The 56,138-nt window shown below is 38.7% G+C and overlaps 3 protein-coding genes across 5 annotated transcripts; all 3 read right to left on the bottom strand.

Annotated features, from left to right (window-relative positions):
* Positions 1 to 13,992: 13,992 nt before the first annotated feature.
* Positions 13,993 to 41,120, bottom strand: LOC135468584 (small G protein signaling modulator 3 homolog). 3 transcript variants are annotated; one of them, XM_064746941.1, is made up of 20 exons: positions 40,982 to 41,120; positions 33,717 to 33,901; positions 33,350 to 33,416; positions 33,036 to 33,166; positions 32,178 to 32,372; positions 31,718 to 31,852; positions 31,381 to 31,497; positions 30,933 to 31,011; positions 30,146 to 30,291; positions 29,443 to 29,538; positions 29,002 to 29,133; positions 28,588 to 28,776; positions 28,079 to 28,234; positions 27,373 to 27,536; positions 24,826 to 24,919; positions 24,612 to 24,682; positions 23,099 to 23,147; positions 22,402 to 22,487; positions 21,087 to 21,209; positions 13,993 to 17,730 (listed from the first exon to the last, which is right to left on the bottom strand). In XM_064746941.1, exons 1-20 carry the CDS (start codon positions 41,046 to 41,048, stop codon positions 17,598 to 17,600), a joined length of 2,415 nt encoding a protein of 804 aa, XP_064603011.1. In that variant the 5' UTR covers positions 41,049 to 41,120; the 3' UTR covers positions 13,993 to 17,597. The 3 variants fall into 3 exon arrangements, with proteins under 3 accessions (XP_064603011.1, XP_064602995.1, XP_064603004.1); XM_064746925.1 differs by having other exon boundaries at positions 17,612 to 18,748; XM_064746934.1 differs by lacking the exon at positions 13,993 to 17,730 and adding an exon at positions 18,609 to 19,732.
* Positions 41,121 to 42,626: 1,506 nt separating this feature from the next.
* Positions 42,627 to 52,032, bottom strand: LOC135473053 (diphthine methyltransferase-like). The gene is made up of 8 exons (XM_064752842.1): positions 51,982 to 52,032; positions 47,134 to 47,330; positions 45,733 to 46,067; positions 45,165 to 45,322; positions 44,523 to 44,592; positions 44,192 to 44,257; positions 43,259 to 43,434; positions 42,627 to 42,811 (listed from the first exon to the last, which is right to left on the bottom strand). Exons 2-8 carry the CDS (start codon positions 47,287 to 47,289, stop codon positions 42,645 to 42,647), a joined length of 1,128 nt encoding a protein of 375 aa, XP_064608912.1. The 5' UTR covers positions 47,290 to 47,330; positions 51,982 to 52,032; the 3' UTR covers positions 42,627 to 42,644.
* LOC135473058 (cyclin-dependent kinase 2-associated protein 2-like) lies at positions 48,236 to 52,034 on the bottom strand. Its single transcript, XM_064752856.1, has 2 exons — positions 51,968 to 52,034; positions 48,236 to 50,953 (listed from the first exon to the last, which is right to left on the bottom strand). Exon 2 carries the CDS (start codon positions 50,942 to 50,944, stop codon positions 50,594 to 50,596), a length of 351 nt encoding a protein of 116 aa, XP_064608926.1. The 5' UTR covers positions 50,945 to 50,953; positions 51,968 to 52,034; the 3' UTR covers positions 48,236 to 50,593.
* Between the last annotated feature and the right edge of the window lie 4,104 nt (positions 52,035 to 56,138).

Here is a 56,138-nt window from a genome sequence, read left to right as displayed (position 1 = left end):
GGTGTTTAGAATCACTAAACGGGCCTCACGCTGGTTTGATTAGGAGGACAGCCGTTACAGGCAGGCGGCGATGGAGCAAAAAGCGGAACGAAAATAGACACCATCTGGTCGTGCAACACCACAGTTATTTTACCATAGTCTTCCTGAAATACCTATAAATCTGCCACCTGTTTTGACAGATTGACTCGCACACACCATGCGTCCTCCACATTTATCTTACATATAGGGTCCGTACAAAAGCCATTTATTTATATATGTAATCAAACATTTGTTGAATATTCTGGCGTGTCTCTCACCGGTTAAACTGTCCGCTTGTTTTGCTTTTGTACAGGTTCCGATAGGAGCTGTTTCTCAGCTCACCACTGACCTCAAAAAACATGTATTCTTGGCAACATACGGCGGAGTTACAGAGTCGTAAAACTGACATTAACGCAACTTTAGATGCTCCAGATATGTTTTTTCTTAATTACATGTATGTCGAGCGCGTGGGATAACCGAAAATGAAAAGTAATGCGACTGCGTAGATAAATTATAACACCAAGGACACTGCTGAAGAAACTTTTATAGGAGACATGTTTTTATGATTGGGGTTTATATAGACATAAAGAATTACCGTATGGAAATAATCGCTTAACTCTTACATGTGTATCAGGCATTGCAAAAATCTGGCATCAAGCACGAGTGATAAGTGTTTTAGCCATAACTTACATAAGTCAAAATTCAGGGTACTGATTACTCTGACTTCGACATACTGAAAGAAGCACTGCTCGGGCTACGGAATCACAGTTTTAACAAAGCCAAACATTATTTATGGAACCTACGGAACCTCACCCTGTCATTAGAAAAGTTAATGTTTTATTTTCTCTACCATCGATAGAGAATATCATACATATAATAAAAAATTGTTTATAATATATACATATAAAATAATATGTAATATTTACATATATATAATAACAGAAAATAACCATTCTGTATTTGTAGCATGATATTTTTTATTTCGACGGACAAATTCCAGTAACCTCCCCACTGATGGCTTATACAATCTAACATATCATGACTGACATGTTTTTAAATACGCTGTCAGGTGATATTAGCAGGCCAGATATCCCTCGGCTGACGACACACCTGTGCTGTGTAAGGCAAGACGCTGGTCAGACGAGAACAAGGTGAGGGGCCAGAAAGTGGCATATTTACACAGCTCAGTCAAAGTCGAGTGTACAACTTTATGTTTACTACCATTACACGAGTGCATAGACATCCATCATGGAAGGCAAGCAATATGGCGGCTGACATGGTTCCACCTGTATTGCGATGCTTTGGTGAACTAATGGCGCGTTCTTTTATATTTGAGTACTAAAAGAGGAATAATATATCGCTTGTAAAAACAACCAAGAAAGAATGGCTCAATGTTTTGATTCACGGATAAATGCACTGGCATGTCAGTTGTGGGGTTGGAAGCCCTAGCAACCCTCGGAATTTGCCCACCTTGAAGATGTCCACGAGCACAGGTGGTTGGACCATCAGACAGTTGCATTCCATTTTCAATATGATGTTTGAAGGCTGGTTACTGATTTAAAGTGCCATAAATACATCAGATACTTATAGACAAGCTAATGGGCAGATGCGCTATGCAGGAGCAAATTCCTGGCATGGCTGGCAAAATTCACTGGAAATTCTCAGGTAAAAAGTGTTGCATCTGCATATCCGTCACTAGCAGTTAGTAGGTAGAAAAATCTGCGTGTTATTCACCCACAACAGTGTCATTTGAAGCCAGTAATTCGCAAGGAACAAAATATACTTAATGTTTTGTTGAGGCAAACAACTCTTATATGTCGAGGACAGCACAGTTCAAGTTCCACCCAGTTCCATTATAACAAAGGCTACGGTACCAGCAAAGCTTAAAGCGTTGCCAACCTCTTGCAGACATATACCCCATCACACATTTTTGGTTTGAAGGTTCCTGAAGGACCGCATTGGTGAGAGGCTCCTGAGTCATTGCGCCGCGCTGGCGTGTTAACCCCTCGGCCACTGATTCCAGTTTTATTTATTTATTTATTTATTTGATTGGTGTTTTACGCCGTTCTCAAGAATATTTCACTTATACGACGGCGGCCAGCATTATGGTGGGTGGAAACCAGGCAGAGCCTGGGGGAAACCCACGACCATCCGCAGGTTGCTGGGAGACCTTCCCACTTACGGCCGGAGAGGAAGCCAGCATGAGCTGGACTTGAACTCACAGCGACCGCATTGGTGAGAGGCTCCTGGGTCATTACGCTGCGCTAGCGCGCTAACCGACTGAGCCACGGAGGCCCCTGGTTCCAGTTTTAGAGTGTACACTTAGTTCATAAAATATCGGTGAAGTTATTTTTTTTTACAATAAAATTTTAGTTTTGTCTGTTTGCACTCTTTAGCTGCATGATACAAAATGGTCACATTCTAGTGATTCGGCCAGGCCATGTTTAAAAAAAATGTTTGCTGCCAGTAACGTGATCAAGTCGCTAAATTCGGGCCGACTCAATTTTTTTTAGGGAAATGTGAGAATTTCTTACTTCGGAAGACAAGCATTGCAGAAGACAAACCACTACACTGCTTTGATTTACCGAAATTATGTTCAGTGTTACAGGTTTGCTCTCGCCGGAATCGCATGAAAATTTATTCCACCTACTACGTTACGTCACAGTCATCTTCACGCCATGAATGTAGGTCCTAGAAATCTAACAATGGCATCGTTTAAGACCTAAAGTTTTGTGGCCGATGGTCACAGATTCGTTGGCCCCACCGTTTAATACCACTATTCACTGTTGCTCAGTGCTGCATCGTGAGATCAGTAGACACACATTCGTGCCTTTATAACTAATACCTTATAATCCTACAATTACACTGCACAATTAACAGGCCCCTTTTAAATTCACGGGTTCTTGTTCTATACAATGTTGAGTTCGTGGACTGCAGATGAAATAGTCCTACGCTCATTCGAAATCAAATGTTAAGGTTGAATGACTTTGTCATACATGTTACATCGATCTGTATTATTTCAACTCAGCATCTTCAGTGTCTATAGTTATCTATGATGCATCCGTTTTACATTATACGGTTCACATGCCTATTTAAATCTATGAAGGCTGCGGGTTCATTGCACGGGGTGGAATTTGTCTTTGCTGGATGAGTGAGCCTGAAGTGTCGCTCTCGTCCCGTGCATCTAGTCATCCTTCCGCCGAAACAGGTTCGAATACAAAGCCTGCAGGATTAGCCGTAGCTTTACATCCAGAATTTTGTTAGGTAACACATGGTCGACACTAGACTGCTTCTTCTTTGTTACGGTGATTGTAACATTAGTCAAGACAAATTTGTTTACCCATATATTAGGGATTAGGGTTCCCGTGTCAATAATTTCAGATTTGAATCGAACACTCTTTCAGACCCCAAATGAATTAATGACACGTTATACAGTCATATGGTGTCTCTGCTTTTTCTTTTATCGTGGTATTTGCTCGTTCTGCTGCCTGCTTAAACTAAATTCTTCTGGATGAATATGGGTTTGGAAAATCTCACCAAGATGGTCACCAATATCGCATAAACCTAGCAATACCTATGTCTGACTCGAAACGAGGCTGCAAGAGAGGTTCATTTATTCCACTGATCGGGAATATCCAGGTTCGGCCTTTCAGTCACAAGCAGATACGTGCTGCGGGTTCATTGCACGGGGCGGAATTTGTAGATCCATCCACTCTCGCTCTCCAAGGGACCTTGCTGGCAATAAGTGCTGGACGACGCTCCTCTGGACGTTTGCGCAGACTAGTGTCCGTTGTCTTCCATCGAGATTGTCCGCATATACGTACGTCACACGCGGGAAAGTTCGTCAGTAGCATTGTCGGTGGTGTACCCCATTTTCCTCTACCCGCAGTCATGGCATAAGTGACAAAATATTGAGTACGGCATAAACAACAATCAAATAAACAATTAAATATTGTATGCTCGAACAGCAGGCCAGATTCCGGGACGAGACCCTATTTCCCCGGATTAATCCGAATCACAGTTATTTTGCATGGCTCTCTCACATTCCTTCAGCACAGGTGTTCAGTGGTTGACAACTTCAACTGCAGTCTTTCCAGTGGTAGTAAGGTCCCTTTGCTGATGTCTTTTCGGTGAAAGTGAGGTCATTTTTTTAAGTTATTTTCGACAGGAATGAAGTGACACTGCTGAGTTTTTTCGGTGGGAATGAGGTCATTTTGATTGCTGAAATTTCGGTGGAACTAGCTGAGACCAATTTACTGTCGTCTTTTCGGTGAGAATGAGGTGACTTTGAGGAAGCCCTTAAGGGCAATCTTCTAAGGGCTTCCTTCTTGCCTTCCACCACATGAGTGAGTGAGCGAGTGAATGGGTGCTTAGTGTTTAACGTCGTACTTAACAATTTTTCAGTCATATGACGAGGAATGAGTTCTTAGGAAGTGCATATACGTGTAATGTGCCTCCTTGTTGCATGCCGGATTTCCACCGCTCTTTTATCTAGTGCTGCTTCACTGAGATCACTAACCGAAGGCAAGTAAGATGCCCCACCCGAGCCATTTTACTAATACGGGTCAATCAGTCGTTGCACTTCCCCTTAATGCTGAACACCAAGCGAGGAAATTACAAATTCTTCTTTTATGTTCTTAGGTGTGACCCAACCCAGGACTGACCTTGGATCTACCGCCCCCGAAGCGGACGTTCTACCAACTGAGCCATCAGGTCCTGTTTCCACCATATGAAGATAGAATATTAATTCTGCTCTCTCTGTGGGTGAAAATCATATGGAAAAATATGGTAAGTTGCTTGCCAAACGCCGGTGGTTTATACTCCAACCACATCCGTTTTCTCCTCCAAAGAAACTGACCGTCGTGGTATTGTTTACATACTGTGAAATGTCAGTAAATCAGATGAGGTTAATCTCATGACCAAACATCTAAGAATTCAGATATTTTTCAACTTGTGTAATGAAGTTTTCTTCAGTTCCATAATAGATAAACAATGATGTGCGAGGTTTTAATTGTATAACAGATGATTTGATCATCGCCGCAATGTAATTCAAGATGATTCATGTACAACCTCTTAACCCAGGGTTAAGCACATCCACAAACGTCCTGGATTCTGCACATGCCATGCATAGAATGCTGAAGTGTGCGTGGTATCAGGTTTGTGACTGTATATCGAAATATAAGCGGGTTGTCCAGTGAGTAGGCCTACTCTTGGGAGGAGAAGAGCTACAGAAGCCGTCGGTAGAGGTTATATATATATATATATATATATATATCTACTTGTATGTGTGCATGCCGGAACTTTTCCGATAGACGTTGTGTCACTATTAGAGAGCTTGCAGGTGGTGTTTACTGATTGCGGATCGTCTTTCTACTCGGCCAGACCAGGAGAAGCCGGCATTCCAGCTTACTTGGGTCACGTGATCCCGCAGGTGTTTCTCACAGCATTCCAGGACTCGCTCAGCTGGACAGTTTGGTAGCGCCATTCCTTGTAATAAAGCCAGATTCCACAGGTTGTTTATTATTGGCGAATAGGCTTTTGAAACTCTTCCACCACGTTTGTATTTCTAACTAGTTGCATTCCTCAGACACTCCTCTTCACCATCGTACCGTATATCGACCTGTCCTAAATGCGGCATTTCGCTGAAGTAAATGAGCCAGAGCAATACGGTTTTGTGACATAATTACCCGGTCACTATATCATCGCCAGGGAATTTTTGGAATGGCAAACATGTACGTGGTGAGTGGGAATTTGAGTGGGAAGTCAACAACTTTGAATTAATTTTTTTTTTGGCACAACACTTTTAACAGTTACAAAACAGTGCAAAAATGGATTCTGTAAATTGCAGATGCATTCAGTATTTTGTTTGTGTTGTGCGTTAATGGTTAAATAAGATTCTTCTCAGTTGGTAAAGGCTTGTCACGGGTAAATGTCTATCATGATTACATTGAAACCCTGTCAAACATGTATATTATAGCACTGTACTGTACTGTCTTATACACAATGCACTTCGCAATTGTTGAAATACCTGCAAACTACTAGGGCAACTTTCGACGGCGCTTAAGAGAATTTAATTGGGCTATTTCATTGACATGCAGTATACTGGACATGTACCCGTAGGATATTTGGGCTTTTGTGTCCACTTTTCGGATGCCCGTTATAGACAATGAAAACTGTTGAGCTCTGTGGGACATTTGTCTACCGAGGCAACGAAGGGCGGAGGGCGATGTATGTAATACACTGGTGACTGTGACTTCACGGGTCACGTGAGATTTGGAGGCGAAAATAGCCTGGAAGAGAGTAGGAGATTTTACTAAATACTAACTTAAAGGAAAAGACCTCTAAGATTTTTGTGAAAAGAGTTAAAAGCGCTCAAACATTTGAATTCTAAAGTGGGCTTTATGGGCCATACTATCAGAGGCGGAACTCTTTGTTCAACTCTAATCACGACGGGGTACGAACATTTTTCCTCCCGGACATATCCCCCCCTCTTCCCGGACATATGATCAGTGGGAAATATAAATATGATCTTCTGAGTGAGGTGTGTTGTAATGAATAGCCCAGGGGGTCAAAATAAGCATTTTTTTTTTTACATATTTACAAAATTCAGGTATTTGTCTTCATATGGTGAAGATTAAACTGTGTACTATAATGTATTTCACAGAGAAAGTGAGAAACGATACTTGTTCTCAGCCTGTTGTTCCAAATAATTAAACATCTATTTATCATGAATAAGCTTTCCGTTTATTTTGTCTACAGTCCTTTTCCCATATCAGGCCTATGTTGTATCGACTGATTGTCTCACAAAGTGTTGATTTAATTGAATTGAACACCACACATGGAAAAAAACCAAAACCTTCCAGTTTGTAAATGTTTTAATGATTAAGATCCACTATAGGCTATGGATAACGGAGGACGGACCACAAAAGTTTCTATTCACACAAAGGGGGGGAAGGGGAATGTCCGGAGGGGAAAATGTCCAGGAGGGGAAAATGCCCAGAGAGGAAAATGTCTGGGGGAAAATGTCCTACACTCAATCACGACACTGTACGTTGGAATAACTTTATTACCCTTGAGTGAAAGATTACTGACATAATGTTCCCAAAATTCCTTCGTTCTGGTGAACATCAGGAAGAAAAGGGTGAAGTGACGTCAGCGTTCCTCGATACTGTCAGTATGGCTCATAAAGCCCACCATAGTTTTCAAATATTTGAATGCCTTTCAACACTCATAAAAAAATCTGAAAAAAAAAATAAATGAACGTAATTTTATGCATAGTTTCCAGTTGTCTGTATGATGAACCTTAATTCATGTTTTAGCTTTCTTTTACTTCAATTGTTTCTCAGCTCCCGGGAAATATAAGATAACCCTATGGGTTATTCACATTATAGTCTACCGTACAAACTTAACACGTAGTTCACATTTTTTTTCATAGGCATGACAACTTTATTATGCATGCTTTAAGCAGTAATGATTTTAGTGTACAACAATTTTTTCACGCGACATTTTGGCACGCGACATTTCGCCACAAACTGCAGAGGCGACATTTAATTCGGCGCACGACATTACAGCACATTGTGATCAAGTCATTGTGTTTTACCGATAACATATGACGAAAATTAAATGCACAGCTCATCCCAAGCACACATACATTAAATATACAATTGCATGTGCTGGAATGTAAATAGAACCCTAAAATCAGCTGTTCGAATATGTGGCGTATACCGTTATGTCCTGACACCGCAGATTTAACAAATTAAATTTGATGTGAATGGTAATATATTTATCAATGTGGTTTCGGTACACACGTTCTATGAATAACGCGAGTTAGATGTATTCTCAGCTTTTAACCCAACTGCTTACACACAATCTCTCTTTCACTGTCCCTCTCTCTCTTTTTTCTGGCTGACTCACAATTTTGTGACCTTCACAGTTTTCAAATATTTTCCCACACACTGGTGTTAGAAAAAACAATTAACAAGACATGAAGCATTAATTGTTGTTTATTATAGTATCCCCTGATGAGAGCATGTTTTAATTTATTCGCCGAATGAGTAAACTTTGTCAGACTGTGTTAGACAGCCAGTCTTCACCCATTGTACGTCTGTCTATGTGTCAGCACTAGGTAATATTTTACATCAAGATTATGATCTGTAAATTCCAATGGATAGTAGGAAAGGAATTTTAGAAATTTAGATGATTTATTACAATGTTGCCGTTATGCCAGCATACACAAATATAACCGGATTTAGTTGGCCGGAGATGCCGGTTTGCCACGTGCCATACACAGGCGAAGTCTTATCTCCCGTTTTTCTTATGGCGAGAAATAATGGATAATAAATGTGTCACAGATGAGTCTAAAGAGACTTGACACTTCCAGCTGACACGCTACTGACAGGACAAGAGCTGACACTTAAAGGGCCATCCATCTCTTGTCGTCTTTCAGTTGTCAAGTTTAAACATGGGCTGCTGTTATCTAGTGTTACGGGAACTGCTGTGTCTGGACCTAGATCTTGATATATGAGCAGTGCATATTCCTCTAAACCATGAATAGTCAGAGTGTATGAGTCTTTAGCGTTTGGCAGAGAAATGCCACAGGCATTTGTACAACCATTGCTCAACAACAAAGGCAGTGCAATTAGAAAATTGCAAAAAAAAAAACAGAAAAAAAAACCTTGCTTGTTTAAATTTATATATATATAATCTGCTAAAGAATGTAAACGTAAGTGCTGAAAACCCTTGTTATATGACTCACGATTGCACGTATGACTTTAATCACTGCCTACAGCAACATAAGCATTCAGTCCCAATAAATCAATTAAAACATGTTAGAAGTAACATTAAGATACTTCCATGAAAAGACCGGTTATATTTCACTGGCCGATTGTAGACTAGCTATACTACCTGCAAGGAATATTACAAATATCCAAGGGAAATGCTCGAGTGGCGAAACATTAGACAAGAACCATGTCCCAAAGACATTAAGAAGTATATGGAATGCTCTTAAGCAGATATTTTACATTTTCAGACAACCAACACTACATGCATCAGTGCTTTGGTATGAGGGTTAACGTTGCTCTCACCATGTCGACCATCAGATCACGATGGTGTTTGTCTTCTTTCAATCTGTCGATTCCGATGTTGAAATAATAGTAGTTATACCTCACCGCAAAACCAAATAGGCCTACATTAATAAGACATTCCTTTAAAAACCAACATCAAATGCCTAAATATGCCAGTTAGGCGGGAATTTCGACATAAGCACATCTTAACCGAGAACAAATACATCAGATGACTTATTGGGTGGAGTGTCCAAAATGTGTTTGAGAAAAACAGGTAACCCAAAAATGTACAGCATTTACTCCTTAGACGATACGATGCCAAGCGAAGTGTTAAAATCGCGCTAGCGGAAGATGATTTACGGTCAAAGGGCAGGCTTACAGTGTGTATTTGGGAGGATAATTAGCATCACTATCTCTTTAAAAACATAATGTAATTGGAAGTTAGAAGAAATCGACTGTCATCATCGATGCAAGAAACCGGCCAGTGTGATTGCCAATGGATGAAACACACTTCATATGACTACACATTTAAACAAAGCATTCACTTTTATGAACAGTTCATATCCAAACTGACAATTTCAAAGCGGTTTCTAGACTTAGTACACCTAAGCACTATAGTGTACTGAGACGAAAGGTGAGAATTTTGGCGCCACTAAAATCATTGGGATGTTAATAAGATTGAGTTTTCAGTTTTTCTGAGCATTTATTAGCTTTTGCGTGAGTTTCTCTGCAGAGTCGGAATTTGGCAATTTCCGGGAGGTCTGGGATTTTGACAGCTGAAACACACTTCATGGTAAGTCTGTGTAGCAAATTCAAGGGCAAGCAACAAAAAATACAAAACTCTTGCATTAGGTGCGGTTTCACACCAACTGTATACAGGATTCAGAGAAAAAATCTGACGAGTAAAAATGTCGCTTTCTGAAATATTGTGGATTTCTTGCAGTACAAGAGCAAATGGGGAGTTTGCAAGTCCGTCACTATATATTAGTCTGAAAAACCAACAAAATTAAGTAATAGTCGAAACTACAATGTTAAGGGAAGAGAAAACTTAAAGAAAAAAGCAATCGTCAACTTTTTTTTAAAGAAAGATTTGCATTCTGTGGAGGCAGAATCTTTACCTGAACTCGGAAAACTGCAAAAAGGATAAAAAAATTAAAACAAAAAAAACAGTCTAGGCAACTGGAAAAATACCGGAATAAACGTGGAAATTGATTCAAGGGGTGTGAAATAAGAATCACTAAAAGTTGAGGAAGTCTAATGCCCTCAGTCAGTGTGGAAGACACCTGCAATTTAACGCCAAGGTGGAAATTCTATGGTATAGTGTGGTGGATTCATGTATACAGACGTTATTTAAATCACGTCGCCTTCGGTGAGGCGCTACAGAAGATGTATACATGGTGGATTGTTTAGTTCAGTTAACTCGAGGTGTTGTTCATGCTGCGGTAAGTCGGCCCTGGGGTTAACTTTTATAAAACTACCACTTGTCAGTTAGAAAGCTGATACTGCCATAAATACCACAATCTGAAAAGATAGGTGAACTTACACACCAGTGAATTCGATAATTAAATCATGAGCTGAGGAATCGAGGTGTCCAGTGTTGTATAATAGATATGTTAAGTCGTAACACTCGAGAGACGCTAATTTATTGTGGCCATAAATTACAATGGACACCCTTCACATACCCTTAAAATAGTTTCTGCCTGGTTGAGCATTTTGACACGACTGTAATCGGCTGAGAGAGGGCAGGCAAACCTGTAATGTATTAAATTTGAACAGTACAGATTAAATTTCCCTAATGAGGGACCTTTTGTCTGAATGCTGTTGTAGGTCTCCCCGTGACTGAAACTGACCATTGAAAAACATGCAATTAAGAAGCAGTTATACTTAAAGTATCTCTTTGTTTGTCAAAAATAATGTAATTTATTGCCAGGTGTATGAATTTCCGTGGATTTGCTATACGTGTTCAGCTGATCAGCCATGGCGTAATCTGACCTCCATCGTATGGAGGACAAAATGTTGGACCAACCAAACAAATGCACAAGTGCCATTCGCCAATAATTTTGACAGACCCCTACTTGGAGAAGTACGGAAGTGTGTTCGAAATTTGCAGTCGTTGTAAGTTGGAGAGGAAAATACAACAAGACACAAAGTGTTTACACCGAGGAGAAAAAATCTAGTAAATCGTGGAGAAATGAACCTTTTCTCTGTTGTGTAAGCTTTTCCACCGCAGAGATAAACTTTACCTTCCCACCGCTGTGGAAAAATTTAAACCGCGGAGAAAAAAAATTTAGACCACCGAGAACAGGTTTACACCGCGGAAAAAATGGCTAAACCGCGGAGGAAAGTTGTATCCATGGAAAAATCCTTTAAACCGCGGAGAAAACTTTGCCAGTGTTTTTTTTAAGTTTATTACGGAGCCATAAAAGTGACGTGGTGAAGATAAAATTTTTGGAAGGGAAAATATCTTTTAACACCCGACTTTATCAACCAAGCGAGGCAGCAACTTATAAAATTCCCAATGTCTTTGGAATGACACAACCCGGGTTTGATCTCAGGTCTCCCGACTTTGAGGCGGACGTTCTAAACACCGATGTAAGCTATTTAGGTTATAGAATTGTTTTATAATAATATCCCTTTTAATTTGTGTGTGTTGTCAAATTCAGAAATGATGAAACATCTTGTAAGAATGGTGCAAACAAAATGAACCATGTCGCACACTGATAAGGATGCTGTTTTTTAATACGTCGTGTATAATAAATTAAAGAAAGAAATTAAAGAGAGTTAATGTAATTTTATTGCCCCTTCCGAGGTGACGTTTGTCACTGTTATGTTGATGAGTAATGCAGGAGACATCGCTCTTTTGGCGTGGTAAGCGAACTGAAATTCGTCATCCAGAGCGGCAGAATAATGATCGATTGGTTACGTGCTGGGAAACTAAAGAGTGCAGCAATCCTTTCCACAAGACAGAAATAATGTGGAAATGACTTCAGATTTCATTGCAGTTAATAGTACTTTTGCCAGAAAACAACTGTGTTTTATGTTTTTAAATTAAAAATCTCAAATCGCATTACTTTGTTGTGAATGGTATTAATGTAGATGCCTTTTTTAGTATCTCGTTAAGGTACGGGAAAACAGATCAACATGCAGCACATGGAATCCCGCTCAATTCACTGTTGGGAAGTTTAAAAACAATTTCCCTTTCCCTCTCAATAACTCCGACGCCAAGGAAAGATAACTCGTGATTTATGACGTTTTTCTGTCACTTTTTGGTTTAACTAATTTTGATTATTTGAAATCTGTTAGGTGACCGTTTCTTGTTTTCGTTCCAGTCCACATGCTTAACTCGAGTCAGAGTTCATTTTCCAGTTTTCCCTTGCACTAACGTCATACAAACTATTAATTCTTTACCGCGGAGATTAGTCCTTCCTTCTACCCACCCAGCTCCCCACTGGGTTCTCTCCAGACACCTGCCAATCAACTTATTCTCACGTGCTGTGAGCCTCATTAAGGCAACATCACTTATAATTTGTCTCGCGGGATTAGCGTGTCAATTTTGACACCTGTGTTGGCGGATGATACCTTAGGATTGGGGGCGAATGTTTGCTGGTGGCTTATGGTTTGTCCTCTTGCATTTCGCCCGACGTGGGCAGCGGCTTATGAGGCTGCCTGTCGACATTCAGTCAGGAATAAGGTGCATGTAATAAGACAGTGGTATTTCCTCCACGCGAACACCACTCGTCAAGAATTAATAAGGCGGTGGTCGAAGTGCTTATGGCCGACTGAGACAATTCTGCAGCCTTCCCCAAAATATCTACGCCTGCTTTATGTGGAATCGGATTGGTTCTACGAACGACATACCTTCGTTCTAGATACACACAAGCCGTTGTTCAGTACCTCTATATGTATATATGTAAAATGAATAGGAGATAAAAACACCTGTATCACATCCATTACACCCGACAGATGTTCGATAAACGATCGCTATGCAATTCGCGATTACAGCTTCGACCAGTTTTTTAACGCCTCTCAACTGACTAAACAAAATTGGGCACCTGCACATCGTTGTAAAGTGCAACATATTTGTTCTGTTGTCACGGGTGTTCTATTTAAGTTAAGTTTCCATATTGGCGATTTTCATAAAGGCATCCTCCAAACTCAGCGTCGTCTGGACTGTTATTCGTGAAACTCCAAATATAAGCTGGTCGTCTTAGACAGGTGTCAAATCTAGCAGAGGGTGGTGGTACCATGGCATAGTTGAGTCTACTTAGCCATTCTGATGAAACACAGCGCTAAACGCGTCCATAAAACTGAACAGATGTAGTATATATATTACGGGACGAATCTCTTCACTGAAATCGTAGATCTTCATTTGTTATAGTCTTCTGAGATTCACAAAGTATCAGCTCAAATTTTCCCTTTTCTTACAAATGAATCATCCCTTTTGTATTTTATGCATCCAGAACTTTCAATGGCTTAATATTTAATTTTAATTAAAACATTAACAAAGTTATTGGTCTACCCGTGCCTTATCTAATACATATATGCCAAGCCTCAATGACCCATATATGTAGATCATCATTACGTGTACTCACATACTATTAGGACATACGTTTAGTTTGAAAACTATAGGAATCTGGCCCTATCCACATTTGCCAATGAATGTATGATTCATGACAGTTTTAAGTTATATTACGTGATGTTGGTGCATCTAAAACTTTTGCATGAGCGAAGCCGCCATTTACTGTTAACATGTTTAATATTGCACTCCACGTAACACCCCAATCACTCATGTAAGTAGATCTGGATTTTTAGTATATTATTAGTAAATAGTTTGGATTCAGCGTTTGAGCTCATGATATTATCACGAGTGTAGCCGTTGGCATGTCTAAAAAAAACCCCTCATAATTCAGGTTCTACACATTTTATTTCGTGGGCTGCTAACAAAATAGTTACATCACATGACAGACGCCAAATCAAGAAACTACCGCGAAAGTGGTGCCATCCAATATTCAGGTAGATAACAACTGGTCAGTTTTCCCAGCTGTAAGCAGGTACTTGTTGTTCCAGGTCATTGGTACATGTATATGCATATGGGAATATGCACACTGAAGCCCGAGTGGAGAAATATGCCAGCTTTTTCCCCCTGCACACATTAACCACACCGCAGTTCTGTCGGCACAATTACTGTTGGGATGATCTGATAAAAGCCAGATGTATTTCAGCTGAATAGACGGCTTGAAGCTGGCATCGCGCTGCGCCATGTCAAATCTCAATGTGTCTCTGTTGTTCACGGTTGGACCAGAACTGAACACCTTACGTGATCTATACCATATGCAAATTTTTTTCAGCGTAAAAACCATGCAACAAAAAAGTAGTAGGGAGGCAACACAAAGCAACACGGACATTTGTGTTCTACAACGACCTTGAACAAAGAGTCCATCCGTAGCGTCAGTGAAACTAACCAGCAGTCTATTTACTAAAGCACATGTAGCTAGAAAATTGATGGCGATATTTCTGGGGATCTCAGAATGATGTTTGGTGATATTCTGAGCGAAAAATGTTGCGTAACTGACATCTCTCAAGTTAAAAATGATCACAGTGGAAAACACGACAAAGATTACAATAGAATTATTGATCATCATAAGTGTCAGATGTTTCTGGGTCCAATGATTACAAAACAAATTGCTGTTGTATTATTTACCAAAACTCAACAGACACATCTACAACCTGGGAAATCATTCACACCTACATTTTTCCTTGGTCAATATAAATAACAATTTTGTTCTCGGAAAATTCAACCCAAACCGATTTCTAGATTCACATATATTGAAGATCAGTGTATATAACAACATTTCTGGATATACCAATGTTCGCTTTGTTCAATCTCGTCAAGATCTACTTACCACACATATCACTATATAACATATGACTAATTTTCCATAAACCAGGTCGTTTTCCTTTCTTCTTGTTTCTACCATAATATGCCTGCATGTAATATGAGAGTCTAATGGAGATACACTTCATATCTCCTATTTCTTAACTTTTATTGTAAACAATACGCAGATACATGCCAAAATGTACAACTTTGGATTTCATCACATTGCCTCTCGAGCACATTCTGACTCATATCAGACAACAGAGACACAGGCATCTTAAATTATATATAACAATTATATTATGGCTTTAATAAATCTGAAATACTTCCAATAAATATTTACTTAGTCAGAACATGGCATCTGAGTTGACAAAGTATACGACTAGATACAGATATACATGTGCATATACAGGTACAGAAATGCAATAAAAGAGCCATATGCTCTGTTCAGATTACCACACCTTATCTTCTCAGTTCATTTCTAACATACAGCTACACTGGTGTGATTCACATACTGACTTAAGACAAGTGATCCTTTGCCTTGGTTTAGCGGTATGGTCAAATATTTATACGACACAATGAAAACAACTGGATTCATATCCTGTCATGTTTTATCAATATATACATACATATACAAGGTAACTATTTATATATCTTGATCACAGAAGGTGGGGGTGCTACATTATTTATGTTTTACTTACATATAAGAGATATTCTACATCCCTGGGAGGGATGGTGGGGCTATTTGAGATAGTAATGAGCCTGATTAAATACTCCATCCCCACAAGAGTAACACAAGCCTGGTCTGCATTAATTCAATTAAACGCTCTAGTCTTATTTTCAACAATTTCTGATATCTACCTGCAAATATCAGAAATTGTTGAAAATAGACCTCAAAATTTAATTTATATTTAACCAGATTTGCATCAGATTGTAATACTACAATAGTTGTACTTAAACTCACTCAGACATAAGTAAGATATGTGACCTTACAAGGTCACCTTTATCTGGTAGCCTATTACATAAGCTATTACACAACACAACAAAGAGATACCTTTAAACACAGCTAGAAATAAATCACTGAACAACACGGCAGCACAACACGTGCCTACCACTTAACTCCACAGAGAGCTACCAGCCATAGACAAGGGGTGCAAGGGATATAATGCCAATGACATACACTTCCTTGTTTTCTGCCAGAATGTTTTGCAAAATCGGCATGGCTGTTGAACAATTTTCATTTGACAATAGAATTTATGACAGATGTAATCATTTTATGACATTTTTCTCAAGAAAAGGAACAGAGTTTCAATGCTGGGGGACAAAGTGATGTTCTGGTAGGAAACAAGGAATTAAGTGTGACAAGTATGTTTTTACTGGGAAGTGGAAGAACACAGGATAAAGACACAGTTGTGTTACAATGCAAGAGGCAACAGAGTCATCTGGAAGGTTTCAGCTCCCAGGAATATCAAGGGGAAGGCTAGATAGATAAGGAAGAGATAAGGCAGAGTAAAAACAATATAGAAGATGTGAAAGATAAATATATTCATAATCATTACCACAGCTACACCATTCAGCCATAGACAATGGAATTCCTGAAACTTTTGTGCTAAAAGGCAAGTTAGAATACCATTGCTGAAATGCTGGGAATGACAGTGGGCCAAGCTCTTATACATGGATTTATCTGCGACAAATTCCGACAGTCAGTGTTATAAGTAGATCAACCTGGCGTATCCATAGATCAACCATAGATCTTTTGCAACATGTTGATGAATTTTCTCATGTGTGGCTTAGTTACAAGTGGTCATCAACTGAAGTCAGTGATTTTACAAAATTCTTGTCCAAGGCAAGATTAAAAACACACCTGGTGTGCCTTATGCTTGGGATAAATCACACTTCACTCCCATGTAGAGAATGGCAGCCAATGAATACTGAGTAGCTGAGAAGTGAGGCCACATTTCAGCAAGTAGAGACCATTAGTTAAACGCTAGAGGTTCAACTTGTAACTTGTAATTTCAAACCAAAATTAGTTCACTAGTATCTATTCTAGTCTGAAATTACAAGTTACATGTTGAACTTCTAACTAGATCTCTATAATGAAAGAGGTACAATTTTAAGAAAGTTATGAAAGTACGTAATGGAGAGGTTGATAAACCAAGGTGATCCTTCAAATAGTGACAAGCTTGGGTACATGAGGGAGGGTAACAATCCAGGATACATGAGGGGACTCAAGGACAAACATCCTGTGCACAAATCCCACAGATGAAAACCCTGCTGGACAATATCCCCAGGGTCTTATTTAACCCACAAAATGTATCCAGACATGTCCTCAGAATGATATTTATTAATTGTTAACAAGTATTTGCTACTATGTAAAACTTGAGGCAATTTGACATATATTCAACATAAATTTGAGGTTTACTTCAAACATGCTATATCCACATATTCATCAAATAGCCGTAATACTGTTCGCAGAGCTTTTGTCCAGCAGGATTTTTGCCTAAGAGGGCTTTGCCTGCCTGGGCATTTGTCCACCCCCCCCCCCCCCACATGAGGGAGGGTGACAAGCCAGGGTACATGGGGGAGGGGGGGGGGGAACAAGCTAGGACACATGACAGAGGGTGACACAGTCCTCAGCCAGGTTACAGGTCCCAGCTGAACAGGTGATGTTTACACAGCATGTCCCGCACACCATCCCTTAAAGGTCTGAGCACAGCTGGCTGGATGGGGATCTCCCAGTCTTTGGACAGGTTAAAGGAAAACTGAGACAGCAGTCTGCAAGACAGGAAGCAAGTCAAACAATGATAACTGGCCTGCAGGCATGGGTTATGCAGGTCAGGTTACCTGGCTGTTACATGGCTCAAAGGCCAGTCAGTGATTACAGTGGTTGTGCTGGTCAGTGGTGCCCTCATAAGCAGATATCCCTCCTTGGTCACTGTGGCGGCCACAGTGGTTACTCTGGTTACAGGTATCCACTGCTCAAACAGGCTGATAACCGTATACACATTTAAAAAGAAATATAAGGAGACAAAGAGAACAACGCCTAAATACACATCCAAGGTCCTGATGGAGATAAAGAGAGAAAATTGAAGACAATGAACTGTAAGTTGACCATACAGCAACTAGTCATGGCATCAATATATCAGCCCTGACTAAGTGCCTCTTTGTTATGGTGAAAATACTGAGGCATGGCATGCTAATGGTTGTCAGAAAAACATATTCATGACCCCCAAGTCTATGGCTTTTTCTCTAAGGATATTCTTTGTAATGAAAAACTATTTCTGGAGCTGGATTCATCCTTCCTACTACTATAATAATGTTACATCTGCAAATCTATCTTTGCATACTGTTTATATGTACATGATCTTACAGTCTGTCACAGAAGTACTGCAGGTTACTTCTGTATATCCACTGCAAATGAAATCTTATTACATGATTATCTGAGTGTTCTTTACCTGGAAATACAATGTGTATATCAAGTTACCAGTACAACCAATACTATCTTTAAGTACATATCTTTACCCAACTACCTTTAACTGTGGATTTCATGATGTCAATAAATTTACAGAAAAGATCCACCCTGGGCTGAACAGACGTGAGTAGAATAACAACCTCAAGGGAGACAACTTTAGATATCAGCCTTGTACAACAGGTTCAAATGTCCCAGCTAAATAGGTGATGTTTAATCAGCATGTCGCGAACACCTTCCTTTAGATCACCGGGGCTTCGGACAGGGGCTTTTCGGGGAAGTTCAAAGTCCGTCGTTAAATGGAAGCCAAACTGAGACAGAAGCCTGTAATATTAAACAATCATGAGAAAAATGAAAAGAAACAGATGTGATGATTAGATTTGAAATCTGGCATCACGCAGGCACAACTGCCAGCCACATAGACAACAACAACACACGAATAATAGTATTGCACTTAAAACTACCCAAAAGAAAAAAAATCAGCTATACATTGTCAACAGTAAAAATGTTACATCTTCCATGAATATCTGTAATTCAGACTATCATTTCAAAACAAGCAAATGTAAGTAGTATTTCACAGTATCAGAATGTAACTTCAACAAATCTGAGCTCTTGACAATGTCTAACTGTAATCACTTCTGCTTTACCATAATGGGACTATTGCATTATCATCACTGAGCACTGTGCTCATCAGTCACTTCTGAGGGTTTGTTTACATATGGCATGCCACAAATTGGAACAAGTCACAACAATCATAAACTCTATGTACTGCCCATTCATAAATACATTTATCTCCTCCTACGTAAATCATATCCATAAAGTCTGACACAACAGAATCACACAAAATCAAATTACACTCTTAACATACTTCACTATGAATTTACAAATACACTAGCACCACAAAACAAAAACAATCTGTGCACTCCAAATTAGAATGCAAAAAATGTGTTAATTTAAAAACAAAAAACACACATAAGCACAACATATAGACATTTACCATGTCATGTAAAAGTCAAACAGAGAAGAAATATGTAACACAATATTCATATTGCTGCATAAGATCACTCGATTTCAATAAAGTACACGATGATGGCATCTGTAAATATAAATTGGACATAATAAATTAAAACGAGATAGACTGTGTAAGGCTGAGGAGGTGAGATATCTGTAAAATTTCAGAGCTGCCAGCTAAAGAGGTGATGTTTGATTAAGATGTCCTGAACGCCAGCAGTCACTGTTTCTAACATCCGCTTCTTCAGAGGTAGCTCCCAGTCCAGCGTCAAATTAAAGGCAAACTGCGATAAAATCCTGAAAGACAGAACCAAACTGTGACACCAACTGCTCACTGTTTCCCTTACAAGGTGTTGATTTCCAGCTTCAGAGAGTAATGTTTTAACTTAATTGACGAAAGTAATTATTAAAATACTGAATAATTGTAAAGATATACATTCTATTCTTGGTATAATCTTGTTAACTGTTCCCCAGAGATAACTATTTAATAAGCATTACACAGAATAATAACTAATTTTGTGTGTATGGATCAGAAAGCATTAGTTTCCAGTCCGGTGCTTAGTTTAAACATCATTTATTACTTTTTGAAGACACCAGAAAAGGTTAAAAAGCAGATAATCCACACATAGTTTAGCAAATAAGCAGATAATAATGGATAGGCCAAGCTGTTAATTATGCAAGTTTTCCTGCAATGGGTGAACAAGTGACAGTGTGCGCCTCTATTCTTGTTATTCATTGGTCATTATTCACTTAACTGGCCACACCTCCTTCACTATCCACCTATATACATGCAACAACCTGTGAAAAGCAGAACATTATGAAGAATGAAGATGGTTAGTAAATGCAGAAGTAAGCTGAAAAGCAAAGCGTAAAACCCTGAAAGCAGTGTTAACAGAGATAGCGGAGATACACTGCACCAGATGAAGATATAACCCTATGTTAACCAGCAGTCAGTGGTGTAGATGGTAAGCAATACTTAAACCAAGATGCAAGCAATCTGGTCTTCTTTAAAATGTCAATACTCCTTTTTAATCATGTCAGAAGGTTTATCACATTTATAAACACCCACTGATCAGCATCATTACACTTTGTATGTCACAGTTGTCACTCACTCCACCAATAGAACACAGCAAGGTATCAGCCAGGTTAATTAGTAAAGCAGCCAAACTGTTAAAGTGTTGGGTGAGCAAGCAGTTTTTTTTTTTTTACACTTTCATCTGAGAGCCTTAGAATAGTTGCAATACAAAAGACTACACAAATATTGCTACGACACATTTTGACTGTTCAAAATAACCATGAAACAAATGCCAGTTTTACCATAAGAAAACAACCATACCAGAAATTGCATCCAAATATCATTTTATGTAAAATGCAGCAATTTTTTTTTACGTTTCATTGCAGTAATACCTTAAAGGATAATGGATTAGTCCCATAAAATCTCAACATGAAACCAAACCATGTTGGAAGAGGCACTTTCTCTGATGCTAAAAACACACATTCTAAGCTGCTATCATACCTATGAAGTTGTGTCCTTATCACTACTCTAGCTGTTAAAGACAAATCAGATGGGCAAATAGTCAACCTAGTACCTCAGCAATTCTAAGGCTCTCCTAGGATATTTATGAAGACGATGAGCTGAAGCTGCACTTACCTCAGTTCACACTTGATCTGCACCCAACCTGGACTCCTCATGAAAGACCAGGGGTGGTACCACTTCTCCACCACCTCCACACAGGAGCACAGTGTCTCCAGCCACAGGTGTAACACCTGCTCACTACAAACACACCATACAAGTACATCAATACACTTCTCTACCACCTCCACACATGAGCACAGCATCTCCAGCCACAGGTGTAACACCTGCTCACTACAAACACACCATACAGGTACGTCAATACACTTCTCAATCACCACACATGAGCACAGCATCTCCATCCACAGGTGTAACACCTGCTCAATACAAACACAGCACACAGGTACATTAATACACTTCTCTACCACCTCCACACATGAGCACAGCATTTCCAGCCACACACAGGTGTAACACCTGCTCACTACAAACACAGCACACAGGTACATAAATACACTTCAGTACCACCTCCACACATGAGCACAATGTCTCAAGCCACACACAGGTGTAACACCTGCTCACTACAAACAGCATACAGGTACATCAGTACATTTCTCTACCACCTCCACACATGAGCACAGCATCTCCAGCCACAGGTGTAACACCTGCTCACTACAAACACAGCACACAGGTACATTAATACATTTCTCTACCACCTCCACACATGAGTACAACATTTCCAGCCACACACAGGTGTAACACCTGCTCAATACAAACACAGCACACAGGTACATTAATACATTTCTCTACCACCTCCACACATGAGCACAGCATTTCCAGCCACACACAGGTGTAACACCTGCTCACTACAAACACAGCACACAGGTACATTAATACACTTCTCTACCACCTCCACACATGAGCACATTTCCAGCCACAGGTGTAACACTTGCTCACTACAAACACAGCACACAGGTACAGATAGCGCAATACCCAAGGAAGTCAGGAAAAGCCCTACAGTTCAACCCATGGCAGTTTTTTGTTGGACCTTTTCAGGACAGACATCCTAAGCAGCTAACCACATCGTACACACTGGCTCATTTCAGACCAATAGTCAAACTGATTATATCTAGCAAACAGCAATGCATTCAATACACTTCGCTCAGTAACACTATTTGTTTTTTTTTTCTGTGAGATTTGCAGTTCAATGTTGTAAGACTAGGAATGACAAGGTCACTTAACTATACAGAAGAAGCTAACTATCATTGAAAAGATCAATTTAAATATACTTAAGTTAACTTAACACCCCAAAATGCATTTGATGTAGCAGGAATGGAGAAAACACCAAACTGCTGCTACACATTTCTGCGATAGTTGAGTATAATACTGAACTTACTTGAGGCCACAACAGATCAGAGATCGGAACTTGACGTCCATCTGAGCATGTGCCAAGTCGTGGGATAAGTTCACCGCCTGTACAGCCTGGGATGAGCAATGGTAAATGTGAGCAACAAAATTAAAGGCGTCTTCACATCCATAAATATTTCAGCACCTAACACTAACATTCAATAGATGACACTGATACTTATCAAAATTATTTTATTAATTTTTTTTACAAATAAACACAAATGTAAACATTCTTGTTACTGGAGTAAACAACCACAACAAACATTTATGTATACTATCAGCTTCTAAATGCCACCAACACATGTACATATTTTAATGAAAACATCTTGTACTGTACATATTGATACAATCTTGCTCATTGGTAATAATAATAATAATAGAGCTGCTCACTTATTTATTTATCTGATGGGAGTTTAACACCTTACTCAATTTTTCACTTTTATGATGGCAGTGAGTTGCTCAACTGGGTGACCAAAAAAAACCAAAAAAACACAGAACATTGACAAACCTACCTACTTACAGCTGCAGCTGAAGCCAGAGCTGGATTTGGACACTAGATCTCACGGGTCTAGGGCCTGATAGCAGCAGTCAATCAGCACTTTAACCATCTGAGCCAGTAAGATGCACCCCCACAACCCAAACACCTTTTCAATGGTTGTATAAAAATGAATAGTATGTAAACTTACCCTATAAAGAATTTCCTCTGGTGTCAGAACTTTACCATCTTCATCCAATCTAAAACAGACACAGAATATACAGATACACACAAAAAGTTAATGAATACAGTGGTGTTCATATAAGAACAAAAGAGATATCCATATCAGCCTGTCATACCTTTGTAGACCCAATCAATAAAAAGAAAAAACTGTTAATGATGTGAAAAGTGTGCAAATGTTTATACTGAATGTAGTTCAAGAAATAACGGCTTCATTCACTGTGTATACACTGTGATAATTGCAGTCCAAAAGGAAGTGTCCATTGTTTTAGGACTCAGCCTGCGGCCCATTATTTCTATTCTAACACATCACCGGTACACTAATTTTCAGTTTTTAATCCCTTTCGATTTGCAAACTGATACCTATTCACCCCTTCATTTTGATTACGTTGCTCTTGCGTAAATCGCTCCATGGAAGAGTCCACTTAAAAGAACTACAGGGTGCAAAACATCAAGAACCAATGAGAATACTGCATTTGGCACGTGATATGTCCACGCTGGTTGTTGGAGGAGTTTCAGACATTCCTAGAGTAAGTCTTTGTGCGAAGATTTGAGTGGTGAGGTGTGGAAGTAAAACTAAGAAGAGATTGACAGATGATGATAAGCGCTATGCAAGAATCTACTGCAGTCAGCAGTAGTGAATGCACTTGGTAAACTGTCCACATGTACGCTGGTCACTTGGTAAACTGTCCACACGTACGCTGGTAGCATATGAAGGATGTTATCAGCTATGGACTCTTGGCCAGCTCAACTGCTTGGTGCTGTCACTGAAAACATGAAGCCCGAGAGGACGTCCTGAAGACTTGGATATATCCGACACTTACTTGTCCCGTCACCAGATATATGAGTGCTCAGAGTGTCATACAAATATCGGAAAAAGAGATAGACTTGTCCCGTCACCAGATATATGAGTGCTCAGAGTGTCATACAAATATCGGAAAAAGAGATAGAGTTTTTATGTCGGCGTTGGAAAAGACTTTTTTATTTGAAACATAAAATGATAAAGGCTGGACATTTCTGACTGGACATGATCGTCAAAATTTCGATGGAAAACTAAAGTAAATAAATTAATGTGTATGTAGAATTTTGCTGTGCTTTTCGTTGTTTATATTTCGTAGCTGCTAATTGTACATAGATCTGTCACCGAGTGTAAGAAATCCGCCTTCAAGTTAAACATGCTGACCTACATAGAGATTGCACCGCTTCATGTTGATGACGTTATATAGTTTGTTTTCATATGTTTTAACTGTATGCAGTACCAACCTATCCTCCCTGTAACAACCCTGTTGGATGCTATGCTGTTACTCTTCAACAACACTGTTGAGTCGCCTGAAAAAATTCACTGCATATACCGTCTGATAAATGCAGTTGATGTCTCTATTCTCTGTGTAATGTAGTATGCATTTTACAGATGTGTTGGAATACACCGTACACACACCTCACACCAAATGCATGCCACAGTTGATCCATGGGGAGATACTAACCTGTAAGTTTTACACAGTACCAGTCTTGAGTACACTGATTGAAAATCTTTCTCCACCTCTCTAGTGGCTGCCTGTTTAATAGAAATATTGAGCATGACCAAAACAGACAAGATATCAACACAAAATAACCAAGCTTTCTATTTTCAACACATATAGCTAAACTTCCATTACATCCTGGAAACAAAAGAGAGCAGAGCACAAACTTATGTCTCACCTCCTCAAGAAAAAGCCAGGGATGACAACTGCTCCCTAACAGATTAGACCTCTTCAGTCCATGTTCAAATACTGCCTTCAAAGCTGGGCACAAACTGTTCACAAACAGAAAACACAAGACATGTTATTCCTATACATGTCCACTGGCAACATTAGCTTATAACTATACTACTGGAATAAAGTAACTGTGCATCATCTGCAGTTATGCCATGCTCTAATGAATTAAGATAAGAATATGATATTTGGTATTCTGTTTAATCACTGTTTAACTGTTGACAGGATAATCTCGAAATTTTTATGATTTGACACTAGGCATCATGATACGCCCTCGAAGAGATGTGGTGTCAAAAGTCAGTTCACAAACTCAATATCGTGTGTGTCCACCACTGGCGCTGATGCAGGCTTGACAACGACGACGCATAGACGACACTAAGCGAGTGAAGAAAGCTTGGGGAATGTTGTTCCATGTCTGAAGCAACATTTGTCCCAAATCAGCTAACGTCAATGGCTGATTCGGGTCCTGACGTAATCGCCGTTCCATTTCATCCCATGCATGCTCGATAGGGGACAGGTCAGGAGAAACTGCTGGCCAAGGGAGTACCGGAATGTTGTGCTGTCTCAAGAAATCCGTCACAACACGAGCGACATGTGGACGGGCATTATCTTGCTGAAGTGTGATGTTACGTCCATGTCCTTGAATGAACGCTTGCACATGAGGCAGAATGATCTCGTCCCTGTATCGCAGGCCTGTCAGATTGCCATTCACAATGACAAGTTGGGTCCGCCCATGAGATGTGATGCCTCCCCATACCATAACGCTGCCGCCACCAAACGCTCGACGTTGAACAACGCACGCGTCAGCATACTGTTCACCAGGACGTCTGTACACCCTTGCCCTGCCATCTGAGCCGTCCAGATGAAATCTCGACTCGTCAGTGAACAGAACACCATCCCAATCTTGTCTCCTGTACCGTAGATGTTGTCTGCACCAGACAAGACGTGCCTGTCGGTGACGTTGGAGCAAAATCGGACGTATGGCAGGACGTCTGGGCCGGATGTTGCGCTCCCGCAGTCGGTTCCGTACAGTCCTGGAACTGATTGGGCGTAAGTCAGGAATGGTCCGAGCAGTCAAACTGGAACTCTGGAATCGATTCCTTAGATGGGTCAGCCGAATATGGTTGTCTTGCTGACGTGACGTCACACGTGGACGGCCGGACCGGGGCAAATCTCTCGTGTTCCCATTCTGTTGAAAACGTCGCCATAGAGAGGATATCGTGTTTCGATGGACACCAAAATGTCTGGCAACTTCATTCTGGGCCATTCCAGTCTCCAGCATACCCACGGCGCGGAGACGCTGATTTTCTGTAAGCCGTGGCATGTTGTACGCACAATTTATGTTGAAGTTAACGTGTTTTCCACAACATTTAGAGGCTAAAGAATAATCAACAGTTCTTCAATTTTCGAAATCAGGTGTGTGAACTTCATGTGTCAAACATCATGCAGGATGTGAGTCATGTCATTATACACGAAGTGCACGTGCCACGCGCGATACGTGACATGACATTTCATGAAAAATGCTTGGCTAAATGTTTATTGACGGTTAGGTTTATAACTTTTCAAACATCTTTTGTTTTGTCCCATTTTCTGTGATGCACAGTTACTTTTTTCCATTAGTATACATATTTCTAAACATAAGGAGAAAGATGCAGTGATGTCATCTTTAGGTACGGTAGATAATCTGCAGGCATCTGAACAGTTACATTGTTGTATGGTTTTCATGCTGATGTTGTACAAGGTACATAGGCACAGGCAGAAACAGGATGTCCTTTTAGTGACAAACTACACAGGCATATAGACTCATGCATATTAATACTGCTTCACATCTGATTACCACTGATAAATGCTGATATGGCTCCAGAACTTTCACAGTATATGCGCAAAATTGTTTATATGTTAAGTGCATAGCTGTTGTAGCAAAAGGTACATCTATATATGTACTTGATTTAACGTTGTAAAAAAACATGGCGATCATACGTCCACGATGCTACCATGATGGTAATATGGTACGTGCATCCTGACTGGATCCTACGCTGATGGTGTATGGATAATCGAACACCATCTGACCAATGCCGACCCACCATACGCAGACCGTGCAGGCAAGGAGGGCATAGGATATTCACCTAGAATCCAGCTGTACTGCGCACTATTGTACATACTGTAGTTTCAGAACGGCACCAGATCCACTAAATAACTCTAGGCTGTAAACATTTACAGGGATACAGAATGGCCAACTGGCTGACGTGGGAAACAAGCAAGTTCAAACTATACACCAAGACCAAGTTGAATTTTATCAGTGGCAGATTTATTTGAATGTGACCAGCAGGTTTATCTAGGATATCCTTTCTCCACTCTCAGCCAATCAGCATTGATTTTGTATCCTTTAAACAAGTCCCCTTCATCTTGAATTCTATGACAGTGGTTGTCAGCTCTGAAGCAGAAAACATAGCTGGAAATGAACAACTGTATCAGTGTTATCACACAGACTTACGTTCCCCTAACCAGATCTGTGATAGTTTCTGTGATAGAATCATCCCCTGCTGACGTATAATGTTTACTTCTCTCATCCAGAGGTTCTACAAACTTAGCAGGAAACCATCCTCTCAAGCCATTCAGTTCTCCCACCCAACAGTGTTCATCCTTCATCGATATTATCTGGACAAAAATCACAAGTAAAACCATCATATAGCCCTGAGATGCATTCAAAAGTTTTCATTCGTGTAAAAAATTATGTACATAAATCGATTCAGCATCAAGCATAACACTACACTGAAAAGTCATATACCCTAATTGCTCTAATTTTTTTGCTGAAAGCAGAATATTACATTTTCAGCATTTTGGAAAAGTAAAGATATGATTACGTTGTCCAATAGATGGTCTACCCATGTGAAAAAAAGGAAACCCAAAAGTGTCCCAATAATTAGAAGAAATAGGGTAATTACAACATCGATGAAACTTGTCAATTCATGAAAAGAAAGAAACTATCTTAACTCAAAGCAGCTATAGTCAGAGGTGCAAAAACTGATAATGACTGGGACCACTGAAAACAATTAGCATTGACAATATGTCAGTATACTCAGCTTTTTCTATACACATAGGAGAGCAAACATGTCTGTATATTCAAATTTCCAGTGTATGTATGCATTGGAGTTCAATAGTTCCACTGCACAAGGAGGTGATCCCCTTTGTACACTTACAGTTATAATGTCATTTTTTCTGAAGCCCAGCTCATCATCATCATGCCGCTCAAAGTCCAGTAAGGCTTTAGCCCTCCGCCTCCTGTTTCTGGCAACGTTGAGGTAGTTCTCCAGATCCTTGGCGTGGCTGTCCATAGTGTAGTCAGCTTGTAAGTTCTACAACAGACAACAAGACAATGGCAGGAACTGGCGGACAGGATGGCACACCCTGTGTACATTACTCACCACCAAGCATTCATTGAGACCAGAGAAAACAACATGCCAACAGCTTGTCATTAGCAGTTTTTCTGCTCACAATAGGCAAGATTTTTTACATAAATATCAAAAGAGGGTGACATTAAACTTGCATATACATAATCATATAGAAAGAATTCTGACACGTAAATACTGGAATTAGCTTTTAAATTCATTTACATTAGCTAAGCACCATTAAATGCCACCTTCTTCCATTGTGTCATGTTTATATTATATGATTTTTAGCATGACCACACAGCAGAAATGTTACTTACTACTTTGTTGTTTTTAGGATCAACAGACTGGAAGTGTCTAGCAACCTGTAGTATGGCCTCCCTCATGTCTACCAAGATCTCTGTCTGTCGAATGTTCTTAGCTTTACCAAAGTCCTCATCTTCTGCCTCTCCCCACAACAACAAGGACAGGACAGACCGTGACCGCCGCAAATGGCGTTTGTTCAATTGCTGTTCACAAAGAATACCAAGAATATTTACTCACCAAAACATGTGAAACAAATTGCCTCATTAGTTGTAAAACACCAACAATTTTGGTAAATTCTAAATGACTATCAGATTGTGAACTACACTGTGATACATCTATCTGTGATGATAAACATAGTGAATGATTAAACAAGGCCATATGTTTTGATGTATGTGTCAAGAAGGTGGCATGGAAGCATATTTTTTCACCTGCTTTGGCAAGTTCTTTGTTGACTCTGGATTTACTATTGCTCCTTGATCAGCCATTAAGTAGGCCAGATGCTTCCTTCGATGTGAGTCCACGATCACATCAGTCAGGGATCCGGCCACACGGTAAGACACCTGGGGATCAACAAAGAAAACATTAGCAGCGGTTTACACAATGTGAGCACTACAAACCTAGTGTATGTATGTATGTATGTTTTGGTTGTACTTAAAAATATTTTGGTCAAATGACGAGGAGGAGTCATTAGGTGTTAGGAACATATACTGTGTCTTCTTGTGGTGGGGCAGGTGAAACTCAGTGTATGAAGAAAACGTACACAATATTCATCACCTCAGACTTTGTTATTGGCTGATTGAAATAAGGGGAGATAAGTCTGCACAAAAACAAACAACATTGTTTTAGTGTGTTATAATGCATGTTCAGACCTCTATGAGATCCTCCACATCCTGTACATCTCCTGGGACGTCGGACAGGGCATTGAAGATCTGAGCAGAGTTGTCCATCATAGTCAAGTCATCCTCCTTCATTAACAAACACGCAAACAATCTACTACATCATCTGTACTTAGTAGGTAAAAATATACAAACCTGTCAGGAAACTCTGAAATATTACCCTCTGACAGAATATTACTGTAAGCACGTCATTCAAAGTAAACAAAGATTATGTGAAGAAAAAACTGGGAGTTACATGAATCTTAAATTCTATGGAAAGCACATTTCAACTGTTGTCATCAATTTGGGGATAATAAAAGTTAACCATGGCTTCTCAAAAATGTATTTAATCCTTTGATTCTAGTTAAATGTCAATCTAAAGAATTCTTCACTATAGTTTTAATTGATGGAGAAAAACAAATGCCCAGGGTATACCAATGACCTTTGGCAACTTACAGGCAAACTTTCTGACATATATATAGGCACACCACATCGGAGGAAGATAAGTGGTCCTCAACAAACATTTGAATCCACAGCCACTCGAATACACAGGGACAGTAAAAGTGAAGAAATCCACAAATTTCCTGTCTTTAAAAGCTGCATTTGGTGTGCTCTAGCCATTTAAAAGCGAGCATCTTTACAACCACTTGCCAGAACCCGCTCTCTAGCTTCTCAAAAATAAACCTGCCTAACTTACTTTCATTTTTAACATGCCCATTGTCATCTGGAAGAGAATGACAGAACCCTCGTAGAAAAACATGTCCCAGATCCGGAGCAAAACCTTCATGTGAACCACACTGGCAAATATTGTCAGGAACCAGTGAAGGCTGATAAGGGAGAGCTCTGGAAAACACCATGCAGGCAGCAGGCTGTTAGTCACACACATACAGATTTAGAGCATGTGTGTGGGCATGTATTTGTGAGTGGAATGGGGGAAGCAGGACACACAACATGCAGGCATGGAAGTACTGAAACACATGCATACAAGGAAGCTGCACAGATTATCATGATGGAACAATTCAAGTAATATTATATGATAAATACTCCTCAAGCAATAATGCTGCACCGACATTCCTATAGCGTACTACGTACAAATAATATTACTGACGAATATATCAACTCAAGCAATATTGCTAAAACTGTAATCAATTCCTTAATAACCACAAATAAGATACTAATGGTCACTTTTTCACATCTTATTTCTTCTTTCTTTTTGTTCCTTTTTTTTTATCTGTTTTTCTATGGATAAAATAGGTGAATGAATATAATTTCAACATAACCATTTTAATGCATGAGCAACAGATATTTGCAATAGCAATTTATGTGTATAATCCTCGTCCACCTTAAAGCATTAGCTTTGTAAATAGGATTACAAATTGCAAATTTCAGCTGTTAGTTCTTTAAAAATGGGGTGCTAAATGTCTCACAACGCAATCCGTCTGGCTAATAAGCTAATAAGACATAAATAGGCACTGAAAACTTACCAATGTCATGTTCCTTGAGAATTAAATCAATATCTGGGAGGTAGCTGATCAGCAGTTGGCGCAATACTCTCTGATCAGCCTGAAACACACAACATACATGTAACTAATAACAAATTTTTTATTATTAAATTTGACTGTTGTGTTATCTATAATAATATACTAATATGATAGCGGTCATGATTATGGGTGGAGCAAACTGGCAAGTCCAAAGTAAACCACCAATCTCTTGTATGTACAGATTTGCATCGTTGCATATTGTTGCTTATCAGCAAACATAAGACAGAGCAAACAGCCCCACAACTGTCAGCTGCATTCAGTTAAACAGTGATATTGCTTCACTGCAGACTAATATAAATATCATGCTCGTCATCCACAATATGAAAGACAATGAGATAGAAACACGTGTATGCTGAATGTTTTCCTGACGGTGTTTGTTAGTGCTCTTTACCTGTATACCAATAAGAGTACTGGAGTAGTAAGAGGCAGGTAACAAGTCCTCTATTATTGCACACATCATCCAGAAGGTATCTTCCTCCTCCATCAGTAATAGTAATGAGGCTGCAATCTAGCATGACAAACAAAACAATCAGTCATGTACATTATATTAAGCTTGTACAAGCTGCCAGAAACTGTCACAGCATCAGGCACAGGTACACAAATGTAGTCAAGTAACAAAATGCAGCTAAAAACAATACTTGGAAAATTTCACCATATGGCATTATAATGCTTTCATTGTTAACAACATGGAAAAATATCCTTGAAAATTTGTACATGAACATACTGACCATTCCTGTTCCCTGACAGTAGCCAATGTCCGGGTAGAGCCAGGCTAATCCTCTCAGTATTCGTCTTAACCTAGGTATTCCTGTGCTATTTATGTTACAGAAGCATGCATTACTCGGCATTGTTCTCAGCAGGTCCTGCAGGGAAGAATAGAGAGAGCATAAAGCGTAAAACATTGTATTCGCAATTAGGAACAATATAGTACACATCTGTCATTTTGCCAGGACGAAGTTAAACCACTCCACATTCTACAATTATGATCAACTTACTTGTTAACTCCTATGTATCTTATTAAATGTAAATAAAATTATCACAAATGCTGAACGTACGTATCTTAAGGTAGCATGAAAGTTGATACGTCCTTGGAGCACAGTGTGGAATAAAGCTAAGGTATACATGTAAGCTTGTTTCATTATTATAGATCAAAATTCCGAAGCATTTCTAGGAGATCATAAGGCTAACCTTTTCAATTTGTTTGGAAGTCATGAGATGATCATTAGCACTGGCTTTGACGATATCTTTGTAGGTCAGGTCGGATTTGTGTTTCTTCTCCAGGGCCCCTGATAACCTCAGCCATAGTTGAGGCCGCAGGGAATGGGGAATCCCCTGTTTGATCATGCCTCTAAGCTTCTCTGACCTGGGCAATCTCATTTCCACCTGTAAAATGAATGATAAAAATCAGTACAAAATCTTAAATCTTGGAACAGAAGTCAAAGGTAGAAAAATTTCTTGAAGATACATGTACATTTGTCAGATTTACTGTTGGTCAATGGCATTATACATAGACACTAGTTAGAAATTGAAAGGAGCAGGCTGCAAAAGTACATTCCTCATAAAAGCTATGTAACACTGTGCCAGACAAAAACTGCACCAGGGTTAACACTTTAGGGTTAAGGAACAGCACCTGTCTAAAAAAAAAGTGTAGCTAGGCTTACAATAACATGAAAATAATGCTGAAAAGCAGGGGCTTTGTGGGATTACCCTAAATGATCATAAATTTTGTCCATGACTACTGATTTGCCCATATTTCCTCATTCTGAGAGTTCTACTGATTTTAGAAAGGTGTTTACAGCTTTGTTTGGATTGATTGGTGTTTTACGCCGTACTCAAGAATATTTCACTTATACGACGGCGGCGCTTTGTTTGGAACATGAGATGATATTCTGCTGGAAAATTATAAGTTTCAACACCAAAAATAGTATTTTGTGACATTTAAGTGCCTCTAAAAGTGCATGTTTGTGGGCAAAATTTTAGGTCATTTAGAGTGTGTGAAGAAAAGTATACACTGAATGAATCACCAGTGACCCCTGAACATTTTACCTTATCCCATGTGAGGTCCCCCACCTCATTGTTGTGAGTAAATTCCAGGTAAGCTGTCCATTTCAACCTATGCTGTGGGTCCTCTACAAAAGGTGTGCTCAACAACTTACTGGAGTTTTCTTCTGGACCATCTACATGAGAACACCCAAAACATATGATAAATATATTGGTTTCATCAACAAGTCATAAAAACAAAATATGTAGTATAAAACAAATATGTCATAATCAAGATTAATGCTCAAATTCTAGATCTAACATAAGGCAAACTGCACGGATATATGTATGTTATTGTCCAGTTAAATAAATTTTCTTACCTTCTTCTTCTACCTTAAACCCAAACTCATCATATCTGTAGTCCAGCTGGCCTTTCGCATCTTCAGGCTACCAAAACCAGCAAAATTGAAAGAATCACACCATTTTGTCCACATACAACATAACTGATCATGCTATGAATGAAACACTTTCCAATGGTCATGTTTCGTGATCGTCTTTTTTGGTGTACTCTTACACTTATGAAAATGTATCATTTAAATATTTTTTTGCCTTTTATTTTCAGTAAAGCAGTGCAATGTTAGTTGTGCAGTATTAAATGTTCAACAGCAACAAGTAGATTTCTGTACACATCTATGCATTCAATTTCTGCATAATTTTACATATCCCATGTTATTTAAAATTGCATACCGGATTGCTTAGTCTAGAAAGGATATCCTGAGGCCACATGGAGGGGGTGAGGGCAGAGAATGGGCCCCCAGGAGTAGGGGTGAAGCCAGAACTGCTCTTGAACTGGGGTGTGGCAGAGACACTGAGGCCTTCCCCAGAGTCTGGCACCATATCATCCTCATCTTCAGATAATGTACAGGTGTCAGCTGTGAACAGATACACAACATTTCTCATGATAATATACAGAATGAATTTTGTGGGTTACATTTCAAAAGCATGATGTGACCCTGATAGCCAAAAAAAAAACCTTTAAAACACAAAGCAACATGACTTACACTGGATCTTTACAACTGGCTGATCAAATTATAACTTTAACAAAACTGAATTCAAAAAAATTTACTGTGTTTGCCATAAAATTTGCGCAAAAAAGTATTTTAAAGCCAAAATAAGAACCAAAAAGATCACTTTCAGTGTGGAAACTTACAGTTTTCAGAAGAACTCTCAAAACACTTTAGGAGTGAGTGAGTGCTTGGGGTTTACTTAACAATTTTTCAGTCATATGACGACGAAGGAATCCTTAGAGTCCATGTAATGTGCCTCCTTGTTGCAGGACGGTTTTCCACCCGTCTTTTATCTAGTGCTGCTTCACTGAGATGCCTTACCGAAGGCAAGTAAGCTGCCCCACCCAAGCCATTATACTGATACGGGTCAACCAATCGTTGCCTTATCCCCTTCATGCTGAACGCCAAGCGACAACTTCCTCTTTTAAGGTCTTAGGTGTGACTTGACCCAGGAATGACCCTGGATCTGCCGCTCTCGAAGCGGATGCTCTACCAACTGTGCTATCGCGGCCGGTCAATACACTTTAAGATCAAGAAGTAAGTTAGTAATGGTTGAATATTAGGTGACATGCAATATAAATAAGATTCTCACATTTTTGTACACCCAGCTAAACCTTTCAAGTTCGAAGATATGATACAAGCTTGCATTAACACTACAACAAGTACATGACAGCCTTGAGGGATAGAATTTTTAGGGGTTCTTAGTCAGGATAGGAAAATTTTGCACCAATAAATACCCTACATAATCCTGTTTATTCTTCTTCCATGATGCGTACATTTAGAATAACTACTTGCTTTCAACTCGTTCCCCATTCGTGATCAGTTCTATGGATAATTTTTGTCAGAGGAGTACATGGTACTCCTAACTATGAAAGAGAGGGAGTACTGTACTACCAAAAAGCAGTACCGCAAAACACATTTTTTTAAAAATACTTAATACTTCACTATTTTGGGTCACCAGTAATACACCTGGAAAGTGTGATGTTGATCGAGTGTAGGAAAGGGGGCGAACAAAAAGACATAGGGCCCTAGGCCTACATGTGCATACATGTACACATGTACATAGGCTGACCTAGAGATTCTTTCCTTTGTAGTTATACAGGACTATCTGGTATATAAGTTGATGTAGGCCTACATATGAATTGTCCAAAGACATTCTAGAATAAAGTAATTATTTCAGCTCTTCCGCAAGAGGAATGAATCTGAGTGAAGTTAATACATTTATTTCGCATCAACCTGTATGGGGTTAATTATTTCAATAACTCAATGACAATGTTATTCTGTATTTTTCATTCCTTACACTTTGATAGCAGGAGTTGCAGTATTATTTTTTCTGTGGTAACCTGCCTATTCGACAGGTACATTATTTTTTACCTGTCTAACCATTTGTTGGTATGTACAAAATTGTTAACAACTACCGTCTTTGGGTCAAAAGTTGATAAAACCGTTGTTGATATAGGCTAAATCCAAATGTAGGGCCTACATTAGAGGGCAAGAGTTTATTACTTTGTGCTTCAATTGCTGGCAGTATATAGTATAAATCTTAAGTGTTTCTGTGGATATGTTGCTAGCAGTTCTCATGATATTTTTTATTCCACAGCATTAGCTTCTCTCTTCACGAAATCATAGGTACATGTATATGTCAGAAACTAACCCTTCGATGATACTTTAACGCTGCAGACAGACGGTTCTTGGGGAATTGACATCAGACATTTGGGAGCGATATTAGGATGACTTTGTGCCATACAGAAGCAGAACTTGCAGTATAGTAACCAAAGAGACCATTTTTAACCCCTTGCTACATCCTCTTCATGGCAAACACTCGAGAATGTCAAGAAGACAAATATCACGGTAGGTATTCTCCATGGCTGTGGGTGGTGGCACACACACACAGACACTGGTGTATCCTAGTGTCTGAAAACTAACATCTCGTGGAGAACGTTGAGCACATTGTTCGTTGTGGAGATTTACTTTTGAGTTTGACACGACTGTCTGCTTTAAATCCTGCATAGCTTTCTGGAACTTAGGCGTACACACAAACCTTTCTCAAATGAGAAAATATGCTGGTCTCATCATTTTATCATGTTGCAATGCACTAAACCCACTGAACAGGCTAACAATGAGAAATTGTAAAGCAAGTGAACAGGTTTTACAGCATACATGTACAAGGACATAAAAATACATATCGAGAAAACATTCTTTGTGTAATAAGCTTGTCTGTGCAATGTTTAGTTTCATGGCTGACTGAAGGGTTCTGATATTTGTTTCAAAATTTTGCTAAATTGAAGTTATTACTGAACATCATCAAAATATCTTAAGTCTCTTCTGAATCTATCAAAATCAACATAAGTGATCCATGAAAGCATTACAGATGACAAGACTGCAATGCTTTATTTGTAACCATGAAGACCCCATCTTTTATCACAGTACCAGTAATATACAGATCCACAGTCTTTCAATGGAATTACAGATGGCAACTACATGTGCAAAAACAACTTAAATCAGTGCAACTACTTAACTGTAGCCATCTTTGCACATTTTCAGGAACATAACTGCAAATCAGATGTTGTCACTGTATTTCACCTAGTTCAGCATCTTTCAAGTGACACAATTTGCTTGATTCTGAAGAGTTCATAATTCTCATAGGGCAACTTACAGTTTTTAAATTTGATTAATTTTATATCCTATATACCAAACTTTTGGCACCAAAATTATCAGCCTATAGCTAATGTGCATTTTTACGTACCAAATTTCACATGAAATACAGTACATGTATGTCTAGCGATGCACCTATCGGTTAAGTTTCAAATGTAGTATGAAATTCCAATGGTAATGAGCTTTCTGAATTAATCAAAATTCATCACATTTTACCCTCCGTTGAACTCTATACACACTTCAGTATTACATAACCAAATTACTGCAGTACATAATTCTAATAACGGTATGGAGTTTAACATAGCCCTTTAGCAGCATGGATAATCATGCTCATGTCGATACCTTGCCATGCTTGTCCCAGCTGCTGATTAACACAGGTTCATTCTCTGTTGTAGGCCAACTTGGGGAATTTCCCGCGACGTTAAATGTACAAGCTATGTCAACCAATGAAACGAGGCTGCACACACTGGCTTTTGTATGAAGAATCATTAAATAGACAGCAGAGGTGACTAAACCCCTGACTAAATTCCCCATCACACTTGTGTTTAACCACTTGTATGTTAAAGGACAAGACTGCATCTGGCTAAGACATACTTCCATCGAAAGGATTATATTCAAGCTTTCTAAAAAGTAAAGTACAATACTTTATCATTTTAATCAGATTTCACCAAAAAACATGTACAACAAAATGTCAATACTGCACAAATGGCTGGAGCTGATCAAGGCAGCCATCTTGAGAATTTTATCCAATCAAACATGTTGCTATCAGGTTGATCAACCTACGCTGTGACATAGCCTATATCCATACATTCCATAATGTGACATATGATAACACAGAACTAGTGCATAAGACATTTTGCGATCGCTTACAACTATTTATTTATGTGTAGCCCAAGGGCCATTTCACACTGTGTTGTGGGACAGGCCTGTATCACCGCAGACGTAAAATCAGTTGATTTACAAGCCGTGTAATCTATAATGACGGTATCACAAACTACATGTATGTCATACAGCAGCATAGGCCTACTGTCTCGACCCAAACTGCATACATCTCCCCAGTAGACATCTCCCCTACTTAGACACGATGTTATACAAATACAATTTCTGTTGTTCATGTCAGCGTTTAGTGCAGTCGCTAAATAACTAATATCAGAGTCAGTGATAAATTCATTAGCCATGTTGAAGGTTTATGGGAATGAGAAAATGCCATCTCACTGGACAATGCTTAAAATAAACTAAATCTTTTTTTTTTCCCTGAATTTATGACAACTGAAGAATTTGAATTTTCCCCCTTGTCTTTCTCGCATACAAGGCATGTTTTTTCTGTTGTCTTTAATAACATAGAGTAAAGTTATTGAAACGTTAAGCCGAGGTGCTTTCTGTGGCGTCTGCGATATCTAGGTCAGCACTGCTCTCATTTTAGAAGCCACCACTACAAAACTTAAGCATAAAATCCAGCGACCTTCGAATGCCTAGATCAGCCTCAGTGGTGCTTGGATCTATTGCCATTTGCATCAGAACTGAGCACGAATCCACTTGTACAACCATCATATTGTAATTCTGTAAACATTTACTAGTGGTCAGAATTACCGCTACCCGCACAACCCTTCCAGAGGCTACGACCCAAACCAGCAGTACCCAGGCCATGCATCTTCAGGCTACTCATAAACTGTATAAATGATGTAGTAGGCCTACTGTATGAACAGTTCAAGCAGTGAAAGAAATACTCTTGCTGTATGTCATATTTCCTAGAAAGCTATTTATAACCTGGTCCTTCAAATGACGCTCGCCATTTTCTAACTGTATCTCACACAGTTTAACCTGGGGTTAGGGGCCGTAAAGGCAGCCATGCTCATTACATCTGCATGATGCCTTTATGAACAGTTGCAATCAAAGCGCAACTGAGATGCCTTTTGTTTAATTGTTATTTGACCTGGAACTCATTCATGGACTATGAATTTGAAGTCTGATATGTAATTTGTACCTGGAACTGATTACCGCTTCTATCGTGTGTTACCGGCTTTATTTCCTATTATTTCTTACATACCTTTGTCTTTGGGAGCTAGTGTTAAAAGTTGTTTTGGATATGGTTCTGCCGATTATCAACTTGAAACGCCCTTTAAGGACTGCGATTGGTATACGAATGTCGGACATGACGCTTATATTCATCACTATAATCCACAACTTTTTTCTGCCATAGGCTACTACTTAGACTATTATGTGGGAAATACCTTCAATGTTAGAGGCCTAGAGTAAACGTGACGTCACCTTGCTGTTGATAATGGAGACACGCTGAAGCTGTGATGAGACGCAGTTTCACTAAACTTTTATCAGGTTGAAAAAAAATACTTAATGCCGGTTTAAAACATTTTGAATGGCAATCTTTCAGTGGACATACATATTAGTCGGGTGCTACCTTTCACTTTAATGAGGATGACTAGCAGAACACTGCAACAATGGCATACCTTTTTAACATTTTGGACGAACCTGTAGTTGTTGCTGTTGACCTAACTTTGGGTACATTGAAATGCAGTGACTTTCCACTGCCAGTCAGCTTTCTGAAATGCTTTTAATTTATATTGCTGGATTTTCTTTAAATCTCCATCCCCATTTTCTTGCCTAGCTCACACATGGAGTCATTATTGTTGTTTAAGTTGGATCACACGACATAAACCATCCAATAATATTTTGTTCATGAATTTTCCTTGTCTCTGAGGCATTTTGCCCTTTTGATTGGCTCTCTATTAACTAGGCCACCAAGACCATGGCCACAGTGATAGTGTGAGCCTACATGGATAATCCAAATGTGCAGTAGTTATTGTGCTTCTTCATGTATTCAAGAGATGAACAAACACTGCCCTACAAATTTGCACGGAAGAGAAATCTTGTTATTATCCACACCATCTGCTTCCCTACCTTAACATGTTTACATGTTGTTTAAGTGTTATTCCATTTGTCCTTGTCACAGGATCTGGCAAATAGGGAGTGTACATAATAATATGTTAAATACTGAAGCAAATTACAGATAAAATCACATACACTTGCACGAGTTGTTTGTGTGTCATACATGATAACATGTCAATTTTCATCCACAAAGTAGCATGTATGAATCTTTCTACTACAAGCCTTGAATGCCAATGACATTCCATCCCACTAAGCTAACTCACCCCAATCAGTAATTGTGCTGGTGGCAATTGGCTCTCAGCAAAAGGAAATAAATTGAAATAAATTGGTTTTAAAGGTTAAGACTTGTCATGCTGGACTGTTGTTAAGGAAAATAACATAAAACTAAAGTACTGTTTAGTTTGGCCTGTGAAAAGGCACATACAGGTCTCAAAATCATAGTTTTAATGCCAATGTTAAGTTTTTCTGACAAGGACTTTGATAAACATGAAAAAAATAGAGCTGTGCAGAATCTTGGGCAGTCGACTGTGTGTCCAGTCTTGTACTGGTAGCACAAGCATTATTCATAAAAAAAGTCATTAGTCTGAGTACAATGACTATTGGGTTGATAAATATTTGGAGCGCCAGTCCAAACATAAAAAAACAAGTCATTCAGGGCTATTTCTTTACAAGCATATTGATGCTCCTGTCAAAACGACGATGACAGAAATAAGCAGCACAACAAACACAATGTCCTGCATGATATAGTATTTTGACAATGACCAATTGTATGGTACAGGACAAACTGCTGGGTAAGTAAATTTTTAATGAAATTTTAATGGAAAATTGCCCAGTTACGTCCTGCACAAACTTAAATTATTACATTATTTCCAGTGTTGAACGATTATCTAGCTTATAAATAATACATTTTTAACTGACGGAAGGACATATTTTAAACTTTACTAAAATGATTTATACAAAATAGAGTTAATTAAATCACTGGCTGACAACTTTTGAATTTCACAAAATACTTGGTGGTGTGTCCTCAAGGTCGTGTTGAAATGAAATGAGAGGGTGTCATTTAATTCATGCATTGTTTCTGGTCGTAATGTCACTGACTGTAATGTTGACTGTTGTGTCACGTCAATGTCAGATGTCATTCACACAGAACCGTCCATCTATATATCATGGCCCTATTATCTCAATAACTGTGAATTTATGCTATCAACTTTACAATCTCACTCTACTGCCCATAACCACGTCTGAAGCAAATCGCCTGGAGTTTATCAAATATCTAGCTGAACTGATCATTTATTGATAAAATCAAACTGAACAGGTGTCCGATCGAAGAAATAAAGATGTTGTTGTTGTAACAGTTTGACATATTCAGCACGCTGCTTATCTCACCTTGCGTCGCTTTGCGGCTGTAACCCTCGTTGGAGTGGCCACCAAACATAGACCGAGCAAGCTCCATGGTGAAGCCAAAGGTAAAAATTATCTGCCTCCCCTGTAAACTCAAACCATATCGTCTTGTTCCTTCTGCTGGCAACTATGTACATAGAGGGCAGCCGCCATTCATGTTTATGCTAATGACGTTTACACGGGACTACTTTCGCCACGAAGTATCATATCATTACACGCATGCCTGTGTCAAGAGGAGATAATCCATACATGCACAACCTATCACAGGTAGAGATCACAAAAGATTTATTTACTTGAAAACAAAAAAAACAAAAAAAAACAAACAAACAGAGATAACTAATGTTACGTGTCGTTTTTCATGACTAAGTTATTTAAATTCTACAATGTGACAACTGTGTTGTTTGTAGTTACCGGTACTTCTGTTCTTCAGTTGCAATCACGCAATTTGTCGCCTTATGGACCAAGTTGATAATTGTTCCTTATGTTTTGTCAACGTTGGGCTTGTAATTCAATGTATCGATGTAAACCTCACATGAAGTTTACCATATGAAGTATGAATGTCTTGCGGTAAACTAAATACGAGCCCATTAATGATCAGTTTGAGGCTCTTCTATGGCTGTATTTATTTATTTGACTGGTGTTTTTTCGCTGTACTCGAGAATATTTCACTTATACGACGGCGGCCAGAATTATGGTGGGAGTAAACCGAGCAGAGCCCGGGGAAACCCACGACCATCCGCAGGTTGCTGGTAGACTTTCCCACATACGGTCTAAGGCTATATGCCGATTAGGATGCATTTATTGTTTTCTTTTACTTTTCAGTTAATGTAGATGACATACAGTGAGTTTAGGTGGTCCACCAGCAACTGAGTAAGTAACCCTCAGTTTTTGCCCCCAAGAACTTGACTGAAGGATATCATGTAAGCAATTTTCAGCCAATCCACTTGGACCTGAATTAGCTAGCAAAATTAACATCATTGGACAAGATTTATTTATTTGTTTGATTACGGTTTTACTCTGGACTCTAGAACTTCACTCAAAACGGTAGACCACATTATGGTGGGAGGAAAATGGGCAGAACCTGAGCCAGGAGAAAACCCATGACTATCCGCAGGTTGCTGACCAACATTCACAGGTATGACGAGAGGAAGCCAGCATGAGCTGGAGATTAACTCACTGACAGTAAGTCACAGAGGCCTGGTCTTTTCTGGAGATAAGTAGAATAGTATAGTTAACTTAATTGTGACCACTTTGAAACACTTATCTGTAGCTTATATATAGTAACAGGGTTAAATGATGTATATTGTGATATTAATCCCTATGTGGATGTTATTATATGATCATCAAACATATATATACCAATAAACCTTGATATCTTATCAGGCAGTGGTAACAGGCAATGGTTACTGTAAATAATATGAAAGGAGTGAATTTTTGAACTGAATATATCGAAATATTATATCTGAAGCTGAAACTTACATTTTGCTTGTAGGATATTATCGGCCTGCCTTCCTAAGAAACCTCAAAACCACCTTATTAAGATCCAAAGTTTCAGTCATTTACAGTGTATGCAGTCTTTTGGTAAATGGAAATCAATAGCATGAAAACAGGAAACATGGTGACATGTCTACAATGTGATTCATTTATTTCAGGGATGAATGTCCCAGATATGTAACGAATGGTCATAAAATGAACAAGTAGCAATCCTGTCATATGCTGAATCCATGCTGATACTTCTTGACCAATCAGCTCCATATGCTAATGAGCCATGTTCCTCCTGGCAGTAGTGAGCCATCAAAGGGAGACTACTAGCTCCTACAACACAACAGATATATTTATTTCTTTATTTCAACATGGTTGTTTAAAGCCATAAACAAGAACTTTTCTACTATGACATCCAGTTTTATGGGTGGAAGAAACCAGAGTGCCCAAAGTAAACCACTAACCCTTGGCAAGTTATTGGCAGAGTGTCCAGCAAACACTATACCAGATCATGGCAGAGAATGCTGTAGAGTGAACCCATGTCTATGGGGGCCTATGATCAATGAAAGGCAAACATATTCTCATCAGTCCACTCACAACTGCACACAAAAGCATATATATATTCTCTGTTTTCTGTGAAGCTAAATTTCTCCTTTATTAGTTTCCATATCTCAATAAAATGAATAAATGTAGAATAGTTTAGTTCTTAAGGATCATGATTTTATAGAGAAAAGAACATATCTTCCATATGAAACTTTGAACATAAAAATTTCTATTTACCTGAAGGGATTTCACGGGCATCCAACACATGGAAACCATTATGCATGGTGGCAGTGAGTACTTTCTGACCATGCCTTGGGTGCCATTTGATCCTGAATACTCCTCCCCCAAGGGCAGTGTTGGAGAGAGGGCTCTTCATCTGCCTTGTGTCCCAAAGCAACACATGCTCATCATAGCTGAAACAAACAATCAAGTATTGGATCTACTTTATCATGGACTGCCAAGATACCAATTGAACATTGACTCATACAATCATTCATCAATCCCCAGTCTACATGAAACACAGCATAGTAAGTGTCTTTACTGCAGAGTCAAACAACATCAGTTGCTATTATACATTTGTATCACAGTATGCATTTTCTGGTTCACCTGATCAATTTGTAATCTTCACAAAGAAAGAGTGGACTCTGGCATTTTCCCGTCCTAACACATAAAATAAATTACAAGCCACAAAGTAGTGACAAAAACCCTTAACAGGTGGTAAATATGATGGTTTTATTAACATTATTAATTGGAAGACTTAAAGGTATATCCCTTTATGACTGTTCATATGAGTGAGTGAGTGCTTGGGGTTTAACGTCGTACTCAACAATTTTTCAGTCATATGACAACAAAGGAATCATTAGGGTGCATGTACGTGTAATGTGCCTCCCTTGTTGCTCTTTTATTTAGTGCTGCTTCACTGAGACGACTTACCGAAGGCAAGTAAGCCGTCCCGCCCAAGCCATTATACTGATACGGGTCAACCAGTCGTTGCACTATCCCCTTCATGCTGAACACCAAGCGAGTTGGCAAGTTACAACTTCCTCTTTTAAAGTCTTAGGTGTGACTCGATCAAGGATTGATCCTGGATCTACCGGTCCCAAAGCGGACGCTTTACCAACTGTGCTATGCGGGCCAGTCTACCGTTCATATGACGTTAAGCCAACTTACCTCCCTGTAGCTAATATAAACTCCTTCACAGGGTTACTCTGAATGCTGACCACACCCATCATGTGCCTGTAAAAACCAAAGCATTGTAACTAAGGTTTTCCTATGTATGTTTCTGACTAGGATTTAACATTGTTTTCAATAGTTTGGCAACACCACAAGTGATATCTCCTTGTAGCAGGCTGGACCTAATGCCGATGAAGATCATTGTCGTTTTTTTACTCAACAATACATATTTATCATTTTACTTGTTATATTTTACTTGTTCACTTGTGAAGAAAAAATCATTTTCCTTTTTAAGAATTTTCAGCTCAAAATTTAACATATGCAATACCTATTAGAGACAAAAATAGGCTTATCTTTACACCGAACATCCCAGCCTTTCAATTTACAATCATCTCCCCCTGAAAGCATAAAAAGCAACATGTTCTATCAGTATTACATAGGCCTACACATACATGAAGCAGACATTTTTTCACTTACAGAATGTTATCATAGACGAAGTTGTGGGGAAGGTTGGCTTCCGTGGCCAAGGGGGTTAGCAAAATATTTATTTATTCAATTCAATTGGTGCTGAAGAATATTTCACTTAGAAGAAGGCAGCCAGCATTATGGTGAGGGGAAACCAGGCAGAGCTGAGGTGGGAAACCTTCGACCATCCGCAGGATACTGCTGGACCTTCCCACCTATGGCCAGAGAGGAAGCCAGCATTATGGTGAGGGGAAACCAGGCAGAGCCCGGGGGAAACCTTCGACCATCCGCAGGATACTGCTGGACCTTCCCACCTATGGCCAGAGAGGAAGCCAGCATGAGCTGGACTTGGACTCACTTTGACAGCATTGGTGGGAGGCTCCTGGGTCATTACGCTACGTTAGCGCGTCAACCATCTGAGCCACGGAGGCCCCATGGTCAATACAAAGAGGTCATTTACTCTTAACACATTCAATTTAAAGTAGACTAAGCTATATGACTTTACCTGAGTAAACAATGTTAGTGTCCCAAGCATTAAAGGCTGCAATCCACCCCTCAAAGTCATGGGCTTTCCACTGAGACACTAGTGTAAGTCCATCCACATTACAGTCTAATAAATTCAACCTTCCTTCTGAGTCTGAGGATATGATTTGAGCAGGGGAACTGGAATACAAGTCACAAAGATCAACCTTATACAGCATAAGATTCTAAGTATGTCAGTCAAACCTTTTAATGGGACTGCAATGTATACAGATATCTACAAATACAAACAGAATTAATAGTGTGCATGTACAAGTTTTCAACACTGTCCCTGTGAATAATTTATTTCTCTATTCTGTAAAACCTATACAGTAGTAAAACAGAGTAAATATTTTGCTACAATATCCAAGTATACATGTAACTATCAAGGAAGAAAGTACCGGCCACATTGTATTAGTTCAGTGATGGGGGCGTGAACATCACTAGTCATTTTCAAGTTTTTTGAGCCTTCACCAAATTTACATTACATGAAGATGAAATTAAGTCAAATTTAAGTCATGATTGGATTCCAAACAAAAATTACTTTCACATACCTCTTATTAACAGCAGTAGACCAATCTAAGGACAGAACCAGGGCCTTCTTACCCTCCACACACACACAAGCTGATGACAACTGGCTTACACACTTCTCCAGACCTGATCTGTCCACACTAACAGAATACAGGTTGACGTTACCATCTGAGTCTGCCACGACAAATGCTGGACACTGATTCAATCTCAGACTGTTCCATTTAATGTCCAGCACCCCAGCAGTTTCTAAACGCTCCATTTCCTCACAAGAAAACTGTCCGTTATTATCATCAAGCACTCTGAACAGGTAAATCCTCCCAATTCTCTTTTTGGGGACATCTGTGGGAACATTTTCTGTCTGAGCAAAATGAAATGGAATATATATATATATCACTGAAGGTCAATTTTTGATCTCTTATTTTTGTTTTAAACTGACTGAAGATAATAGCAAGAACACATACCATTCAAAACATGTAAAGCAAAAGATAAGTCAGTGATCATGACATTCATAAATTAAACTTTGCCCTAGGAGCGCAAGAGATACAAATAGACTACTGTCTTGCGTATGTTATATTTTGGCAGACACTTTAGGGCTTCTTTTGAAACAACAATCAATTCATTATAAATCAATGCCACATATAAATCGAGTTCATGATTTGAATAAACCTGTTTCCAAAATGGAATGATCATACTGGTTTTTCTGCTGGCTTGCGTTGGGTGATAAAGAAATGGTCTGAAGATTAACCTTGTTTTGATGGAAAAAATAACATATGCAAGGGTAAACGTCAAAGTACATTTATTTAATATTTAGTTGATTTTAATGCCCCATTTTTCTTTTATTCTTTTATTCTCTTTACTTATCACCTACACTGTATTGAACTCTCTTGGGATTTATTTAAAATAAATACAGACCATTGTAAATGGTGACACCTGGTATGTTACAAAATCATTTTGTGAAGTTAGCAGTTCTGAACATATCTATTTTTTTACATTCAAAAGTAAAGGACTGCATCCAAATTGTGCATGCTATGCCTTTAAGTGTTAAACTAGCCATTGAAACAAAAAAAACATACATCATGGATCCCATACACAACAGACATTAAAAACAAACTCAGAAACATCAGTATAAAATAACATTTAGCATATCTGCACTCATATCCTTTGAACAAGATTTATGTACACTTATTTACAAATGTTAGCAAACTGAAATATAAATTACAACTGTTTCATAATGATAAATATCAATTCAGCCTATCAAAATATTCCTGTAACTGATCATATGCTTCCATATATTTACACACCTTACAAATAAGGTGTAAGGATAAGTAAGCATTCCAGTTGGCTGGTAGTTATCACTTTATTAATGGCTGTTTATGACTCTACATGTCTAATAGTGTTACAAATTATTATTTCCATCTTCATACCGAAGGTGTTGTGGATGAGTCTGGGTCTGTCAGCTGATACATCCCACACAACAGTAGGTCAGCATTCTCATCCAGGGGACACCACTCCGCAGAGTCTGCAGTGAACTCTGTGTCCACCACATGCCTGGTCACTACCTTCCCATCACCACACTCCATCAGGTCGACAGCTATAACACCAGACCCATGTCAAAGATTTCCTGTAACAAACAGAACAAATGTAAAATTATTCAGTCCATTATGAATGGAAAAAACCCAACCATTTCTCTGACATATCACATAACAAACTGAACTATTTTTAATCTGTATCACTGATACAGGTAAGATGAACTCTCCCAGGTTTGTTGTCAGTCAATGTTATCATTCTATCACCACCATCATCATCCTCATGTACCATTATAATACCATTATAAGTATTTTGAGAATCAATTTGAGAAATGTGATGATCACTTCATCAACATACCAGTAACGACAGACAGAGCACAATCCATACATATTTGGCATATAAAAATCTTGGCAGAACCCAGGTTTGGTCTCAGGATTTCAGGAACAGTAAACACATTTTATACAATGAAACAACAAAGGAATACACAGCATAGACATGCTATGAGGTAAAATATCTGTTCGCTCTTGTCTTATAGACATGCAGTATCAGGATTTCATGGATTCTCAACTTAAAGGAGAAGAAAACATAGAAATGGTCCCAAAATCAGATGAAAGAGTGTCAAAACTTATTTGCAAATATGATCTTTTTGGGGCCAACTTTTGGTATTTATCGTTGTTGCATAATAATGTTCTAAATAAGGATGTGATGCTTGTCCAATAAATTTATTTGAATGTAAATTTGTTGTTTATATCGAAACATACACATTTAACTAAATTATGATAATATTTATGAACATATTAAAAATATAAATATGATCCAAATTGAGGTTTAATACATCTGTTAGCTGAAAAGAACAAATTCTAGAGCAAAAATATTTATTAAACCTGTTACATCCTTTTTTATGACATTATTAAACAAAGACTATAAATACCAAAAGGTGGTCCCAGATACCCAGCATACAAAAATTATTTTCAAGTGTCTCAAAAATTGGAAAAAATATTCAAGACCACATTTAGGAATAACTTTTCACACTCTTTCATCTAAACTTTATGTCATTTTTATGTTTTCTCAACCTATAAACTAAAAAGGGTCAAGTATGGAAAGTATGTTTAAAAGGAAAACTGGTGGAATTAGTGACCATTAAGAGAATTCCTCTTTAAGCTTAATGAAGACGAGAATTGGGTGAAACTTACTGGCACCCAGTGTGTACAGTCTGAGCCACACGTAAAGCAACTGAGACAGGATTGATTATTTAATTGCCTTTCATACCCCAGAAAAGTAGGTGAGTGTTTCACTTTTCTGACTACAGCCAAGTGTAATAATGATAAAAGGAAACCAGTCAAAGCCAGGAAGAAACCCCTCCCACTTTGTTATATTGTACATTGTATATAATGTATCAGAGACACAACCTGACCATATTTTGCTACATTGTAAATACAACACAATGCCCTGATCACACTTTTCTACATTGTAAGTACCAGACAATCCAGCTGATCACCCTTTGCTACATTGTAAATACCAGACAATCCACCTGATCACCCTTTGCTACCTTTTAAATACCAGACAATCCACCTGATCACCCTTTGCTACATTGTAAATACAACACAATGCCCTGATCACACTTTTCTGCATTGTAGGTACCAGACAATCCACCTGATCACTCTTTGCTACATTGTAAATACCAGACAATCCACCTGATCAACCTTTGCTACATTGTAAATACCAGACAATCCACCTGATCACTCTTTGCTACATTGTAAATACCAGACAATCCACCTGATCACACATTGCTACATTGTAAATACCGGACAATCCACCTGATCACCATGTGCTACATTGTAATAACCAGACAATCCACCTGATCACACTTTGCTACATTGTAAGTACATGTACCAAAGACAAAGTTGTTTAGAATTCACCACAACTTCACAGGGGATCATAATGTTGAAGTACATAATGTCCATTGAAAAATATGATTGACTGATCAATAATTTTCCACATTAATATATTGTGCTAGTCAGACTTTATGGATGGAGGAAACTGTAGTGACAGGCGTGCCTGGACTACACCACATACCTGAAAAGTCTATGATGTTAGTCACATACGAAATTGTATGTTATAAAAAATATTTATTTTACCCTCTATTTTGTAGAAAAGCAAAAATAGGGTATCCATGAAGCAAACAAAACCATGCCATTACTGTATTTGGCCTGGTATTTTTTAGAGGCAAATAAAAGTTTTTGAAATATTACTTTTGGTAATGAAAGTAGGATCTTATGCTACCTTTTAAGTACTGAACATACCTCAAAACAGCTTTCAGACAATAACAGACAAGGTGTGGGCCAACTACCACAAACGCAGGATTTGTACACATGCCAACTGTTTCATTTGTTCCTTGCTTCTAGAGGTAAACAGGTTGTTCTCAATTGCATGCATGTTACATGTGAGACTAGTCATTCAATATTGATAAAAACATAAGAACATGACAAACAATATCTTACATTTGCAATTTGTTATACTTTATTTATACATGTAGGATCAAATACTTCTAGGCAACCATGGCTCTCTGGTCACTAAACATTGACCAGAACTCACTATGTGTATATATTTAAATAAAATATGACTCAGAAAATTTGGTCTCCTTTTTTCTTCCAGATGAAACGCAGAAATATGCATTTTTACTTTTTAAAGTTACCATACAAGTAATTATTTCTGAACACTGTTTTCAGCTCTTCCCAGCTATGCTGTGCTTTAATCTATTTATAAATTCTATCAATGATTCCCCCTTTACTGTGAACACTTGTTATCTTGTGGCAAATTTTCTCATAAAAAAAAATTACCACCTCAAAACAATACCAAAACGTCCAATTTGATGCATATCTTTATGTAAAATAGTTAAAACATGTAAATGTTTTCAAAAAACACATCACAATGACAGCACAGACTAATGTGTACAAACCATGTATTAAATAAGTTATAAGTAACAATGAGGAAAACATGTCTTTATCATAGCTTATAATGTAAAATGTTTACGGTCCTAACACACAGGCAGCAGCCCACAAATGATACTGTATATAATTGTACATGGCAGTGTCAATGACATTTTGATTCCATGTTTGGTAATTAATGGTGGCTATCAAAGTTTTTTTCCATTTTTACCATACAAAAAACAATGCATTATAGCATGATAAAATGATGATCTCAAAGGAAAAACTTGCTACTACGGTGTCTATTCATTAAATTTCTTTTCATGTACAGGATTCACCTGAATCCTTCTTGATTCTTGACAGAGTATTTTATCCACTACAAATGTCAATGACATGGGTGTTCAGATACTGTTATCCTAATCAATGACTTTCATGTCCTTGCACTTCGTTCACACTCCAGTAAACATTCACGAACAAGTATCCTGGCATGAACGATCCCTCTCTTAAGGCGCTCTGCTGATGATTTACTCCCTGAATATGTGGGACGAATGTCTCTACCCATATCCTCAATCACGGCCAATAGCTGTGTGTATTTGCTCTGGGGCTGTGGCGGTATGATGCTCCTCTGGAGAGCTTGAGGGGGTGGGGTAGCTCTCACGTCAGCCAGGTCTGACCGGGGGGTGCCTGGGTTACTGGCAACAACTGGTGTTCCTGGGTTACTGAAATTTGATGTTGCTGGGGAATTGCTCGACTCCATCACATCATCTTCACGATCAGCCATGTTCTTGTCCTGAAAGTATTAAAAGCCCTTGAAATAAAGACAGAAAGCCAGCAGTGAAACAAATGATTTTATTAGCATTAGGATACAGTACATATTGTGCTTGAGGTAACATTGCAATACTAAACCCAACTATTACGCTGATCTCATTATTTTGTGCAATGACAGATAAACATATTATTATCAAGTAATCTAAGGTACTAATACACCAGATGGATCATGGGTGGTGCTTTGCTCTCATATACAAGAGGTGAGATGTGATACAAAACTGCTCCGTCTTCCAAATGACGATATAGTAAAAAATATTAACAGCTGTGTCCTGTTAACAGGCTTAATTTTATAAAAGGTATTCTCTGCAACCTTCAACTTTTTTTCATTTTTAGTTAAGTTCATTATTCCAAGAAACAAGGTTAGCCTCGGTTAGCCTTAGATATTAACACAGATGAAGAAATACGGTTAATAGCCACCAATCAAATAAAACCCTGACTGCTTAGTGAACAGTTAAATCAAAGACTCTAACTATGCCCTGTGAAGTAAGTCATGTAAAATATTTTAAAATCTGACAGTTACTGTTTTTTTTTCATATTTATTTATTTATTTATTTATTGGCTAGTGCATCTAGATGAACTCTGTGTACTGTTTAAAAATCTGAAATTCATCCATGTTACTGTTACAATGATTCGGATGAAAATGAAATGAAATTTTAAAATAACTTCCGACTACGATGTATTTTTGTACAAATGGTTATTGCCAAATGCACAAGAGTCAAGCCAGAACTGTAAAAACACAGAGCCACACTGTATATAACTAAGCTAAAATAAACACGGTAAATAGTCACCCCTTTACTATCGATCATCTACCATCAACCATTATTTACGAAACAGTAACCCAACCAATCCCGAACAGCCACATCATCAACTAAATCTCACGTTACACCGCCGCCGACAGCTTTCGCCCGTTTACAATAAAAAATACCGACAACTAATGAGAACGCCGAGTATAATACATCAACATACTTTAACTTACTCGCCTCAGATTACCTAAAATAGAGATGAAAGCACGCGAAACTCTTCTGTCTTCCTCTTTGTTGCCATCAATTAATGGAGATTCTACAAATAAGAATGTGAAAAGATACGAACATGTACGTACAAGAAAGGTTAAGCACGTATTCTTCGTTTTAGTTAATGGTTTGAACGCTTATGAATTGTTTGTATTTCCATTATGTAAATATTAGTGGTTATTATATAGGACAAAGTAAAATCAGGCAAACTGATTATATCTCAAGTCCGCTGTCCGACATATTTACTGATTCTATCAGCTTCAAACATCATGGCGTCGTCGAGACCCGGTGGCGTGCGAAGGGTTTTGGCGAAATGCAAAGCTAGCATTGAAGCTGGGAATTTTTATGAAGCTCATCAGATGTACAGAACGTTATACTTTAGGTATGTTTCAGATATTGTGGGTTTAATGGGAAAGATAGTCTTGTTTTTACGAGACACGCCCAAACTGAGTTAATGCGTTGTCGACACAACAACAACGACGCTAAGACTTATGGAATTTGTGGAATTTGAAAGAAATTATTCAGTGAATCGTGCGATATGAGTCAACAATAGGCTCTTTACATACATGTTAGTTAAGAATTGAAGATGTTTAATTTCTTAATTTAGTATTTTTTTGGTAGATGAAAACTTGACTGTTACAGAATTTCTGGACATTGTGACTTGTCTTTTACATTTGATTATGTGTACTAGCACAGCCCTGACTTGTTCCATAAGCTTACCTTGAACACCTGTGTATTTCCCTTGCTGGCTTCAGTATACTACTGCTGGGCACCGAAGAATGTGTCTGTCCGTAGTCACAGTCATCTCTGCTATCAATTCCAGGTAGGTGTTCCCATATGTCATCACTACTAAACCACACAAGCATGAAACTATAGTGGAAATTGGATATATTCCAACGTCAGCCACCATGTTTGAAAGCATACTCCTCACAGTGAGGGGACTCATGTATCAATTCCTGCTGCCATTAATATGAAAGTTAGACCCTTTTGACTCGCATTCTGGGTAATTGTTTGGGGTCAGTCTAACCAGTAATGACCTAGAGGGAACCATACTCAACATTGATCACTAAAAACATTTGTCAAATAAATGATACAAAAACTGAAGAAGAGATTAAACAAGTACAAAAGATGCTGGAAGTGTCTGTAGTTATCTTTTTGTATGGGCTGTGCGAAGTATGCATTCAAAGATGGCGGTTGGAGTTGGAATTTAACCAATTTCCACTATAGTTTCATGCTTGTGTGGATTTACTAGAGATGACACATGGGAACTCCTACCTGGAATTGATAGTTGAAACGACTGTGACTACCGACAGAAAAATTATTTGGTGCCCAGCAGTAGTATACTGAAGCCAGCAAGGGAAGAACAGAGGTGTTCAAGGTAAGCTTATGGAACAAGATAGAGCTGTGATAGTACCGGTATACATAATCAAAGCCCTACAGAGCTACAATCAACGTCTAGGTGATTCTATCCCTGTTAAGCTACAGTTTGGGTCCTTGCTGTCCTAGACTGTTTAACCACAGACTCCCTGCTAGCCTAATGAATTTGATCGTTTACAACAACATTATAACATCTAAACAGAGATCCATTTCCAAAACCCTTTCACCACTTAGATTCTCTGTTGCTTTTCCCATGTGACAGTTTCTTAATGGGGGGGGGGGGGGTAGCTTTTTTTTTTCATTCTGGGAGGAGGCGCTAGTGTGAAGAAGGACCACAAGCCATTTTTATGTCAAGATTGGATTGTAGCGTAACGTCTTGTTTTGACCAACCGTTTGAGATACTAAAATTAAATATTTTTGTACATTACTATACGTCATTGATTAAAGTAATTATCACTGCCTATATATGAAATCAAGCTGGCCTCCTATGTGATACTGCAAACTGATAATCAGCGCTTATTGCAGTTATTGTTACCTGTATATCAGGGTACTAGTCCAGTGAAGTGTGAAGACTTGCCCAGATAGCTTACAACCTAGAGAATTAGTCTAGATCGACTGAAACTTGCATGAGCAATTGGTCTTGACATCACTTTAAAAAATATTCAATAGTCATGGATAAAGATAGAATGGTCATTCATTAATGACTGATGAAATATGTGGTTGTCACTCCGTCAGTAAACGGACATGTCAACAGTGATAGAATTGCTAATGAAATTTACTGCGAAAATCAGCCACCGGCAATGAGAAAATTAAGAGATCCACTAATAGTGATTTATCTGATGGAGTATTAACTAAAATGATCTTTAAATAGAGAGGCTACATATATAGAGAGATAATACACGCTGCTATTTTATGCATTGTTGAATTGCACTTATTGTATGACGAAAACAGCTGGATCACAATGGCTTGAGCGGCTGAAGTCCTGTCTGGCACAATTCTCCATGTTCAGTCTTTGAACAAAACACAAGCTTTTATAGGGAATTAGTGTCACTGATGAATGTTGATTCATATCTGGCAAAGAAAGGTTTTAATTTTGCTGTTATAAGCCATTTGTCAAACTTTAGACTCCCGAAAACAAAACCAATCTGCGTGCTTGCCTTGCAAGACGCTGAAAATATTAGCGCCACCTGATGTCAGGGGGAGAAAATTAGTCAGCCTGCTTGCCTTCACATGCAGTCACTTGCACTATGCTAATGTCGGAAACAGAACGATTGGAAGCTGAAGTAGGTCAAATTACTTGTGAGGAACGATGTGATAGAGACCAAAGAAGCTTACAATGTCTCATGTCTGGTTTTATATGCTCCTCCTTCTTAAATCTAAACAATGCAGAGGGTGTTGAAGATTTCGGTGAAAGGGAGATATCTCGTAATGCGAACAGATCGCTTTGCCGAACTTTGGATGTGTTCAAATTGAGTTTATGTAAAATTTTGAATATTTTAAAATATCAATATATTATAAAATACAAAAGAAGTAAAAAGAGGTAGAAAGGCATGAACCACTTTTGCAGGGTTTGGTGTTGGCTTGATGTCCAAATGTCATACTTGCAATTCTAAACTAACTTATGTGTCAAGTGGCAAAATACCATTATCTCCATTGTTCCTCCGATCAGACTCACATGTGTACTGTTTCTATGATTCATTACCTGCTGTGAATGGCAGATGGCATGTCAACATGGATGTGAAATAGGACAGTGATACCATGCTTAAGCATTATTCAAATCACATTTAAGCTGTAGAAGCGTCCTTGTCCCAGCCCTCCACACTCTCCACCACACCTGATCAATTTCAAATATAAATTAACCAAAATTGAATGGCTGAGTCATTTGCAATTATCCCATAACGATCCAACAATATCTTCTGCTTTACATTGGCTCCGTACTTTCTCCTAGTTCTGGACAGTAATCCAGTTGGACCCTTCACTTGACTAACATTGAAAAGGCACTGTGGTGCAAAAGTACAGTGGGCTTCATTTGAGTCTCAAATACATTGGACATATTTGGTCAACCATCAGTTCTGCAAAATCTGTTGGATTACTAAAATTTTTGTGTGTGTCTTAGTACTTATTATTGCGGTTTTGTTTGGTTTCAGATATGTTGCCACAGCAGAGGTTTTCAGATGCCATAGAATTACTGTATGAAGGATCTTTGATCTCTTACAACACAATCAGGTAGGTGTTTTGTCATATAATTATGGTTTGTACTTGGATGTGTAGTGTGCTAACATCGTGTTCATTCATAATGGGGGCCTCCGTGGCTCAGTCGGTTGGCTCGCTAGCGTAGCGTAATGAGTCTCTCACCAATGCAGTCGCTGTGAGTTCAAGTCCAGCTCATGCTGGCTTCCTCTCCGGTCGTACGTGGGAAGGTCTGTCAGCAACCTACGGATGGTCATGGGTTTCCCCCGGCCTCTGCCCGGTTCCCTCCCACCATAAGGCTGGCTGCCGTTGTATAAGTGAATTATTCTTGAGTATGGCGTAAAACACCAATCAAATAAATAAATAAATCATTCTGAATGATTTTTTTGGCAAGCATTTTTTTCTTTTCATTTAGTAGCTTTGAATTACTCGCGAAGTGTTGTAAATACATATAGACATGACAGACACTTCACAAACCTCTAAAGGACTTAAAGTTGTAGGTATGGGCAAAGTGGTTTGATTGAACCTGTTTTAAGCTATAACTGTTCAAAGTTGAGTTTGGTAGGCTAT

Source organism: Liolophura sinensis, chromosome 1 (genome assembly GCF_032854445.1).
Source record: "Liolophura sinensis isolate JHLJ2023 chromosome 1, CUHK_Ljap_v2, whole genome shotgun sequence".
Classification (NCBI taxonomy): Eukaryota; Metazoa; Mollusca; class Polyplacophora; order Chitonida; family Chitonidae; genus Liolophura; species Liolophura sinensis.
The sequence above is the reverse complement of the archived record's forward strand: the minus strand, read 5'-3'. Positions and strand labels throughout refer to the sequence as shown.

Coding starts and splice junctions, on each gene's coding strand:
- LOC135468584 (XM_064746925.1), bottom strand. CDS start 41,048: ATGGAGCTTGCTCGGTCTATGTTTGGTGGCCACTCCAACGAGGGTTAC. Junction 31,012..31,380: donor GTACTCTTATTGGTATACAG/GTAAAGAGCACT, acceptor TGTGTGTTTCAG/GCTGATCAGAGAGTATTGCG. Junction 29,134..29,442: donor ATGTGGAGGATCTCATAGAG/GTCTGAACATGC, acceptor GTTGATCCCCAG/GTGTCTTACCGTGTGGCCGG.
- LOC135473053 (XM_064752842.1), bottom strand. CDS start 47,289: ATGGAGTGTGGTGATGGGAAGGTAGTGACCAGGCATGTGGTGGACACA. Junction 45,323..45,732: donor TCTACTGCTGTTAATAAGAG/GTATGTGAAAGT, acceptor CTTGTATTCCAG/TTCCCCTGCTCAAATCATAT. Junction 42,812..43,258: donor TGCCCGTGAAATCCCTTCAG/GTAAATAGAAAT, acceptor GTTGTGTTGTAG/GAGCTAGTAGTCTCCCTTTG.
- LOC135473058 (XM_064752856.1), bottom strand. CDS start 50,944: ATGGCTGATCGTGAAGATGATGTGATGGAGTCGAGCAATTCCCCAGCA.